General features: G+C 41.9%; 1 protein-coding gene across 1 annotated transcript; it reads right to left on the bottom strand.

Annotated features, from left to right (window-relative positions):
* Positions 1 to 38916: 38916 nt before the first annotated feature.
* On the bottom strand, positions 38917 to 51860 carry LOC128524107 (serine/threonine-protein kinase SIK1-like). The gene is made up of 14 exons (XM_053496442.1): positions 51546 to 51860; positions 50360 to 50562; positions 50149 to 50265; positions 47298 to 47361; positions 46861 to 47022; positions 45803 to 45927; positions 45581 to 45704; positions 45247 to 45467; positions 42101 to 42256; positions 41901 to 42011; positions 41579 to 41804; positions 41228 to 41479; positions 40859 to 41084; positions 38917 to 40715 (listed from the first exon to the last, which is right to left on the bottom strand). Exons 2-14 carry the CDS (start codon positions 50513 to 50515, stop codon positions 40205 to 40207), a joined length of 2451 nt encoding a protein of 816 aa, XP_053352417.1. The 5' UTR covers positions 50516 to 50562; positions 51546 to 51860; the 3' UTR covers positions 38917 to 40204.
* Positions 51861 to 72089: the final 20229 nt, after the last annotated feature.

Below are 72089 nucleotides of genomic sequence, written 5' to 3'. Positions count from 1 at the left end.
CTCTTTCGTACATGAATGTTAAACCTTGCTCCACCAGGCTCTACAAGAACATTTTTACCTTCAAATTCAAATCAAATTAAAATTTTATTTGTCACATACACAATCATACACAGTATGATATGCAGTGAAATGCTTGTACGACCGCCAGTGACCTTAAAAAAAAAAAAAATAAAACAATATATAAGGAATAAATATTAAGAAAAAGAAATATGAAAGAAAATAAATTTAACTAGTAAAATAAACTGTACAAATAAGGGCATAATAAAAATATTACAAAATATAGGAATATAGCGGGGGAAGGGGGGAAAAAGTATATATAAAAATTTTTAAGTGGAAATGGCTGTGCAAATATGCATGAAAAGTGACTTAAGAAAGTGTCATGTGCAATGGTCAGATATATAAATATGTATTGCAGAAATGTGTCCATGATTGTCCAGTCAATGTCAATGTTTAAAAAGATATTACTCCTGTGTGGTGGTGTGTTTAAGAGACCTGATCGACTGCGAGAAGAAGCTCCTCCTCAGTCTCTCTGTGTTGGCCTTCAGGGAGCAGAATCGCTTTCCAGACCGCAACAAAGAGAACAGTCCATTGTTGGGATGGCTGAGGTCCTTCACGATCTTCCTGGCCTTGGTCCAGCACCGCTTGCTGTAGATCGAGTGCAGGTCAGGGAGCTCGGTGTGGAAGATGCACTCAGCTGATCTCACCACCCTCTGTAGAGCTCGTCTGTCCTGCATGGTGCTGTTTCCAAACCAGGTCGTGATGTTTCCCGTCAGGATGCTCTTTATGGTACAGGAGTAGAAATTCCTGAGCACCTTCGAGGTTAGTCTGAAGTCTTTCAAGCGTCTGAGGTGGTAGAGACGCTGCCGGGCCTTTTTCACCACGGTGTTGATGTGACAGGACCATGACAGGTCCTGCGTGATGTAAACACAGAGGTATCGGAAGCTGTCCACTCTATCCACTGGGCTCCTGTTGATGATGGGGGTCTGGTAGTTCCTCTCCTGCTTTGTACTAAAGTCCACTATCAGCTCCTTTGTCTTGCTGACTTTCAGGAGGAGATTGTTTCTCTGGCACCAGTTCTCCAGATTTCCAATCTCCTCTAGGTAGGCCGACTCATCATTGTTGGTGATCAGGCCCACCACGATAATGTTGTCAGCAAACTTGATGATGGCGGTGGAGTTGGTAGTGGACACGCAGTCGTGGGTGTACAAGGAGTACAGCAGGGGAGTGTGGAGGGAATTATGGTATTAAATGCAGAGCTGTAGTCGATGAAGAGCATTTTAACATAATTCCTAATTCCATAATTTCCTAGTGTCCAGGTGAGTGAGCAATGTGTGGAGGAGATGTGAGATTGCATCGTCTGTTGAACGGTTCTGGTGGTATGCAAACTGTAGTGGGTCGAGCGTGTCCGGTAGTTAAGAAATGATGAAGTCTCTGACCAGGCGAAGCACTTCATCACTACTGAGGTGAGGGCTACAGGGCAATAGTCATTGAGAGAAGCAGGATGAGGTATCTTCGAGACAGGAACAATGATGGACTCTTTAAAGCATGTGGGGATCACCGACTGAGATAAAGAGATGTTGAATATCTCTGTGAACACAGGTGCTAGCTGGTCTGCGCAGGCTCTGAGAATACGACCTGAGATGCCGTCTTGCCCTGCTGCTTTCCTGGTGTTCACTTTTTTGAAGGCTCTCCTCACGTCATGCTCGGTGATGATGAACGCGTTTCTGGTGCTGGCAGTGTCTTCCTGTCTGCAGCCATTAGCGCCGCTAGCATTAACATTGCTAGTGTCTTTAGCTGCAGCCTCGAAGTGAGCATAGAAGGTATTCAGCTCGTCTGCTAGAGTCGCGTTCGCGTTCGTCATACCGGTTGTTGGTGTTTTATAGTCTGTAATTGTCCTTAATCCCTGCCACAGGCTCCTAGAGTCACTCTGTTGGAGCTATGACTCTAGTTTTCTCCCGTAGCCCTGCTTCGCCTCTTTCACCGCCTTCCGGACGTTGTATGACGCAGCCTTGTATAGTTCCATGTCCCCCGACGCAATTCCCGTGTAGTAGGCAGCGGTGCGAGATCTTAGAGCGTCGCGGATGGCTTTATACACCCACGGCTTCTGGTTGGGAAACGTTCTAATAGTCTTTTTCTCCATGGTATCATCCGCTAGTTTCCCGATGAATCCCACAACCTCTTCCGTAAACACGCTGACGTCATCATCGGAGCTGTTCCAGAACATGTCCAAGTCTGCGTCATCAAGTGCATCCTGTAACGCAGCCACCATTTGAACCGGAACTTCCTGTTTCAGCCTTTGTTTGTATTTTGCCATGAGGAAGATGGCGGCGTGGTCGGATGTGTCCTTTCGCCCCTGGTGGGGCAGGTGATATGCTGATGAAAGTTCGGCGCTGCGCATTTGAGGTCGGCACTGTTAAAGTCCCCCGTCACAAGACGCCTGCAGCGTCCCAGTGTTGTGTCTGGTGCTGTGTGAGTTCCTCATGCAGCTCGCATAAGGCAGTGTCCGTGTCCGCTTGTGGTGGAATATAAACGGTGCTGATTATGACCGATGTAAACTCCCAAAGTAGATAAAAAGGATGACACATGATGGAGAGTAGTTCCAGATTTGGTGTGCAGGAGCGTGTGAGAGGAACAACGCTCACGCTGTTGCACCAGCTGCTGTTCACCATTAAACACAGGCCGCCTCCCCTTGACTTCCCCGAGTCCCGTGTCCTGTCCATGCGGTAAACGGAGAAGAACTTGGCCGGCTGGATGGTGTGGTCCGGCACCGCTGGCTTCAGCCATGTCTCGGTGAAGAAGAGGAGATTGCAGTCCCAAATGTCTCTCTGGAACTTTATCCTGTCCCTGAGGTCATCGAGTTTGTTCTCCAGTGACTGGACGTTGGCGAGCAGGATGCTAGGCAGAGGTGTGCGGTGTGCACGGGCCTTTAGCCTGTTCCTGACGCCGGCTCGTTTCCCTCAAGGCCGCCGCTTCGCGTCGCATCCTTGGTCCCCCCTTTAGGATCTCATTCGGCCAACTCGGATCCGGAATTAAAAACGTCGAATTGTGAGTACTTTGTACACCAATAGAAACAAGAGTGTCTCTATCATACCTAATGTACATCAAAGAACACCTTGGCACCATTAGCGGTGGCACTCTTAACTGAGAAGAGTTCTTGTGGGAAGAAAGGGATGTGGAGGGTATTTTTTAACGTCACTGTACACCGGCGCTGTCGATCAGACATACCTGTGCATCTCCCCTGCTCTGTGCCAACTGGAAGGTGCGCTTCCCATCTGCCAGCTCCATGCTGTGCCTCTCAAGTTTGAAGGTGCTGTTAAAGTTCTTGAACTGGCTCCTGTCATTGATGATGTGGGATGACGCGCTCATGTCCACGAGCAGCCCTTTTCTCTGGATCGGTAGTTGTTGCTCTGACCGGCTGGCTGCTTCCGCCTGCGCCCCGAACGTAAAGTCTTTTCTTCCTCGCATGCCATCTCGCCCATGCTAGTCTTTACAGCTGTCACCACCACGGCCGCTATTTTGGGCACATGCGTTCTTTCTTTCTGTACGCTTTATCTGTGTGACCTGTAATTTTACAAAAACTACACCAAGCTTTCTTTGTGCAGTTATTTTTCCAGTGGACCTTTTCCCCACCTCCCCAGCACACTAGATCCATCGTGTGTGCGTCCTTCTTCTTTGGCGCCGGCTGGGCCTTCAGGACCCTCTTTCCTGCTTTCTCAGTGATTGGGTCTAAATTATCCGAAGCCTCAAAGTTTTGCAACTTAGCTTCGAACTCTCCCAACTTCATATCCGCTGAACCGTGTGTAACCATCAACGTGAACGGCTTGTACTTTTCTGGTAATCCCCTCATACCCATCGCCATCATCAGTCCTTCACTTGGTGCCTTACCTGCACCTCTGAGCGCTGTAATGATTTGCTCTGATAATGTATGTCTCTGTGTCCGTTTTCTTCAGCGAGGTAAGTGTTATGTACAAAGAGACAATCCGGGGCCTACCTTTATATGTAGTGTTCTTGTAACACTCTGAGACTCTCTGCCATTGGCTTTAGTGTCTCTGAATATCAGTCCCAAGCTCGTATTGTCGAGTAATGGTGCCAGCGCGCAATATGCGTCTGCATTAAGCTTGTCCTCTTGGTCCATCAACGTGAACGGCTTGTACTTCTCCCCAGCACACTAGATCCCACAGACGGTGGGCTTGTTCCTCCACCGTCAGAGGTGCAGCAGGCTCGTTCAGGATTGTCTGCTTCAGGCCTACACTGTGCATGCAGCACAACATCCTTTCTTCATAGAGCTCATACTCCTCTGGTCGTCAAACATGGGCCACTTGTTTCTGTTCGTCATGGCTTTCTGTGCATGGAGCTCAGCTTAACTTCCTTTTTAGCTTAGATTTAGTGTTTCCGGTACCCTTTGCCGCTAAACTAGCTATAACTTTCAGCTAACTAGCTACTTGTTGGCATGCTAGCAACTAGACGTCCTGCTATCGCACATGTCTGCCATTTTCTGGGCCCATACCCTGTTAGCAGAATTACTTCTAAAGTGCATAACTTTGCCTTCATGCAGCGGAATAATGATTATAATAATGGATACAACAACATTTATCTTTAGCCCTTACCAGCATAGTTTATTAACAACACGAACAGAGGGGGAAAAAAACATTCCCTTATATACACCGACCAAACACCGCCACCTTTTGGTCATGTGTTGGTACAGTTACATGCAATCAAACATATATCAACAAAGCACATGTTAATATACTCACAAAATGAATATATTACAAGTTGATAAAATGATCTGTGAAAAAGGGACACTACACAATACAGTACTAGATTTCCCTCATGTCTCTGTTCCTCCGCTGTGTGTATTTATTCACAGGCTGCAGCGCATACGCGCGCACACACACCCACACACACAAACACAGACTCCTCCCCTAAGCCCTCGGTAAACATCCAATCACTGTCTGTATGCTAATGAGTCAAGATGTAGCCTAACGTAGTGTCATGTCGAATTTCAGGGCGTTCAAGGAGTGGAAAGACTTTGTAGAAGCTGCAGCGTTTTTTCAGTTACAACAAGCACAGCGATGAGTCCACGTCCGCTGAATTTGACAAACTATAAAAAGATATATATATATTTTTTTAAACATAATATGGTCTGTTCTATAGCCCATCTGCCCTAACTGAGTTTTTTTTTTTTTTTTTATTCATAAGACAACCTTTCCGTTTTGTAAATATTCTAGTTATAGTGTGTTAAGTCTTTCTTTAGGTCAAACGTTAGACCATCCAGTTAAGATAAATGTTATGTCATTGATTGATAAAATCTGGATTAAGGATATTTTATTTTATTTTGTTTTATTTATTTAATTTTTATTTTTCAGTTTCCCCCCTGAGGGATCGCCACCTTATTGTGGTCAGGGGGTTTGCATGCCTCAGTGACCTAAAGAGCTATACCAGCAGGAGCTTAGTCTTCAAGTGGGACACCCAAGTTAGACAGGTCTGAAGGTAGAGGCCTGACAAAGTGCATTCCACTTCTCCAGGCTTCGGACGCAGCTAACAACACAATTCAGCAAGGACAATACTGTTACTATAAGCACAGGGAAACAAACAGTGCTCGAACATGATGTGTACACATGATGCCTCCTTCACATTTCTCACTGCCCCCCCATATGTGCCTGTCTAGAACCGGCACTGACCACTACTATTAATAATAATAATTTTTGTTATGTAAATTAAACACATGGCTCTCAATCATCATCAATCATCTTTTCAGGTGCTATTTGTGTGTGCGTTTACAGTATGTGTGTGTGTGCGCGAGAGAGAGCATGTGCACGGGTGAGGGCAGTATATTGTGATTTGTCCAAGGTTGCTAAAGCCTTACTACTGCTAATAAAAATAATTTCAATGAAACCCATTTGTCTCAAGCACAAATTTGGAAGACTCAGAAAGGAGGCAAAGCCGAGCTCATTCGTGCCATTAAGGTATTTTAGGAGACAAAAGTTACCCAAGACTTCTGCAGTACAGTACATTAATCACCAGACTTCATAATGTACTGAGAATGATTGTGAAAAACAATGGGGGGCACAGTGGGAATTGAACAATCTTCAAATCCCTACCAGCAACATACTCTACACTATAGCTATGTCTGTAAGGGCACTTGTTAATACACAGTACTGAAATACATCAAACCCGTATTTCCTGGTTTGTTCTATTGTAAACATGGCTTACTAAAGATGCACTGTTTTGTGGGACATGGCAGTTTTTTAATGTTCAGCAAAATAAACACTGTCTACAGCGAATCTACTGTAAACGTCTCAAAGTCATGGTGTAATAGAGACAAGTCTCTTCAGATCCTTCTGTACTCATGTTATCATGGTGTTGATTATTAACGTATTGATATACAGTGGTGTGAAAAACTATTTGCCCCCTTCCTGATTTCTTATTCTTTTGCATGTTTGTCACACTTAAATGTTTCTGATCATCAAACACATTTAACTATTAGTCAAAGATAACACAAGTAAACACAAAATGCAGTTTTTAAATGATGGTTTTTATTATTTAGGGAGAAAAAAAATCCAAACTTACATGGCCCTGTGTGAAAAAGTAATTGCCCCCTGAACCTAATAACTGATTGGGCCACCCTTAGCAGCAATAACTGCAATCAAGTGTTTGCGATAACTTGCAACGAGTCTTTTACAGAGCTCTGGAGGAATTTTGGCCCACTCATCTTTGCAGAATTGTTGTAATTCAGCTTTATTTGAGAGTTTTCTAGCATGAACCGCCTTTTTAAGGTCATGCCACAACATCTCAATAGGATTCAGGTCAGGACTTTGACTGGGCCACTCCAAAGTCTTCATTTTGTTTTTCTTCAGCCATTCAGAGGTGGATTTGCTGGTGTGTTTTGGGTCATTGTCCTGCTGCAGCACCCAAGATTGCTTCAGCTTGAGTTGACGAACAGATGGCCGGACATTCTCCTTCAGGATTTTTTGGTAGACAGTAGAATTCATGGTTCCATCTATCACAGCAAGCCTTCCAGGTCCTGAAGCAGCAAAACAACCCCAGACCATCACACTACCACCCCCATATTTTACTGTTGGTATGGTGTTCTTTTTCTGAAATGCTGTGTTACTTTTACGCCAGATGTAACGGGACACGCACCTTCCAAAAAGTTAAACTTTTGTCTCGTCGGTCCACAAGGTATTTTCCCAAAAGTCTTGGCAATCATTGAGATGTTTTTTAGCAAAATTGAGACGAGCCTTGATGTTCTTTTTGCTTAAGTGGTTTGCGCCTTGGAAATCTGCCATGCAGGCCGTTTTTGCCCAGTCTCTTTCTTTTGGTGGAGTCGTGAACACTGACCTTAATTGAGGCAAGTGAGGCCTGCAGTTCTTTAGTTGTTGTCCTGGGGTCTTTTGTGGCCTCTCGGATGAGTTGTCTCTGCGCTCTTGGGGTAATTTTGGTCGGCTGGCCACTCCTGGGAAGGTTCACCACTGTTCCATGTTTTTGCCATTTGTGGATGATGGCTCTCACTGTGGTTCGCTGGAGTCCCAAGGCTTTGAAAATGGCTTTATAACCTTTACCAGCCTGATAGATCTCAATTACTTTTGTTCTCATTTTTTTCTGAATTTCTTTGGATCTTGGCATAATGTCTAGCTTTTGAGGTGCTTTTGGTCTACTTCTCTGTGTCAGGTAGCTCCTATTTAAGTGATTTTTTGATTGAAACAGGTGTGGCAGTAATCAGGCCTGGGGGTGACTACAGAAATTGAACTTTTAACTGTGATAAACCACAGTTAAGTTATTTTTTAACAAGGGGGGGCAATTACTTTTTCACACAGGGCCATGTAGATTTGGAGTTTTTTTTCTCCCTTAATAACATAATCTTCATTTAAAAACTGCATTTTGTGTTCAATTATGTTATCTTTGACTAATAGTTAACGGTTTTTGATGAGCAGAAACATTTAAGTGTGACAAACATGCAAAAGAATAAGAAATCAGGAAGGGGGCAAATAGTTTTTCACACCACTGTATAGCACTTGTGTTCATACTGTAGGTTTAATCAGATGCAAATGATCAAGTGTTTAATTGTTGTTGTCGTTTTCTTAAACTTGATTTCCCAACTTGGCGTTTATAAAGATTTAGACCATCCCGCCAAAAAACGCAGAGCATTTAGCACCATGTCATAGTCAGTATTCTCCACTGAGGTTTATCACCTTCAACTGCAACTTCCAAGTTTGTGTTGCTCTTTTGATGGAGTTCTTAAAACCCCAAACATTTATACTGAGAAAAAATATATTATAATTGTGGGTCACATAATTACAAACACAGACTAGCACAGAAACATGATCAAGTGTTTAACTGCTGTTTTTTTGTTTGTTTCTATGACCAACAACTTTGTTTTAAATAGTCAAATTGAGCTAATAATAATAATAATAATAATAATAAAAGTTTGGGGTTTTAAGAACTCCATCAAAAGAGCAATACAAGGACACTTTCGGAACAAATGATGATTACAATCCAAGGTTCCACTGTATAAAGTAAACTGTAACAATTAAACTTTAAAGCATTGACCACCAGTAATTCTGGTGTAGCGGTTAGCACTATTACTTTGCACCTCCAGGATCTGGGTTCAATTCCTGCCTCTGAGTCTGTGTGCATGGAGTTTGGGTATTCTCCCTTGGAGGGTTTCCTCTGGGTACTCCGGTTTCCAAAGACATGCAGATTCCCAAATTGCCTGTTGTGTGTGTGTATGAGCATGTGAATGTTGACCAGAGGGCCTACCAAGGTCATAAAAGCAGGAATAAACACAGTGGTAATCGTTGGCCCCCACCAATTTGGACTACAAAGGTTCCTAAATGGGTGGTGTGAGGCATGAGGTCATCACCTCATTGTTGTGAATAATAGAGTTTTTTTTTTTTTTTGTTAGTTTGTTTTTTAGACTAGTTACTTTATTTAATTCGTTTATTTTCCTGGACAAATGTTTAGTCTGTGTTTGCTGAATTGAATTTGCTTATAACTGAAATAAAGATCCTTTTCCTTAAGGACAGATGTGTATCATGATTCTTGCTGTGTTTCACGAAAGGAAGTTGTGAAATGAGGCTTGCTCCTTACAACCAGAGAAATGTGCATGTTTTCGTGTGTGTGTGTGTGTGTGTGTGTGTGTGTGTGTGTGTGTGTGTGTGTGTGTGTGTGTGTGTGTAAATTATCTGATAAGTTAAATGAGGTGAGCTGGGAGGTAAGAAAACATTAAGATGTGAAGAGCGGGGGTCCTCCGGGACCAGGGTTGAAAGACCCTGTAGTCTAGAGCATTTGTTCCTAAACACACTCTCTGACTCTCAGGTGGGTCACTGGAGGTGTTATTTGGGACAGTTTATGTCTGTTTAAGACTAGTTAACTTTCCACTACTGTCACGGTTTGTCATATTTCCGTCTGCAGTAACAGTGAGAGCAGTGGAAATAAAAACAAGTTTGAAAGATAGTTTGTGAAGTCCGACTATAAATGCATTTATTTATTTGTTATTATCATTTGTAAAGTCTAGTTTATCATATCATCTCAGAGACGTCTGGTTTACCATTCAAGATAATAAAGTGTCAAGTGTAAAAGGCAATGAAATTTTGCAAGAAATTTGTCTCGGCATATGAAGCATTTTCAGCATACAAGGAACCAAGCTGAACCGGACGCCGGATAAGTGCATGTACGTACATCTGTGAGTGAAAAGCCAAGCGAAGCGAGTTTACATTTTCTTTGTGTTTTTTTTTTTTTTTTTTTAGCATTTTGTGTAAGATTTAGTGAAGACGCAGCACCACGAGTCCCAAGAATGTTAGCGAGAAAAAAAGGGAGTCGCTTTCAGTTTGGTTTTTAAAGCAGTCGGTGCTAAGAGAAATCATAAATTAATTTAAATTCAAATTCAAAATTCAAATTCAAATTTTATTTGTCACATACACAGTCATACACAGTCGATATGCAGTGAAATGCTTGTACGACCGCCAGTGACCTTAAAAAGAAAATAAAAACTATATATAAGGTATAAATATTAATAAAAAGAAATACGAAAGAAAATTTAACTAGTAAAATTAACTGTACAAGTAAGGGCATAATAAAAATATTACAAAATATAGAAATATAGGAATATGGGGGGGAGTATATAAAAAAAATTAAAGTGACAATGGCTGTGCAAATATGCATGAAAAGTGACTTGAGAAAGTGTCATGTGCAGTGGTCAGATATATAAATATGTATTGCATAAATGTGTCCATGATTGTCCAGTCAATGTCAAGGTTTAAGATATTACTCCTGTGTGGTGGTGTGATTGTGATTGAGAAACCTTATCGCCTGCTGGAAGAAGCTCCTCCTCAGTCTCTCTGTGTTGGCCTTCAGGGAGTGGAAACGCTTTCCTGACCTCAACAGAGAGAACAGTCCATTGTTGGGATGGCTGAGGTAATTCACAATTTTCCTGGCCTTGGTCCAGCACTGCTTGCTGTAGATCAAGTGCAGGTCAGGGAGCTCGGTGCGGATGATGCGCTCAGCTGATCGTACCACCCTCTGTAGAGCTCGTCTGTCCTGCATGGTGCTGTTTCCAAACCAGGTTGAGATGTTTCTCGTCATGATGCTCTCTATGGTACAGGAGTAGAAATTCCTGAGCACCTTAAAGAGCAGTCTGAAGTCTCTCAAGCGTCTGAGGTGGTGGAGACGCTGCCGGGCCTTTTTCACCACGGTGTTGATGTGACAGGACCATGACAGGTCCTGCGTGATGTGAACACTGAGGTATCGGAAGCTGTCCACTCTCTCCACTGGGCTCCTGTTGATGACGGGGGTCTGGTAGTTCCTCTCCTGCTTTGAACTAAAGTCCACTATCAGCTTCTTTGTCTTGCTGACGTTCGGGAGGGGATTGTTCCTCAAGCACCAGTTCTCCAGATTTCCATTCTCCTCCAGGTAGGCCCTCTCATCGTTGTTTGTGATCAGGCCGACCACAACAGTGTCGTCAGCAAACTTGATGATGGCGGTGGAGTTGGTAGTGGCCACGCAGTCGTGGGTGTACAAAGAGTACAGCACGGGGCTCAGAACACAACCCTGGGGGGCTCCAGTGCTGAGAGTGAGTGAGGCTGAGACATGCCCACCACCCATCCTTTCTGCCTGTGGTCTGCCAGTTAGAAAATTGAAGATCCACTGACACATTGATGAGCTGAGTCCCAGGTGCTCCAGCTTGGTGGTGAGTGTGGAGGGAATTATGGTATTAAATGCAGAGCTGTAGTCAATGAAGAGCATTTTAACATAATTCCCTTTCCTAGTGTCCAGGTGAGTGAGCGATGTGTGGAGATGAGAGATTGCATCGTCTGTGGAACGGTTCTGGCGGTATGCAAACTGTAGTGGGTCGAGTGTGTCCAGTAGTAAAGAAATGATGAAGTCTCTGACCAGGCGTTCAAAGCACTTAATCACTAATGAGGTGAGGGCTACAGGGCGATAGTCATTGAGTGAAGCAGGATGAGGTTTCTTCAGGACAGGAACAATGATGGACTCTTTGAAGCATGTGGGGATCACCGACTGAGATAGAGATGTTGAATATCTCTGTGAACACAGGTGCTACCTGGTCTGCGCAGGCTCTGAGAATACGACCTGAGATGCCGTCTGGTCCTGCTGCTTTCCTGGAGTTCACTCTCTTGAAGGCTCTCCTCACGTCATGCTCAGTGATGATGAACGCGTTTCATTTTAATGTCTATTAATTTTATATCTTACATCATTTACATGGCTTTTCTAAATGTTTTCATGGTTTTTATATGCAAAAATATATATTTAATGTTGGAAATCGGTAATATTGGTAATATTTTTTTGTGGCTGAAACGGATTATTTGCATTTACATTATATTCTATGGGACAATGCGTTTCACTCGCCTGTGGAACGGATTAAATTTCTACACCGCGGTAACACTGTAACTTTTATGCTTTCACAAACTTGTCTGATGATAAATAATTCCTGTAGTGAATTGGGTCGCTGTGGGTTTTTTTTTGTTTTGTTTTGTTTTTAAAGTTGGTCTCTAGAAAGCATTTCTACTCGTGTGCAGGTATATTTCTGACCACAAGAGGCCACCACTGTACAGCCATCAACACTGGAAGGCTTCCATCACTCAACACTTCCTTTGGGTTCAGGTTACAATAAATGGAACTCTGCTCCCAGATGTTTACAAACATTGTGAATTGACTTAACTCAGAAGTGATAAGTCTGAACTGGGAATTGCGTAAGAAGCGTGTGTTTTTGTTAGCAAGAAGTTAGAAAGCTAAAATTATTGATCTTGGGTTTGTATGATTTATTTACTTTATAGATTTAACCAACTAAAACACATCTTCTGACCTGAAGTTAACGCTGCTTTAAACTCCTTTACCCTAAAGAAGTGACATTTGACTTGCTGTTGACAGTGTGTGAGTGAAAATGTCTGCCTGACATCACACTCTGATATGGGGGTTAATGAGACTGTCCTCGAAGCAGAGAGTTGGAAATCCAAGTTAAGTTGTGTCATTTCCACTCCCAGTTTTTCTTTATTATCACTTGATAACGATGAACCTAGGAAGAAGTTAGCCTAAAAAATAATCCCCAATGGCTTTAATATTTGGATTGTATAAGGATATATACACAATACAGCCAGGAGAAAAAGTCCCGTCCTCATATAAGGACATTGGGGTCTACATAGAAACAACAAAACTGTCCATGAAGAATATGGGTCCCAAAATAGCAACCTGCTTTGCGATGTACGAGGAACGCTTCGGCTCTGATGAAGCATCGCTTTTAATCCCTATATGTACAAAAGTCCAACACGAACGGGTGTGAGTGATGCTGTTTGCGTCACCGCTGTTTCGAGATGTTTCTGGGTTTGAGTACAGACCTGGCCTGATGCTGCTAAGCTTTGTCATTGTGAAAAGCAACTTAATGGTCTTTGGAAGTCTAAATTTCCAGCACAAGAACTCGGGCAAGGCGCAAGTTCCTGCAGATCAGTGTTTTATGTGTATTAAATTGAGTGTGTCTCTGAGCAGAGGAACTGAAATGCTTTTGGATTAGGACTTGGGGAAATTGAGTTTAAAAGATTTCAGTAAAAATAAGAAAGTAAGTAAAATTAATTTGAACTAGTTCAAAGGTTTCATAGATGGTTCTTTACAACAACTGCAATTCTCACTGCAAACAGCAGAGGGCGCACTAAAGCACCTTAAAGCTACTGTACATTTAAGGAAAACAAAAAGTAGGAACTTTTCTCGACCCGATGACGTCTGCATGGACAGACGGCTCAGAGACAGAATTCCTTTAATATATGATCCCCCGCTGTTGGTTAATCTGAGTGTGGCTCGTGTGCAGCTGACAGATGTGAGAATTAACCACTTGAGAAATGTTCTGGGTTCAGTGTTGTACTTATCCCCCGCTGCGTTACACACGTCAGAGCCGAGACCCTGAGAGTGTTTAGGGGATTTGGGTTTGGGCTTAATGCTAATTAGGCCACTGCGGTCATGTTTAGGGGAGTAGCCTGCAGTAGTGTGTGTGTGTGTGTGTGTGTGTGTTTAACAGTTGGGCAATTGAAGGAAGACTAAAAGTCATTGTTTGTACTGATGCACATATTAGAAGAATAGTTTTTTTTATTATTCAGTTTAAAAACATAAAAGTGGTAATGCTGTCACCACAACATGCCATGCAGTGTATTAAATAAAATTTGCTACAACGCAATGCATTTAATAATTTACTAATATCATTTATTAGCCAAGCACACGTCACACTCACACATCTGCACCGTTCCCAGGTTCACATCTGCACCGTTCCCAACAGTCTCTTATTCTATTTATTATTTCCTATCCTCTTAAAGCTCCATCCTCTTGTATTCTATAAATCCCATTTCCATTTAACACATTTTGGCCGTAAATGCTAATCACGGTCTCATGAATGTGCAAACTCATTGATGGTTCCTGGTGACTTTTTCAGCACGCAGTAGCTTCTTGAATGAAAATATTTTCCAGTAAGTGCTGTGATCGTCCTGTCTACAGTCACACACCTTATCCTGTAACCTCATTGCACACTGTAAAAAAAAATCTTCTTCAACAATTTATGGAACGATTTCTCTGCGTCATGTTCACTAACTGCACTCATTCTATTATTTGGAAGTTCAGAGCGTAAGAGTTTATGGAGCTGTTATTGTTATTGATTTGTCTCCTGTCTGGCCTGATTTCGGACTGGACTAAACTTTTAACACACCCACTAACCGAGTGCATGCACACACACACACATACACACACACACATGCGTAGACACACTGCTGCACTGACTGTAAGCAGGTCAGGAGGAAGGAATGAAGTGATGTAACCATGCTGGAGCAAGGGTGGAAACACAGTGCACAGATGAGGACACAGTACTCTGTGTGTGTGTGTGTGTGTGTGTGTGTGTGTGTGCTTATATATCAATACACACATTCATGTTTAGGAAACATTTCATCACGGATGGCATGCGTCCCCTCCACCGCCGTCGTCTGTTCTTCCTCTTTTCAGTTTCCTGTCTCAGTATGTTATGGGAAATCCTTTATTTATTATCAACCGGGAACATTAACCGCAAGACCAAGCTTCTGCCTGGAACGCTCCTTCATTCATTTCACAGGATCACAATAACATTCCACAGGATCTTGTTTCGGCTGCTGGAGTGGCGTTACTATTCAAGAAATTTCCTATAATCTTTCTTTTTTTAAAAAAAAAAAAAAAAAAGAAGAATACAACTTACGTCTATGTATCAAGCTGAAAGTTTAATCTAATAAAATGCACAATGTATATAAAGGAGTATAAAACATAATTACCTCCTTTCATAAGCTAATTTTAAAAACCTGTTTAGCTAGCTAATTTAATACGGCTAAATTACAAGTTGAACTGGCTAACCTACCTAGCATAAAGCTATCCTAACTTAACATTTAAAGACGTTCCGTTTTTACAATTTATTTTTCGAAACATGCTTTAAGGTCAAAATGAAAAAGTTTGTAGTTCAAAAGATTTTTATTTGTTTGTTTAAGTTCATTATTAGTTTTCTAAGTACAAACTACTGTAACACTGTAAAAGAAAGAAAAAGTAGACTGACTCAACTATCTGCTGCTCCTTTATTGTCTGAGAACAATAGAAGTTCCATGATGAGTCAGATCTTTCATCCAACTTTCCAACACAATGAAGCAAAAGTAGTTCCTATTTATGTTACCCTTCACTAAAGGCTTCACGCCGTCCAGACACCAAAAAAATCTCCAATAAAGTAAAACACTTCCATTTGCTAACATGTTTAATCGAAGGACTTTAGCTTTCATTAGATGTGAGCTTCAGGTAAAACGTTTTTTTTTGTCTTAGTACTAAGAATAAAAGTCTCCTTCTTTCTGTGCTTATTACATTAACACTAAATATACGATTAATAGAAATGTTGTTGTTTTTGTATGTGGAGATGTAATTGTAATTGCACATGCGCATAACCTGGGTGTATAATTAACGTGATGTAACTGGAGGAATGGGTGTAAGAAAAGTACTACACAAAGTTTCCAGAGAAACAGGACATTTCATGCAAATGTCCTTCATCAGCTGTGCAAGCAAAGGACAAAAATAAAGTACAGATGTGAGAAAAACACTTACTTTGTACTCTGTTAAAAAAAAAGCTGTCCTGATTTTTTTTCTTCGTTTTTTGCATATTTGTCACACTTAAATGATTGAGACCATCAAACTAAATTTAATATCACACAGGGATAACCCAAGTGAAAAACAAAAAATGCAGTTTTAAACTGTGATATAATTTATTAAGGAAAAAAAACTTCATGAATAAACACTGACTTTTGGAAAGCTGAGTTAGATTTCACTTGCCACACCCAGTGCTGATTACTGCCAGACCTGTTGAATCAAGAAATTACTTTAATAGAACCTTTCTGACAAAGTGACGTACATTAAAAGATGTAGAAAAAGAAACAGATAAGAAACAAATTAATTGACATGTATCAGTCTGGAAATTGTTACCAAGCCATTTCTTTGGGCCTCCAGTGAACCACGGTGAGAGACATTATTCACTGGAGAAAACCTGGAACAGTGATGAATCCTTGCTGGCCTTCTAAAATTACTCCAAGAGCACAACAACAACTCATCCAGAAGCTTATAAAAGAACCCAGAACAACATCTAAAGACCTTCAGGCCTCACTCGGTCGGAGTTCACGATTCAACAATAAGAAAGAGACTGGGGGCAAAAATGGCCTCCATGGGAGAGTTCCAAGGTGAAACCACTGCTGACCAAAAAGCACAGATTTGCCTAAGTTAAGTTTGCAAAAGTTAAGTGTGTGTCCCATTAATTCTGGTGTTAAATGATCAGAGCATTTCATAATGAGAACATCATACCAACAGTGAAACATGGTGGTGGTAGTGTGATGGTCTGTGGCTTTGCACCTTGAGGATCTGAACAACCTGCCCTAATTTGAGGGAACCATGAATTCTGCACTCTACCAGAAAATCTTGAAGGAGAATGTCCGGCCATCATTTTGTGACCTTAAGCTCAAGAGCTGCACTGCAACAGAGTGGAACATAACAGAAAGGAATATAAGGAATCAAATTATAACAGAGAGGAAGGAACATGGTGTGAAACATAAGGAGGATTGGAATGTATGGAATGAAACATGGAGGAATGTAATGGTGTGGAACAAAACAGGGAGGAGTAACAAGTAGGAGTGTATTGGGATGCAGGGTGAAAGGGACTGTCTTTTTACTACCCAAATACTGTCCAGGGAGGAATCTTAACAAGTTGGATACTATAAGGGTGATCTGTGACAGGAAGGATCATAAAATGATGTAAATGTGGATCAAGATTCTAGGTTCAGATATGCTGCTGATGGAGACTCGATGGTTTATTACAGGGTTTTATATCATTATCCAGGTCTGCGCTATGATGCGCCTCAGTGCATTATTAGCCAGTGTAGCACCTTACATGGTCTCACAAAATCATTAGCCAGGTTATTGCTGCGCTACGCAGCGAGCACATTGACAGAGCTGAAACACTGATGAGGAGACACACAGAGGGAGCTGAGCCTCGAATTAAAGCGGAGTCTTTCACAGTCACCATGGTCATCTGTTTTTATTCCAGGCTCATGCTGTTACTCACACACTCACACATTCAGGGTTGGTGGAAGTCCAGCTTTTCTCACATGCATGTGTCAAATAGCGCGTCATTCACTCTGACCATGCTGCCAGAAATTTATTCATTACATCATTATCTCACTAAACCAGGGACATAGTCTTCACTGAAGAAAAGCACCGTGCTGTCCTGCTACCACCAAAATGTCTCACCAAAACCATATTGCCTATACACACAGATTGTCCACGAAGTGTGAATTTATTGAAATTGATGAATTACCAAGCAAAAAAAAAGCATCAAACAAACAGCAGCAAAAAATAAATAAATACATAAAAATAATTCACCATTATTTCCCCCAAAAGGTCTCACAAAAATCCAATAATAGGCATCGTGTAAGGTTCCCTTGATGTCCCCAGAACGTTATTGGGGACATTCCTTACCTACCTTTGAAGGACTGATTGTAAGATGTTAAGATCTTCAGATGATAATGGACGGCAGCAGGGCCCAGGGCAACATCCAGGATGTCCCCACAATGGGACATAAATACCATCAAAAATGTCTAAGAACCAAAAGGGATTATATTTATGTCTGATTTGGGATATTACACTTCAACCTAACTAGGGCCTTTAGCCAACTTTAATAAGATCCTAACAAGCGTTGCGTAGAGAACGGGGACCAAATGCAAACCTTGTAAAAGTCCCATGAATGTCCAGGGGATGTCCCCTGTCTGCTAGCTAGCCAGCCATGCACCCATAGCACACATACACCCATAACATGTGTCTTGTAAACGCTTTTTACATACAACCAGTTTTTATAAAGGCCACATTTATAACTCAACTATGCGGCACAATGCAAAAATAATCCACTAAATCATGTTTATGTTTTTGCCTTGAAAAGATAAGTGGATCATTTGGTGTTAGCAATAAATAATAAAAAAAAAAAAAAAGAAAGACTTGGCATGGCTCTAAACTAGCGGCTAGTTGTTAGCTAAGTTAGCCTTGTAACACTATTCTAAATTAAACTGCTCAGCTTAGCTTCAAGACGGTTATTAGGTATCCCTTTGTTGTTGTTGTTGTTGTTGTTTACATAAAGAGAAATGAAAGTGTGTCAGAAAGGACATCATCTAAAGCTTAAACGCCTCGTTAAAAAGTATGAGCAGAGTTAATCGTTTAATGATGCTAAACTAGTGGCTAGTTATTAGCCATATTATCTATAGTGGCAGTGCAGAAGCCTAACTGAGGCAGAGCTCTATCAGACTGATTGTAATTCATGAAAATAAATAATAATAAATAAATAACATTTCTGGACCAAACGTGAATAATTTGTACTTTTGGAACATGGAGACTGCTAGCAAAGCTATGTGCGTGTCATGATCCTTCTGTATTTGTTCCTGTTTCCTCTTGTTTCTTCTCACCTCTGTGTTGCAGATCACATTTCCCAGCATGCACTTCACCAGGGTCACGGTGTCTCAATGGTATTCACCTGCGCCTTGTCTTGTCTGATTAGTTTGTCTGTTTCTAGTCCAGGTTATGGTTGAGTATCATTTGTGATTAGCTTTGTGAGTTAGCGAGAGCACTAGCACTAGCCTATAGTTTCCAGCCTGACCATGTTCACAGTTCTCCGTTTCTGTTCTCGTCGTCTTATAACGTTTAAACTCCACTTTATTAACAGAATAGTCTGAACTCGACTCCCTACAGCAGTGTTTTAACTTTTTTTCTCCATGTTTTACTGCTTTGCCTGTCAAATGCAGTGTGCAATACACAGTAACGTAAATGAGGTCTCGTATAACGTGAACACGCCTGCCAAGAGTACATGGTGTTTTTTTACAGCCTGGATTTCATCACTCTATGTTTGTCGGGTTTGAGGTTTTGGCTTTTATAATGAATTTGGCCAACGTTGAGGCAATCTGGCAGTTTCTTTCTTTTTATGATGTGTTAACATGTGTTAGCCATCCAGCTGGTGCATGTGTACAGTCACCTGCAAAAAGACACAACAATCAATCATAAGTAAGACACATGGTGAAACCAGGAGCTAGATGTTAGAGCTCTGCTGGGGCACAGGTCCCTGTCGTTCAACTCGCACATTGCTTTTTGTCGGTGTGTATGAAATTTGCTAATGTGCTACACAGACGTCTCTTGCTTAGCCCACTATTACTGCTACTGCCGTACTGCTGCTGCTTGAAATGCGCTATATTCAACAATAATATAAAATAAATAAATAAATAATAACTTTTGGGGGGTAAGGAACATTTTAAACAAACTATCGGTTCTCGTATTGAGTCAGCAGAATAAACTCACTTGCTCTTTCAAACTCTAGATATTGTTGCATGTGAAAACCCCAAGAGAGTTTCTATACTCAAACGCCTGAAAGCTGAAACCTAATCTGATCAACTTAAGCCTCTGCAAATTCATCATTCAGGCTTTTACTTTTGCACGATCTGCAACTAAGTTAGGTTAGCTAGCTAGCTATCTTGTTTATCACCAACTGCAGCCAGGTCTCTCACACTCTGTCTCTCTTCCTTATTCTAAAAATCTTTCTGATGTCCTACAGCAGTCAGTAATCTTTTAGTCAATTTGAGATCGTCAGTATTAGTTGTAAAACCTACATTAGTCCTGTTGTGTAATCACAGCTCAGTCATCATTTTTGATGCCTTTTCACCGACTATGAGATGCTGTGTGTGGACACGTGCACAGTGGTGTACAGAGCCGGACCGCGATGTGCACCTTTTTGTACCAGTTTATATTTGGGGTCAAACTGTGTTGCTTTCACATTATGGATAAAAAAAAAATCCATGGTTTCTTATTATCATCAGTCAACTTATGATCAGTCGACTGCAAATACAGGCATTTGTTAAAATTCAAACAATACTCAGATTGTACAGCAGATTAACCCGGGGGGGTTCGGGAAGGGGGCAGTTCAGGGGGTCTATTGGTGCCCCTGGGTTAAACATGTGATTTTATCACAACAGAACATTTTAGACATTTCCTGTTTGAGATATTTTTTTCTTTCATTTCTTGCTTCTACTTGTACTTCAGTGTGTGTGTGTGTGTGTGTGTGTGTGTGTGTGTGTGTGTGTGAACTCGGATTTACTTGTATTATAAATGTGCACTGTTAGAATAAAGAAATGCAGGACAAACTGGTTAGAGGAAACAGATTATGCATTTTTTTTTAATAATATCTCAAACAATAACATTTAAGAAATGTTAAATAAAAATCTTTCAAATGGGTCCGGCACTGCATGCACAATCTGGACAGTATGGGGTTTGGCCACCCACCGATAGCAGGGTTCGAACCCGGATCCAAAAATCAACAACCTAGAGCCTTAGCCACCTGAGCCACCACTCCCACACCTTATGTTTAATGTATTCTTAAATAATGGTTCCCCTTGAAGGTAGCTCGAACGCACGACATTGATTTTATCCAAACTTCCATCCAGAAGCTTTTTCATAAGCCTTTGTGATCTTATTATCCGCGTTAAACATCCTATTATCACACAAGCCAGGTAACGCCGATTAGATTTATGGGAAGCCATTAGGGTCAAACTTGGTCGTGTAATTAGTTAGTGGGTTTGAAAAAATAATGCATTGAAATTTCTAGGTTAACCACATGTGTTAAGATTGACAGCTCTAATATAAAGTCAGCCAAAAAAAAGTGTACACACAGAAAAGTAAGAAAAGTATAGTCGTCAGTGTGCAGCTTGTATATCAGTACTGATTTTACTGTCCTCTAACAATAACTCAACATGCAGACTTTACTGTCTAAATAACCGTCAACGAAAACCTAAGTGAACATGTCCAAACTGGGTCCAAAGTGTCAGTATTTTGTCTATAGTTATCTATCACGGCTTTAGTCCACCTGGGCCTGGACTTCACCAGAGCTCCACATGTTGTTCCTGGGATCCTCCTCAACCCCTCCATAATAACATCACGGAGCTGCTCCAAGTTTCATTTCTATAATATTGTCCTTTAAGAAGATATACAACAATCTTTTGCTGAAATGCGAGTGGGTGTATATCAGCCATAACATTAAGACCACTGAGAGGTGACGTGAAAGATGCTAATCATCAACTTTACAACGGCACCTGAAATTGTGTGGGATATATTGAGCAGCAAGTAAACGTTTTGTTACTGAAGTTGATGTTCTGGAAGCAGAAAAAATGGGCAAGCTTAAAAATCAGTTCTTACATGATGATTTCATTTATAACTATATAGAAAAAGATACCCAAACCTACCTGGCCCTGTGTGCATTAGTCTATCCGGTGCACTACATGGATGTGTGATTTGATTTAGATCTGGGGAGTTTGAAGATCCCACATGAATAAATGAATCTTGTGTTATTCACGTGTTATTCACGTCACCTGTCAGAGGTGATAATGTTACGGCCGATCTGCGTATAGTTTCTATGTAACTGGAAATATATATAGCTAACATTTTACTGTCTCTTTTACCCTTCAATTTAGCCACATCAGTAAACAGTGTGTGTGTGTGTGTGTGTGTGTGCGTGTGTGAGTTTATCACTGCAACTGACTAACTATTCATCCTCAACCTCTTCCTCTTCCTCTTTCACTCACACACACACACACACACACACACACAAAACCCTTCACAGCTCTCAGATGTCCCCTGCTACACCCACAAAGGTCACATCCCCAAGAATCTCTCATACACACACCCACGTTTCCTTGAACAGTAGGAGGTTGCGGTCGTGTGTGTGTGTGTGTGTGTGTGTGTGTGTGTGTGTGTGTGAGGGAGAAAGTTATCATGATGGGAAATGCAGTGTTAAGATATTTCCTACAAGCTCCACGTAATCGAGTGCAGAGAAACAGCAGGACGAGTTTGCAGGAGTTGCACTAAATACGGCCGCGGGATCGTTGTGGGAGCTAAACCAGGCACAAGACTGGTGGGGGGGGGGGGTGTTTCGGAGGGGCGGAGCAGCTATTTGGAGGCGTTTTTTCTGTTTATTATTTTGTGTTTTGTTTTTTTGTGGGTCACATGCATAGCAGACATTTTAAAGTCAAATATTTTATTATTTTATTGTAGACGTTATTATCTTTTGATCAACTTTGAGAACTGGTTGAATGTGGGGGGGGGGGGGGTCTCGTCTCAGGTATCAAAAACACTCATTAGTGGTTCGTTATTTATTAATTCATCGTCTGTACCACTTGGTTCTGTATACAGGGTGACAGGGTCCTGGAGCCCATCCCAGGGCACAAGGTATCCTCCGACCGCATATTTTCGAACTGCTAGCTGGCGCACCATTAGGGGCGGAGTAACACACTCGGAGGACAGCGCTATCCGCTCCTTCTGCTTGTGTGAGCTCACAGTCGCCCCTAATTGGCTGTAAAGCCGTGATTAATGTGGGAGCACAAGGCACCTTTCATCCCTCCCCTCTGAGAGAGCTCGGCCAATCAGCTCTCTCTAGACCTCCGGCTGCGAGACGTTACAGCATCACCTGGGAATCGAACTCGCGATCTCCGGATGATAGGGCGAGAACTTTACCACTGCGCCACTCGGAGGCTATGTATTTTATTATTTTTATGCTAGCAGTTAGTCACTTCGCGTCTGATTCTAGTTAATAACGAGATTGGTTCCTGTTTTCACTTCTATTTTCACGACAATAAACGTTCACTTCCTCACCAGCTTCTGTTTGGTTTTTGTTTTGTTTTCCTCTCTCTCAAAATGTATAAACTATGGTTGAAATCTTGTGCTTTGAAGTTACTGTACAAAGCACTGAAACTGGAGACTCCTTCCCTCAGTGCTAACTAAACATGTCTTTATACATAATCAAACCATATCAATGATGCACACATCCTTTTTCTTTTTTTTATAATTGACGTCAATGTGTTGTTGCTATAGAAACAATGACGTACGTTTAAGAGCAAGGACGTTCTATAAGCCTGCACTTATAGAGAATAAATCAACATCTTCTGTCCAATCAGAATCCAGCAGTTCTGCGATGTAAAGAAATTAAATTTATACCATAACTACTGTATAAAAGCATTCGATGTGCAGTAGGTTTTACAGACGTTCTCTGATTGGGATAAAAACAAAAAAAATGATGAGTTTACATCAAAATATAGGAAGAATTCCAGATGACATCACTTTGTTGGTGACTTCATGCAGGAAAACACCTTTAGTAAGATTGAGGTCGATGTGTAAAGACTATGCAGTGGTTACTGTCGCCATCTTTAATAAAAACACTTTGGATTTATTTCGGACGTTGTGCGTCATTGCTACGGAATCCATAAATCATCCCTCCTGCGCGCTCCCTCCTCTCTTCCTCTCGTCCTCTCCTGAGTCTTCAGCTGCATCCCCAGATGACGACACTGGAGTTACCGAAGAGAGAGAGAGAGAGAGAGAGAGAGAGAGAGAGCACATCAGAAGGGAGAGTCTCAGGCATTCATGCAGAAAAAATGAGGAAAAGAAGGGAAAAAAGGGAAGGTGAGGTTAGGAAGGAGTGGGTTTACATCATTTAGACGAGGAAGAAACAGCAGGAGGGAGATGGAGGATGAAAAAAGGCTTAGAAAGGTAGAGCAGGAGGAAGAGAGAGAGAGAGAGAGAGAGAGAGAGAGAGAGAAGCTACAGGGCTTTTACATTTTCATTAACGTCATTGCCATCAGCCCAGACTGGCAAAGACTGAAGGGAAACTATGTGTGTGTGTGTGTGTGTGTGTGTGTGTGTGTACTTTCTAAACATACACACATACACAAATGATCTCTTTTGGATTTGGATGTATTTTTGTTGAATTTTTTTTAGAAGTCAGGTTTTCGGCTGCAAAATGATTGGCACCCTTAAATGAAAACGGTGTAAAGCAACTATTAGATGTGTTTCCATAAAACATTACTTATTTAAAAGTTTTCATTCAGCTAATTCAATAATTAAGAAAAAAAAATCACTAATCATAACCAATATCATCCATAAAACTGACCTTAGGGTTTTTTTTTTTTTTTTTGCAATTAATCCTAAATCGTTCCCCTGTTAATCATGGATAGTCTTTCTTTCCTTTTTTTTTTTTTTTTGCATGTTATTCCCACACTGAGCACGCACATCACTTCTCTACTGCCATTTCCAGCACAAGAAAAATGGCTTCCCTTACCAACATTAAATGGAAGTAGATCTAAGTGCACGGGTCATTGTGCTGAGTTAGGGTCGTCTAATGCAGATTTTTGTTTAGTTTTTGGCTTATTTCCAGTGTACGGCTGTTAGTCCCACTCGGAACAACTGCTTGTTTAACGTTGCACTTACAGTATGTATCCACAACCTCCTATACTGTAGGTGGCAGTTTGCATACAGCTGGTTTGCAGACTGTAAATAAAGATGACGAGTACAGCAGAGTCGTTAAAAGTGTCTCTCCCGCGTGCTCTCCTAGTTTATCAGCCATGACGTTGGAGTTCAGAGAATAAGAATAAGAAGAGGCAACAGCTATCCTCCATGACGTCTAACAGCAGTCAACTTAAAAGCACAAAATGCTGATCCAGGCTCAGTACAGAGCGTCAGGTGTACTGTAATCCATGCCAGAGTCCCCAGTGTGAAAGAAGCCCAAGGAGTTGTACGCAAATAAACACTTATAAACAAACCCAAATGATTGACTTGATCGATTTCACACGCCTGTCCTGCGATGATCTTTGTGGTCCTTCAGTTCTCAACTCGCAGCTGGATGAAACATTTAAGGGTCATCTAAAGGTCAATGTCACTGCTCGAGACTAAACTACCGCATGATGAGCAAACAGCCCACAAACTGCGCAATATGAGTATGACCAAGACGTGCATCTTCCGACAAGAATCGCATCTGGCGATTTTCTCGAAGCATCGTGTTCATCAGGCCTGAAGAGGGCGCTCTGCTTAGAAAATACTTTATTTATTCATTCATCGTATGTACCGCTCTATCCTATGTACAGGGTCGCAGGGGCCCCGGAGACATGAGGACCAAGGAGGGGTACACCATGGACAGGGTGCCAATCCAGTGCAAAACACACACACTCCCAAAATAGGCAATTTGTGTATGGCAATTAGCCAAATCTGCAAGTCTTTGGACTGTGTGAGGAATCCGGAGTACCCTTAGGAAACCCACCAAGCATGGGGGGAACATGCACACAGACCCCAGGGTGAAAATCAACCCTGGAGCTGCGTAATCTTACTTTATAGCTCTAGAAATCTGATTGTAAATGGTGCCAAAAACAAAGAGTGAAACAGAAGTTTGACAGTAATCCGGACGACTTCATAGAGCAGCGCTTACCCGAGAGACGAGCTCATAAAGAGACCTATCCTGTCTGTATCAGACCTTTCGTGCTGAGCCAGAGTGATGACAGCAGTATAATAATCATAACAATAAATAAGTTCTTTCTATTCAGCCAGCGGCAGCGACGTGCTGCATTACCTAACGTCTCTGATTCAGTGTGAAAGCAGCTCTCAAAAGCAGCTGACGCAAAAGGATTATCAGGAGTTTTGCCCTCGGAGCAGGGCCAGGCTAATTGGGTTAGCCTGCTATTGTTCAGCGGGAAATAGACTCGAGTTGTTCGCTGCCTTTTCAGATTTTCCTTTCGACTTTCTCTCGTTCCCACCAACGGATTTGCGCCAGGAACAATCCGTCTCTTTGTAGACTGGTCATGGATGTTTGTTTGTTTATTTGTTTATTTATTTGTTTTTTCTACTGTCATCACCTTTTCTTTGTTAGGTTGTGTCCTAAAGGGATGTGTCTTTTATCCGCTCACTACATGGAGAGAGAGAGAGAGAAAAAGAGAAAGAGAGAGAGAATACGTCGTGATATGATGCCATGACCTTTTCCACAGCTTGGCAGAGATGCCCTATGAAGTGCAGAACGATACAGACTTAAGAAAGGGGAACGTGTCGAGAGCTGGTCCGAATTCCTGGCCAAAATGTACGCAAAGATGTGGCCAGTGCTTCATTCGTAAAACATTAACCCACTGGGACACCAAGTACCGAACATCTAACTTAACTCCTGTTGAAGAATAACTACAGTGCCACGAATAGAAGTCTGAAATGTGTGGAGAGATCCCAATCCCAAAGAAAATCACAATCAAATCTATTTTACAGTTTGTGGTTGTAACTTGAGGAAATGTGAAAACGTTCAAAGGGGTGTAAATACTTTCACTCTCACTGGTGTACCTGATCTCGAACACTATCTCTCACATGAACGTTGAATAAAAGTAGAACTTTAACAAGCTCGTGCACAGCTTCCTATCCAGGCTGATGTGCACAGATATAACTACTTTTTTAGATATACTAGATATAACTGTTTTTTGGATATTAGTTTATTTGTCCTGTAAACGGAAAACACACACACACACAACTTCAAACAATGGTGGTGTACACGGGTGTGATCCACGCTGACGCAAAGGACAGGAAGAAACACAACACGCAGCATGTCGGCTTTTCCGCTTTGTCTCTGACGCCCTTTGTGCTCGTCCGATCAGTACCATGCTCTTCATCAACACCTGGCTGGACAGTGTGTGTGTGTGTGTGTGTGAGGGTGTGTGTGTGATGGAGAGAAAGAAATAAGAAAGAAAGAAAGAAAGAAAGAAAGAAGGAAAAGAAAGGATGACGCTGGAACAGTAAAGGACACCGTCAGAGACACTGTAGCAGCCAAAAACAGAATGGTAACACCCCAGGACATAACAATACTGTAGACACAAACTCTGTCATGTAGAGCTGAAAGCGTAGGTACTGTATGATGGTGATGACAACACAATGACTGAGTGCATTACGTTACATTTCAGTGATGTCATAGGGACGACTGCAGGTGCAATTCGACCTCAGAACAAACGTTCCGCTCAGAACACTGAGGTTACTGTACAAAAGTACATCATGGCCTTTACACAATCGAACACAAACAGAAGAGCGTGAGTGATGCCCCCTAGCCGCACCGCAGACCTTTCGGATTCTGTGTTTTGGAAATTTAATTTAGACCTCGTCTCTCACCCCATCCCCCCCAACCCTAACCCTAACCCTAACCCTTATCTTTCATTTTTATGCAGCCTTGGTTGTCAGGCCACAGATATACCATAGTTCTCGAGGTTGATTAGTTTGTTTGAATCTTTTCTTTCTTTAATGAGTGGCGGACACCTTGCACCTCCAGGGTCCAGTTTCGATTCCCGTCTCTGTGTGCATGGGGTTTGCATGTGCTTGCTGGGTTTCCTCTCAGTACTCTGTTTTCCTCCCACAGTCCAAAGACATGCAGATTTGTCTAGTTGTTGTTCCCAAGTTGCCCATAGTGTGTGAATGAGTGTGTGTACGTGATTGACACACCATCCAGGGTGTGCCCATAAGGCGATATAGACAATGCACGAGTGACTGACTGTTATTAGTCTGGATTTACTTCCTGCCTCATCACTCTCTATTAATAATAATGTATATTAAGAGATTTCCTTATCTTGCTTAATTTTGCAAATTACCCCACAACGCACTCATGTGACCTTTAGCCTTTTCCTAATGTGTGATGAATTTCTCTTAACCAAAGTTTTGTTTGTTCTAGCATCTAGTTCTGCTTCATCATAATCATAATGAAGCAGATAATAATAATGCATGAGCATGACAGAGAGTGTGAGAATTAGACAAATTTATTTTGGGGAGACGTAAATATTGAACGTCCATTAAAACCTTTTTTTTTGTTGTATTTTTTATTTTTATTCTTGTAAGTTTAACTGCAGAGCCACAACACACAGTATATCCATTGACTTAAATCGTCTCCACTTCCACTATTAAATAATGTATAGTAAAAAAAGTTAATTGGCTCCACCCACTTATCATGTAGACCACAGTGCATTTTTATTCACGTACGTCTACGCACGTCCGCATACAAAGGTACTTCTGTATAAGCCTTTTATTAGTTGGTACAATAGACACAAAAGCAAGCCTCCTGCGTCATGACATGTTTGTGTACAGCCGCGCCATCATAGTGAGAGAGAGAGAGAGAGAGAGAGAGAGAGGGAATCACGAGAGCTGTCCTGATTCATACTTCACACAATGCTGATGTCAATGTTCGTAATTTTGCTTGACGCTGCGTGGGCTGGCTTTCAATCCACACGCAGAGTTTCCCGAAATGTACCCGTCTTTCCTTGAGAAACCGCACATCAAAGCTGGCTTTTTGGAAAAGTGGCAGACTCCCCAGAGAGCCTGACATCATAACTCCTCGCTTCTCCATATCGCCTAAAGGCACTGAGGAGCAGGTCCAGCTCAAACTTGTCTTACATTTCTTATCTTCACTCTTAATGCCTTGCAATTAACTAAGAAGGTCTGTGTCCAATTTCACCCGTTCTTAACTTTTCCAGTGTATATCATCTGCATACCCTCTTCTGTGGGTGTGTATGTGGGACTCTGCTGTTGTGACAAGAAAGTCAGAAATTGACGTACGATGGAGTAATTTTGTTTAATTGTACTATCATACATAAATACACACTTTCCCTTTCTTCTTTGCACCTCGTACTCAGCTTACGTATCTCGTATGGAGATCGGTTTGGAGATATGTATCTACATCACAGCTTAATCAACTCTATGCACTTGTAAATGGCACTCGTTTTTTCAGAGCCTGGCCAGCCAGCGTGACTGTGGTAACCTGCTGCTGGTGTTGTCGAGTGGTTTTCCTGTGTCATAGTGTTTACTGGTAAGCATGCTGTTTTTGAAAAACAAGCAAATCTAGAACTTGAGCTTGACTTGACTCCTGATGCTATTTGCTGGAACCGGTTTATCACATTGACATCCCCTGACGTAATGTGAACAAGCAGCCTGGTAGTTATGTACAGTACTGCTGCCAAAGGTGGAAGCTAACTAAGTAGGTTTACTTTGTGGTTACTGTGCTTTAGCACATAGTTCACTGTTTTTTTTGGACTTTATTAGAGTAGTTTTATTAACGGACACTTTTTACTTTTACTCTACTATGTCCTAAAAAAAAATATTTCTACTTCATTACATTTCTGCACAGCGTTGCGGTACACAACCAGACCTGTGCGTAGTGTTTGAAGCGGGAATAACACCATCTTCTGGCTGTTATGCAGAATTTGCCTTCCCTAATCATGTAGCGGGTGTTTGAAATCAAAAGTGGAGACCGTTGCAGATAGTGGCGAAACGGCACGTCCACACTCGGGAAGTAGAGATGGACAGATAGAGAAAGAGAGAGAGAGAGAGAGAGAGAAAGAGAGAGTTTTTACTATGACAAAGGCTACTGTGAGCTAATACAATCTCAGTAGTTTTAATATTTAAGCAACTTTTAAGGTTTGTACTTTTGCTCAAGTAGAATTCTACTTTCACCTAAGTAGTAGTTTTCCTAGGCTATCTCTTATGTTTACTCAAGTACGGTCCTTTTTTGTGTACTTCTGAATGCTGCAATGATTGAGTGATTTTGTTTATTGCTAAATCTGCTAAATTAGCAGGATATCCACTAGCAGATCTTTCGGGCTGGACTCAGCTTTTCCTCCACGCAATGAGCCCTTTGATCTTTTACACGCAGGCCATGCAGTTGTTGTTGTTGTTTATAAAGCTGTTGCCTGTGTCCGCTGGAATCCAATGCTACGTGCTTCTTGCCTTGGGAATTGACCTTATCTTAAATCTTAAGAACGTAGCATTTGGCTCGGAAATCCCCAGCGCCGATTGTGCAGTGATTCTGATGCTGACAAAGCACGTTCGGCTGACGGATTTAAAACAGTGATTACAAGTCGAATCTGACCCATAGCCTGCAGCCTAAACAGCTTGCTAATCACAAATACTTACATCCTGTGATGACGGATAAGCGTAAGAAAAAGTCTAGAAGTTAGTGTGAATTACATTAACAGCTAGACCGCAGAGATTGGTCAGCGCAACAACATCGACTCAGGCCACACCATACAAAGGCTAATGACCTTCAGCTCAGTGTGAAAATACATCTCTGAGTCATGTGGGACATGTCTACAGTATATCAGCTTTACACATATGGAAGCTTATCATTCTGACCAGTCCTCCTGATAAAATTGCACAAACTCCACCTCATTGATAGGAAACTCTTGCTGAAGGTATCCTCAAAAGACCGCCTAGGCCACCGTAACATGTTTATGGCCTTGGTTTTGATTCACTCTAGTGTAGATTTGGCAGCAGTTATTCTCCTGTTGGAAGGTGAAGATCTGCACCAGACTCTACAATCTTAGGATTGGCTCCATTCTTCTTGCCCTCAACCCTGATTAGATTTCTATTCCTTTCTGATTAAAAAAAACATCCCTCCATGTTTCATAAACCAGACTCCTTTCCCGACTCCTTTCCTTGTCCTGGATTTGTTTTGGTTAGCTCCTATGCTACTTAGACCTCCCTGGGGCCATCAAGAAGCTGGACAAGAACTTGGCTTCCTCCCTGAGCAGATCTCCACTCAGTCAGACCACGTGAACTGTAGAAATGTGCTTGGCGGACACAGGCAACTGACATAGCTGTATACAGTAGAAAAGTTCTCTAAAACCCTGAACAATTAGTACACTTCTAATCTTATATGCCCTTGGGTGAAAACTTAAGCCTTATAGTCTGGACCTGGTGCATTGCCCAATTCCCAATTCCCAGAATACACACTTTCCTTCAGGGACAGATAGTCAACAACATTATGATCTGACAGAGGTCTCACCCTGTATGCAATGGGGGTTGGGTAGCCTTGTGGATTGAAAAATGAAACTTGGCCCAAGGTTATATCACTATATAAGTAACTTTACAGCATTCAGTGGAGATGAGCTCATAGAGTAGAGTATTCCTTGTTGTTTCTGCATTCCTTATTGACGGCAGAGACTGAATCTTTAGATCAATTGTTGACCAAATCAATTGACACATTATGTTTTCCCACCATTCAGAAGTAACCATAAATTGATGCAACAATGAAATACTTACTAACTTCACTCATCATTTATACCATTTTATTCTGTATACCGAGCCACAGGGGGCGTGGGGCACGGGGCAGGGTACACCCCTGGACAGGGTGCCAATCCATTGCAGGGCACACATACACACAGTACAAAGAAAATAAATGTGTGAGAATATAATAAGAGCCCCTCCTCCCTTTATTTAAATAAACAATGATACAGTGCATTTGGAAGAGGAGTAAAATAAAGGGAGTTTCAGGTATGAAAATTTGCATTGGCTGAGGGGTATTTAAGCTGGTGCTTTAAGGGAAGCTCACGCATTGGTAGAGCACTAAGACCTGCCTCAAAGTAATAGTAAAATATGGGACCTTTAAACTGCAACTTGACAATTTTGGCTAAATAAATATACTTTGATAACCATCTGAGCCATATGACACAACTAATTCTATGTTTAAACTAAATATATATATATTTAGATGAACAATCATACAAAATTATTCCAGAACTGCTGTTAAACTTCCAAGTGAGTTTTAAGAGCAGGTTTTTTTTTTATATAAGATGTATTTTTTAGTGTAGGGACACATAATGAAATTCATGCATGTACTGTACAGTACGGAGACGTAGATAAGTGCTGGATTAGTCCAAGAACTCTGGATTAAGGGTGACGGGAAAACTAGTTGACTGGAAAACATTGGCCTTTGACACACGTTATTCCACAGCGAGTCACACAGGCCTGGCGTACGTGTGTGACGCCTCCAGAGCAGCTGTGAAACGTGACAGGAAACCCGATCAGCCGCAATAAAATCCAGAAAGCTCTTACCAGGACCCTCTTCCTGTATTCCCACCCTGCACTTCCTGGTATGTGTCTAGTTACGAAAAAAAAAAAAAGGTCTGCAACTAATTTGTTCATTTTCATTTTCACAACAGACTTTGACATATTGTGATCTGGGTGCTGAAAAAGAAAGTAAGAGGAATGCAGCATTTTGAAAGTATTTGAAGCAGTGTGGGATTTTAGAAAGGCACCAAGGTAAACATGATACAGGAAGTCTAGCAGAGAGAGAGAGAGAGAGAGAGAGAGAGACATGCTCTTTGTCTCCTGTCCAACACTCCCAGGGTCAGCTGTTTACTTGATGACGCACATTGAGCCCCAGTTAATATTGTACAGGAGGCACTGAGCATTCCATTACAAGGCCTGCATGCTGCGTTCACTCAGCAGCTGTGCACTCGTTTATTTGGTCTCTCTCTCTCTCTCTCTCTCTCTCTCTCATTTACCAGCAGTGCCGACATGAAAGCCTGCCAGATTTCAGTATTATTTAAAGTACAATTTATAAACACACACGATCAGGACAGGTAACTGATCTCACGCTGACACGGACCATCATCAACCAACACCAACAACAACCGCAGCTATAAATACAGTAAATACACTCCACCGAGAGATTTCACTTCTCCGAAAAGGCTGCTGAGTTTTACATAAGGGTATTCACGTTGTGTAAGAATAAAAAGAAATGCTACGTTTAGAAGAAGCTGATTACCTTCCTGCTGCGTGTGTATGTGTGAGTGTGTGTAATGAGGCCCAACGATTTGCAAGCCCGAGGACCACACTGAGGTTTCTGATAATCAGCCAGGCCAAGGCATACTGCATAGTTAATTGGAGTTACGACATGTCTGATCAAGGTCCTCTATGACTCCATTAGGGTGAAGGTTCGCGACAGCGTTCGTGGTGAAAGTGGCCATGAGCTGAGGTCCAGCTGTGCACAGGATGAACTGCGCCTTCGTTTTATTTCTCTTTGGTTAAAGCCTTGCTTCTGTCATTACAATGTACTCATTGGACAGATATTTAATTCTGGATTTTGATTGGTCAGAAGGTGTTGAATAACCCTCTATAATGTGTGTTGGTATTTATGCATATGGTATTAAGAGTATGTTCCTACTGTAGGTTAATACTTTAAGATCTATGTACTGCATATCTGGCACATTTTGGTCTCTATTTGCCTCTGACATTTCAGCACACAGACAACCTACGCTATAGAAACATGAAACACTAGAAGGTACTTTCCCGTACATGCTGTCTCTCTCCTCTCTCTCTGTCTTTCTCTCACACACACCCACCCTCCCTATCTTATTTGACCTCAGCTGAACTGTACTGTGCAGCCAGCCTGCTGTCCAAGTGTTATGTAAACTGTATTATTTATTTTGCATTGTCTCAGTCTGGCACTGTCCCAATCCCATAAACACTGTGGTGTTGGTTCTGTTCAGACCTCATTAATTCTCAGGTATTGGTTCAGTCCCAATCTCATAACTACCCAGATGTTGGTTCAATCCCAATTCTATATCATAAGGTGGTTTTGTCCCAACTTCTTCACTGTCCATGTGTTATTGCTGGCCCAAATTCGCAACTGCCAATGTGTTGATTCAGTTCCAATCCTATAACTGCCCAGGTCTTGGATGGTTCCAATCTTCTCACAGCCCAACTATTGTCCAATCTCAAAACAGTAACTGCTCAGGGGTTATTTCTGTCCCTATCCTATCAATGCTCAGGTTTTGTTACAGTTCCCTAACTACCCAGGTGTTGTATTTGTCCCAATTTTATTATTGCCCAGCTATTGGTCCTGTCCAAGTCCTGTTGCTGTTCCAGTCCTATTTCAATATCATAAATGCTGTTGGTACTGTTTCAGTACCATAAATGCAACAGGTTGGCTCAGTCCCAATCACATAATTGCCTGATGTTACTGTTGTTGTTTTTGTTTTTTATTCTATTATTCCCCAGATGTTATCCTGTTCCAATCCTATAACTTCCCAGGTGTTGATCCTGCCCTACTTCTATACCTTCCCAGGTGTTGATCCTTTCCCAATCCCATTACTGCCCAAGTGTTGGTCCAACCTCAGTCCTATACCTTTCCAGATATTATCCTGGCTAATTCTATAAATCCCCAGGTGTTGATTCTGTCCCAATCCTATAACTGCCCAGGTATTGATCCTGTCCCTGTCCCATTAAAGCCCATGTGTTGTTTTTGGAAAGTCCCATTCCCAAATCTTTGAATTTAACATACAATCACAGCCTTTTCTAATCATCCACTCTCTTGGTTTCAATAGTGTCCCAATACACTGACTTTGGTTTATGTCACAGTTCCATTGCTTTCTATTTGATGGTTCTGTACCACTACTCTCATGGTTGGTGCATGATTGTGACCCAATCCGTATACTCCTTGTCATCTCCCAATGTGTCTCTTTCGCTCTTCTTTGGTGCTGGTTGCGTTTTAATCTACACTGATCTCATTTCAGTTCTGTCCCAGTCTCTTTAGTGTCTTGGGACTGCCTCTATCCTAATCATTCTGTCTAAACCTCCCTGAATGACCAAGGGCAATGCCTGTCTTGAACATACCTTTTCTTGGACTCTTTGTTTCTTGGCCAACTGATGGTTGCAATGAACAATGTCTGCACTCAGGGACTCTGTCAACAGGAGGCAGATGCTCAGATCAGCATGTTTAAGAATTTACGACATGTTTCTAAGTGAGAAAGCGAGCTGAACAGGCCAGAATAGATCTCTGATAGAGTTACAGTACTCACGGCTGAGGTATACATGCACTCTCAGCCACTTTCGGTTCCACGTATTGACAGTCAGCATGGCAACCAGGCAGCTTAGCATAGCTTTCCTAGAACGCATCTGTGCACATGGCAGAAATGCCGTTGTATATCTGCCTCATGCCAGGTTACAGTCAGCATGTTCAGGACACATTGTTCCAGGCTCTGCAACATTGGTTTGATGTAGGACTGATGGAGCTGCTTAGAAGAAGAGTAAAACCTCATCTAGTTTACACCACATGTTCACTTACCACTCCTTCCTAATTAGATAATGACTTACATCCCAGACTTCAGGCCGGAATCAGTCCAGAAGAAAAAAGCAAACATGGAAACAGCAAAATCGTTCAGTGCAGCCATTTCTGATTATAAAATAAAAACAGCAAATCGAAAATAAAACAATAAAATAAAAACCCGTCATTACTTTCCCATGAAGACTACAGCCACCAACCAGGGAGGGCAAAAGCTATCACGTGTTTCCTCCTAGACCAACCAAATGCATCTTTTTAAAGTGGTTGCTCAGGCACCATAGAGAGCGGAATATCATGCTCAAGGGAACCAGCTATCTACTCCTTCCGCTTGCTTGAGCGGAACAAGAGACCCTCCACCCTGAGAAAGCTCGGTCAATCAGCTCTCTCTAGCCTACAGTATCACCCGGTATTCAAACTTGATCTCTGAACAATAGGGCAAACTCGTTGGAACAGGGGTAGCTTAGTTTCCATGTTTGCTTTTCTCTTCTGGACTGATTCCGGCCAGGACTCTGGGATGAAAGTGATTACCTGATGAGGAAGGAGTGGTAAGTGGACATGTGGTGTAAACTAGATGAGGTTTTACTCTTCCTCTTAGCCACTCCATCAGTTCTACATCAAACACATGTTTCAGACTCTGGAACAATGTGTCCTGAACATGCTGACTGTAACCTGGCATGAGGCAGATATACAGCAGTATTTGTGCCATGTGCACAGATGCGTTCTAGGAAAGCTATGCTAAGCCGATCAAAGCTCCCTGAGTCCCATGCAGACTGTCGATACGTGGAACTGAAAGCGGCTGAAAGAGCGTGTATGCTTTAGCCATGAATACTGTAACTCTATCAGAGATCTATTCTGGCTTGGCCAGCTCTGGCTTCCTCACTTAGAAACATTTTGTAAATTCTTAAGCATGTTGGTCTGAGCATCTGCCTCATGTAAACAAGGTCCCTGAGTGCAGACGTTGTTCATGCAACCTTTAGCTGTTACCAGGCCAAGAAACATAGGGTCCAAAAAAAGGTACGTTCAAGACAGGTATCACCCTATGAAATTTTAAGCCCGTTTTCCACCAAAGTGAACCAGGTGCTAGTTCAGAGCTGATTCAAAAGTGAACCTCCCAAGAACTGGCTTTGTGTTTCCATGGGCTAGAAAGTCACGTCATTTTATCACTGTATACGTTAGTGTACATCTCTACTTTCCCACCAATGTTAGCAGCAATGCTAGCGGCAATGCTTTTGGCAAATTGCTGTGCTAGCATTGCAGATTGAGCCCATTTTTATTTAAAAGATGACAGTCATAAATGATAAGTTGGCATGATAATCCCGCCCTCAGCCCCTGACGTAAGTGTTTTTTTGTTCTGGTCCAGCAAAGTTTTGATGCCACCATGGAACAGTTTGTTTCCGTCTGAGAGCCAATGCTTTGTCTGTCTGAAAACAAAGAACTGGTTCGAAATTGGGCACCAGCTATGAACCAACTACAGAACTACAGGTTTAGACAGAATGATAAGAATAGAGGCAGTGCTGAGAGACTGAAGAGGTTGGGACAGAACTGGAACCAAATCAGTGCAGATTAAAACACCACCAGCACCAATAGTGTATGTATTAGGTCAGTGGGTAAGGTGTTGGACTACTGAAGGGGTTAAACCCCCAGGTTCAAACCCTAGCACCACCAAGCTGCTATTGTTGGGCCCTTGAGTGAGGCCCTTAACTGCTCATACTGCATGTGTAACAAGATGAATGTCAGTTGCTCTGATAAAGGATGTTTGCCAAAGATAAAGATATAAATGTTACTGCTCCGGGGGCAAAATGAAAACAATCTGATCTTTGTAAGAAAGCAAAAAAAGAAGCTACTTTATGCGTTAAAAATATTTTTAAAAGAAGTCAATTAAATAAATTAAATAGCTTTAAATAATAAGAACAAAAACATTATAACGATTGAAATTATATATAGAAACAATATTGTATTCCTGTCCAGGTTCAAGCGACTACTAAAGATAATAAAAATAATGAGTTTAACATCAAAGCTCACACTCCCACATCAATCGTAGCGACACTAGCCAATAATGCACGCCTGTGAGATCACGCAAGCGGAAGGGGTGGATAGCGCTTTGAGGATAGCGCTTAACTGATAACGGCGGAAGTGGGTTGCATTGGGTTATGTTTAATACTTTTAACTCGTATAAAGTAGCTTCTTTTTTTGTTTTAATGCTTCATGAGCAGCAGTTTGAAAAAAATATGATCGGAGTCGAAGGAATTACTTGTTAGCGTATATCCTGCCTGATTGGTAGCTTTTGCTGCTGGGGGGAGTGGCTTAACTACAAGGGTGAGAATTGGGTGCAACTGAATCAGGGAAGAAAATAATTCACTTAAAAACACACATAGATCTTACACACTGACTCCCATCACCCTTACAGAGAAAAAGAGAGCATGAGATCATTTCAGCGAGGAGCAAAGTGAAGCTAATTATCTCTCTGATGAATGCCTTTGCGTCTGATTACAGTCTTTCACTTCTGAGGCACAAAGTCAGAAGGAAACGCCACCAAACCACTAAAACCTGCGTGAGGAGGAAACCCTGCAGACTGCAACTAACAGTGACGCATCATCATAACCGTCAGTGCAGAGCGCAGCCACAGCGCCACGACCCTCCCCTTCCTGTTTCAGAAGAGTCTCTCAGATACAGGAGTGTAAGTGCTCTTCACACTCACAGATTTACTGATCTTTTTTCTTTTTTTTTTATTCAGGAAGAAAGAAAAAAAATAAAGAGAACGACACAATCACTGTAAATTTTACTTTTTTATTGAAAATAAATAGCCACATAAATAAACAACTCTCGCTCTCTCTTACACACACACACACACACACACACACACACACATTTTCAGACATTTCACACATTCGGGACATTTTACACTTCAGCAAACCAATCCGGGAAATGTTAAAAAAAGAAAAAGAAAGAAAGAAAGAAAGAAAAAAAAAACTTTTTTACAGTTCTACATATTATAAAAATCAAATTAAAAAATAGTGTTTAATATTATTGTAAATGCATTGAACACTAAAGAAGTCTTCTCGATAGAGCCCAGCAGTGGAAACAACACTATTTTTTAGAAGGAGAAACTGTGTAAAGTGCATTATTCTGAAAAACAGATGGGGTGGAAAAAGAAAGGGAAATAAAAGTGTGCCTTTTTTTCTTTCTTTCTTTCTTTTTTTTTTTTTTTTTTTACAAAAAGTCCTAAAAAAACAAACAAGCAAACAAAGAAAGACTTGCTTTCCTCACCATGGGATTTGTTCAGGGAAAAAAAAAGGCACAAGCATCACTGGTGAGTGCAAATCGTTTGTTTTTTTAATATATAAAATAAAAACTGATGAACACTGTTTCTGACCATCGCGTCGCCTTCAGCTTATCATTTTCAGTCACTGGTTGCGTACCCTGTTTCCCCAACTCACAAGAGACAGACGTGCAGTTTGGGGGTACAAATCGTATCGAAACACACCCACACATACCCACATACACACACACACACACACACTCAAACAAACACTGTTTCAAATCTACTCCTAGCACCTAACTGCAACGTCTCATCAGCTCTTATATTGCTACAGAATGTTTAGAGGAAAAGAAAAGTGGACTAGCGCGGACGCGGTCCCTCGGCTCTGCAGGAGAGTCTGCGATAAATGATTAAAAGCATTGCTCCTTTTTCTTCTTTTTTAATTTTTTTATCTGTGCTATGTAAAAAACAAACAAAAAAAAAATTTAATTCGTGCTCCAAAAAAGAAAAACTTTAAATAAATTCATTAAAAAAATTATAAATAATCCTGCATGTGTTCGATTATTTTGTTTTTAACACTACAAATTTAAATAAACACACTGTGGATGATAAAATGATTAATTGTGTTCCAATTTACACCAATTTTGCATCATATATTAATAAATTAATATTTATTAGTAAATCGCACAGCCCTAGTTTAGCTCCTTAAAACTTAATTAAATGTCAGGCAACATGTATAAGTTTTGGATAAATACATTCCTGTAATTTTGTTCTTTTATATTGTTTGTTTAGGAATTTTAACATTTTGAAATTGCTAAAAAAAACTATAATAAAAATAATGATTAAAAAGATAACAGACAGCTTTTCATGCTAATAATAAATAATACAGCTGTGAATCCTAGAGGTTTTGGATTTTGTTTAAAAAAAAAAAAAAAAAAAAAAAAGCTAAAAGTTAAAGCACGCCCCACAGATACAGGTACAAAAGGTACGAGTACTACAGGTACTGCATGTACAAGCACAAGTACTGCGGATGATCCTACAGGTACATACGCAGGTACTGAAGGTTCTACAGGTTGCAGGTTCTACAGCTGAGTGTGAAATATTGCACTAATCCCGTAAGCTTTGTTCTGGGAGAACGGAGGAGGAGCTAGAGGAAGAGGAGGAGGGGCTAGAGGAAGAGGAGGAGCTAGAGGAAGAGGAGGAGGAGCTAGAGGAGGAGGTAGTGCTATGACAGAAGACGAGCTGGTCCTTATTATCTCATTTCTCAGGACTTGAGACTCCCAGGACAGCAACTTCTTTACAACGAAGCGAGCTCGAAGCTCAGCATGTGTGTGTGTGTGTGTGTGTGTGTTTAACACGACTAGCACCTAAACGTGACCGAGCGGTGCCGAGCGGAGGAGCAGGACGAGGTTCTATTACCACCTGACAGCTTGATGCACCCCTGAAGTGTGAACGTGTTATTCTGATGTAGACTGAGCGGCGAGACGTTAAATCAGACTCGCGTTTGAAACCTTTAAACAGTACCGAATACACTAAGCTTAGTGTTCTACGTCTACGCTGTAGATGTTTGTTTTGTCATAAATAATCAAGATGCATCAAGATGAAGGTGTCTGAGACGTCTCGTTTCTCATCCCTCGCTCTTATTGATTGATTGATTGATTGATTTATTCCTCAGTAATTAAGTACCACGAACACCCCTCGGATCCGCCTGTAAATCAGCACTCGGGTTAGTTTTTTTTGTGCCACGGTTCATTAAATTGCACGCCCTCGATACTGCATTTTGCTTTAAATGATGTAGCAAAAAAATGGCTAAAAGAAACTTTGGTCTTCTAGAGTGAAGTGGAAAAAAAAAGTTTAAGCAAAACAAACAAACAAACAAACAAAAAAAATACACGTGAGGAAGACCGGCCTATTTTCTCATACATTATTTGTAAGAGTATATGAATAAATCTACCAGCCTGATGTTTTAAAACACAATTGTGTGTGTGTGTGTGTGTGGGAGTGTGTGTGTTTTTCGCTTCCTTCACCACCGTCTCTTATTGCTTGTTTAGGAGGGAGACTGGAGTTAAGGTGGGGCGAGAGTGACGTCTGTAAAGAGTTTGGTTATTGCTTCTTCGTCTTCTTCACACACACACACACACACACACGAAGCGTTCTCATCCCACGAGTCAGAGTTTCGCTTCAATCCCGAATGACGAAACACTTTTGCGTCCCTATTTGACCATCACACAGCTGCTGAGCTGCTGCTCCTGGAGCTCGGGCGTGTCGGGGCGCGCGATGTGCCCGCTGCCCCCCAGGCTCCAGCTCGTCTGCTGGGGTAAGAGCGAGAGCGGTCCCAGGGTGTAGCCCTGGAGCTGGAGCTGAGAATGAGGATGCGCTTGGAGGTGAGGCTGCTGGCTGATGTGCAGTCGGGCCTCCAGCAGGTGAGCCGCGGACGCCACCGGAGACAGGGACGAGTAAGATGAGGAAGATGAGGAGTCGGGGTTCTGCGGCCACAGGGGGTGCTGGAGAGGAACGGCGCTCTGGTGGCATGCGGGAAGCAGCTGGGTGACGGTCTGGGGAGGAGGGTTGGAGAATAGAGCAGCTGGAGCGAACAGGCTGTTGGGGGGAGGTGAAGAGGAGGATGAGGATGATGAAGAGGAGGAGGAGGAGGAGGACAGCTGGTGGGACTGAGTGAGGAAGTGAGCGCTCTGAGGCTGGGGCTGGTGCTGGATTTGGAGCATCCTAAAATAAAAAAACAAGGCAAGGTTACATATCTAAATGTGACAAAATTGTAAAAGTGCTTTTAGTAAAAAAAGAATCCTCTTTTATACCCATGACAAGTTTTAGTGTTTATTTGAATTCATTTCAAACTGCCTGCGGCTCACCTCTGCTGATGCAGAACCTCCTCCAGCATGCTGCGTCGCTCCCGAGTTCCTCCGGCACCCTGCAGGCCTGAGGGGGGGCACAGGGTGGGCCCTAATGATCCCCTGCTGCCCCTGGAGCACGAGGTCGGAGGGCACACCTGTCTCGCCAGGCCTTTGATCTTATTCAGGCCCAGGAGACCTTTGGTACGCGAGTTCTTTCTCAGCTGCTGACGGAAGGCTTTCAATCCTGCACGCATCAGCACGTTCACCACACACACACACACACACACACACACACACAGTGTTGTTAGAGACGTTCATCCAATTTTCGAGGATAATTTCACGGGCTTAAATAAAAACCTTTACAGAGGAAGTGATTATTACACACACCTTGTGTGAGGGACGTGTCAGAGGCTCGGCGTCCCTCCTGGAAGCTGGCGGCGTGGAGACTACCCTGGTTCTGCAGGATGCGGTTGGAGGACAGAGCCAGAGTTGCTCCGAGGGGCCCAGACGTCCCGGTTCCAAACCCGGGCGCCATCAGTCTCGAGAAATCTGCGGCGGTGGAAAGGGGCGGAGTCAGATTCGACGACGACTTCAGGCAGCTGTCGGACGACGCGCCATCAGACGGACTGATCACGATACCTGGGAGACATTTATAAATTGTCATAAACAACAAATCCACACAGAATTTTTTATTTTATTTATTTATTTTTTTAATTAAAGTGTTTCCATGCTACTCACAGGGAGGGTTGCAGAGATGGAAGCGGGTGGAGACTTCGGCGAGGGTGTGTCTACGTGATGCGGTGTTTGGGAGGGTCGTGGGAGAGGCTTGCAGCGCCACGTCCTCCTCTTCCAGGTCTCCGGGACGCACTTCTTCGTTAATAGTGGTCTCCAGGAGGCTGTTGGGGGAGATGGAGCGGTTCCAGAGGAGACCGTTGAGACTCGCCTCGACCGGACACACCACCCGCTGGAGACGCAAAGGGTGCGAGGTTAATAACAGGCACGGAGATAAACAATCCGCGGTAAGAAGTAAGAAAAAGAACTAGAAGAACACACTCCTCACCTGAAAGAGCCCTCCCTGGTCCCACTCCATCTGTGAGTGCACGGGTTGGTTCATCGCCGTGGCGACGGGCGGCATGGCCGGGCGGAAGCTGTCGGACGGCTCGGGCATCACCTTGAAGAGGGAGAGCGGAGTGATGAGCCGGAGGGATGTAATGTCACACCGGCAGGAGGAAGTGAAAGGGACTGTGAGGAGACACTGACCTCTGGGCTGGACGAGGAGTCCGACGTGCTCCTGCTCCTCTGGGTCCAAGTGCCGCCGCATTGCCGGTTCAGCTGCTGGCTCCGGTGCTCTTTGACCCGCTCCAGGAGCAGGTAGTAGATCGCGGAGAAGTGATTGTAGCTGCTGCTCTGGAGAGACTGAAAGAAGGGAAATAAAGGAGAACAAGAATGAGTTTTAAAACGTTATTAAAACGTTTCCCAACCAGAAGCCGTGGGTGGATAAAACCATCCGCGACGCTCTGAGATCTCGCACCGCTGCCTACAACACGGGACTCGCGTCGGGGGACATGGAACCATACAAGGCTGCGTCATACAGCGTCCGGAAGGCGGTGAAAGAGGCGAAGCAGCGCTACGGGAGAAAACTAGAGTCACAACTCCAACAGAGTGACTCTAGGAGCCTGTGGCAGGGATTGAGAACAATAACGGATTATAAAGCACCAACATCCGGTATGATAAACGCAGACGTGTCTCTGGCAGATGAGCTGAACACTTTCTATGCTCGCTTCGAGGCTGCAGCTAAGGACGCTAGCGATGCTAATGCTAGCGGCGCTAACGGCTGCAGACAGGAAGTCACTGCCAGCACCGGAAGCGCGTTCATCATCACCGAGCATGACGTGAGGAGAGCCTTCAAGAGAGTGAACACCAGGAAAGCAGCAGGACCAGACGGCATCTCAGGCCGTATTCTCAGAGCCTGCGCAGACCAGCTAGCACCTGTGTTCACTGAGATATTCAACATCTCTTTATCTCAGTCGGTGATCCCCACATGCTTCAAAGAGTCCATCATTGTTCCTGTCCCAAAGAAACCTCATCCTGCTTCACTCAATGACTATCGCCCTGTAGCCCTCACTTCAGTAGTGATGAAGTGCTTTGAACGCCTGGTCAGAGACTTCATCATCTCTTCACTACCAGACACACTCGACCCACTACAGTTTGCTTATCGTCCAAACCGTTCCACGGACGATGCAATCTCTCATCTCCTCCATACATCTCTCACTCACCTGGACACTCGGAGGGGGAATTATGTGAAAATGCTCTTCATCGACTACAGTTCTGCATTTAATACCATAATTCCCTCCACACTTACCACCAAGCTGGAGCACCTGGGACTCGGCTCATCTATGTGTCAGTGGATCTCCAACTTCCTAACTGGCAGACCACAGGCAGTAAGGATGGGCGGACATGTCTCAGCCCCTCTCACTCTCAGCACTGGAGCCCCCCAGGGTTGTGTTCTGAGCCCCCTGCTGTACTCTCTGTACACCCACGACTGCGTGGCCACTACCAGCTCCACCACCATCATCAAGTTTGCTGACGACACTGTTGTGGTGGGCCTGATCACGAACAATGATGAGACGGCCTACCTGGAGGAGGTTGGAAATCTGGAGAACTGGTGCCAGAGGAACAATCTCCTCCTGAACGTCAGTAAGACAAAGGAGCTGATAGTGGACTTTAGTACAAAGCAGGTGAGGAACTACCAGACCCCCGTCATCAACAGGAGCCCAGTGGAGAGAGTGGACAGCTTCAGATACCTCGGTGTTCACATCACGCAGGACCTGGCATGGTCCTGTCACATCAACACCGTGGTAAAAAAGGCCCGGCAGCGTCTCTACCACCTCAGACGCTTGAGAGACTTTAGACTGCCCTCCAAGGTGCTCAGGAATTTCTACTCCTGCACCATCGAGAGCATCCTGACGGGAAATATCACGACCTGGTTCGGGAACAGCACCATGCAGGACAGACGAGCTCTACAGAGGGTGGTGCGATCAGCTGAGCGCATCATCCGCATCGAGCTCCCTGACCTGCACTCGATCTACAACAAGCGGTGCTTGACCAAGGCCAGGAAGATCGTGAAGGACCTCAGCCACCCCAATAACGGACTGTTTACTCTGTTGCGGTCTGGGAAGCGATTCCGCTCCTTGAAGGCCAACACAGAGAGACTGAGGAGGAGCTTCTTCCCGCAGGCGATAAGGTCTCTCAACCACAACCACACCACTATGCAGAACTACACAATATTTTCATAATTGGTCAAATCCATCAATCATCTTACATCCATGAACACTATGGACAATTACACGCTCACCATCCTTCATATATACACTACATGTCGTACGTTACATCCCGGACCATTGCACAAAGACACTTTAATAACTTTGCACACCTACCTTCACAACTACACTACATTTTACAGTTTTACGTTTACATCCTGGACCAGTGCACAAAGACACTTTAATAACCTCTGCACTAAGACACTTTGTTCCATGCATATTTGCACACACCGTAAAGTATATTTCAATTTGCACTGTATATTTCTATTTTGTACATCCTATTTCTATTTTTATTTTTAGTTCTATTTTTTCATAGCACATTTCTATTTTTATTTTTAGTTCTATTTTTCCTAGTTTAATTTAATTTTGTAATTTAATTTCTATCGTATTTCTTTTATTCATATTTATTTCTTATTTGTAAAATTTAACTCTCTTTTAGGGTCAATGGCAGTCGTATAATACATTTCACTACATTTCGTACTGTGTATGTTTGTGTATGTGACAAATAAAATTTGAATTTGAGTGAATGTTTCAAAAAAATTAAAAATAAATAAAATCCTAGACTCGACAGGAAAGCAGACACGCCTCCTTGGTGGTTGATGTACCTGTCTAATATTAGTTCGCTTTACGTCGAGGATGCTAGCTGAAACATTACATAACCTCTTCTAGAGCGACCCCCAAAAATCCTGTCAGTCATTCCAGATGGGTGTGCCAATCGCCTCATCTGGTGTTTACATTAGCGAGGAAATAAAACGCAGCGTGCTCTGGTGTTAGCAGTCGCCTCGCTTTGCTGCTTGAACGAAAAACTGTTCTCGTCTTAAGATGACAGATTTCAGGAGCAGATGCCGCTGTGTTTATCGTCTCCGTGCCAGCAGGGATATGCGTTTAAAGTCTTGGCACGAGACGAGGATAAACAGGAGGTTTCCCGCCGTCGACGGGGCGCCACCGACGTGACAAAACTGACAACTGTAATCCCCTCGAGCGGCGCCGATTAGGCTGTAGCCACTAACACCAACCCCCCCCCCCCCCCATCTCCCCCCCGGGAGCAATAACTCATCGTCAGTAACGTGAGCCGTCGCGTCTTACCTCCACGGTCCTCTGGCGGTCGATTCCCAGCGTGTGCATGATGCTCAGGACGGGCTCGCTGTAGTCACCCAGGTTGGAGTTGTAGTCGGTGAGGGAGTGCGTGAGCGTCTGGTGAGGGGCGCTGGGGTCGGCTAGCATCCAGCGGTGCTGCTTGATCTGAGCGATGCCGATGCGCTTGGCTGGATCCACCACCAGCATCTTCCGGATCAGGTTCTCGCAATCTGAGTTCACGAAAGGAGGAGGAGGAGGAGGAGAGACCCTGGTTATACATCAGAAGGCACCTTGATTCTGATTACGTTTCTGAAAGCGCACAACATACGGATGGATCGGTTACCTTCAGACATGAAGAAGGGGATTCTGAAGCGTCCCTCGGTCACCCTCTGCCTCAGCGCTGGCAGACTTTCTCCGTCAAACGGCAGCGAGCCGCACACCAACACGTACAGCACTACTCCCAGGCTCTAAACACACACACACAGATTTCACAATTATTATTATTATTATTATTATTATTATCCCCGTGTCCTCCTGAGAATGCTTGTAAGGACAGGACACGTACCCAGATGTCCAGCTGCGGTCCTTCGTACTCTTTTCCCTCGAAGACCTCGGGCGCGGCGTACGGCGGGCTCCCGCACCACGTGGACAAGGGCTCTCCGGAATTGTAGAAGTTTCCGAACCCGAAGTCTAAATAATGAGACGAGAGACAGAGAGACATCATGAGGTTTTGTCAGCTGAGCGTCACTCCTAGCTCCAGGGTAGCCGTGTTACACAAGCATGTAATCATGTTACGCAAAAAAAAGAAGCCCAGAGCACAGCTCCCTCAGCTGACATTAAACGGTTTCATAACCGTCCTGGTTTCTTTTCCCGCTCTCGCGATGTCGCTCACACCGGTTCTGATCGTTGTGTTCTAGTTATGTACTTAATATCCAGGCAGATAATAACACGATCAATAAAATATAACAAGACTGATTTTAGAACTTTGCCATCACAATCGTTAAAGTTTCTCACAATTAAGGAAAAGAAAACCCACAATCTAATTCATTTATCTGTGTCACGTTAATGTAATGTCTCATACCGAAATAGATTATTTGTTTTGTTTTTTATTTTATTATTAGAATCAGATTTTCTCCTAACATTAAACACATTCGGGGTTTTTTTAAAGGTGTAATTTCTTTCCTACACATGATAACGATTTGACAATTGTTACTGATAATAACTTGATTAAAAAATATTATTTTGTTCCAGATGCTAAATGAACAATTTTATTTTATTAATTAAAGGTATAAAAAGAAATGCATATAAAAATATACATACATAATGTTTATCAGGAGATTTGTTTTAAAAATATACAAAAACTTTACAATTTTAGTCCCTGTACATGCCTTTACTAACTTTATAACAGTTATTTTATATATATTTTTTATTTTAAATGTAAAAATATATGTTTAATATCTAGACTTTATGGAACTCTTACAAAATATTAAATAAATCCAGCGTTAAATCAGAACGACAGTAAATAAAGATTATAACATCATCTGACATCTTACAGTACGGCACTCCTGAGACCCGAGCGTGTGTGTGTGTGTGTGTGTGCGCAGGTCGCGTCTGTCTCCTCACCTGCGAGTTTGATGTTCATGTTGGCGTCCAGCAGCAGGTTCTCGGTCTTCAGGTCTCGGTGGACGATGTGATGGCGGTGGCAGTAGTCCACGGCGGTGAGGATCTGCCAGAACGTCTTGCGTGCCTCGGCTTCGCTCATGCGTCCGTTCGAGGTCAGGTAGTCTGGTAGGAGAGGAAGAGGAGGATGAGGATGAAGATGAGGAATGTGGAGAGTCCAAATGGAGTGTGAATCGGTTCTGAGCGGCTGTGAAAGATCTCTCTATTCTGGCGGTACATTCTGTGATCCCAGGTGTGTGTGTGTGTGTGTTTGTGTTACATAAGCGCTTAAAAAAAAACAACACCCTCCCACACCTGTTCCACCACCTGGTGCTTGGCCCCGCTCCTCACCTCCTCTCTAACCCGGCATGTCTGACTCATCAGCTGAAACCTGTACTCACCGAACATCTCTCCGTTCTTCGCGTACTCCGTTACGATGTACAGCATGTCTTTGGTCTCCATGACCTGCGAAAACACACACACACACACACACACACACGGATCAGAGAGGTGCTGTTGGCTTTAAGCAGTCTAATAAATCTCCTTTTACTGCGCTGTTAAACTTTAATGCTGGCTTTAGCAGGGTTTGTGAAGAGGGCTTGGGCTGACACACACACACACACACACACACACACACACACACACACACACACAAAAGTGAAACCCTCACTCCTGCTTTCCCATGATAAGCACCGGCGCGCTGTGCCGCTTCCTGAGCGTCCCTTATTTACAGAAACACGCGGAAACTTTCCGTCAGCGTCACTGAGAACGACACTCGCACGCAAACACAAACACAAACACGACGCTCGGAAAACACCACGCGGTGCTGAACACTTCTCCGTGCAGTGTATTGTAGTGGGTGTCCCATTATTTATGACACCCTTTCACTTTCTCGGAGTTGATTATTTATATATATTTTTTGGTTTGTTTGTTTGTTTGTTTTTTAATCCGCGACTCTGCGGAAACCCGGTTCCGCCGTTCGTGGGCTGTGAAGCATGGTGGCGAGAGCATCGTGTTACTCATGAGCTCATGGATGAATCGAATCGACCAACTAACAGACACGATCACGCGGCTCCAGTCAGCACTATAACTGTTACAGCGAGTCCTGGGCCTAAATTGTTGTCTGTTCCCCTCCCTCTCCCTCTTTCTCTCCCTCTTTCTCTCTCTCTCTCGTCAGACATTTCTTAGGAAAAGAGAAACACGTAACACACGGATCAACAAGTCCGGAGGTTTTGCTTCACCGGCAGCTGAAACGTCAAGCTTCACCTCGCCTGCGAAAACATTCTCAGTGTTCCCGGGAGAGCCTGAAGGAACGCAACGGTAGCTGGTTGCACAACGGGTCTCTCTCACACACACACACACACACACACACACACACATGGATTCCAGGTAGTGTGATGCAGTAATGACGTCCTCTACCATGAGATAAACTAGCCCTGTGTTACCCAATCCTGTCAAAGATCTCTCTCTCTCTCACATACACACACACACACACTCAGTAGGTGTGTGACAGCTCGACCTGTCGTCACATCTGCAGCGCCCGAGCCGAGGAGCACGCAGCCGGGCGTTTATCAGCAGGGGCTCTGCGTCTGTTTTATCCTCTCGGGCTTTAAATAAGCCGCGGCTGTGTGAAAGGAGAGCGCAGGCATGCGAGACGTGACCTCCCAAACCCTGCAGGGGTCGGGAATGTGAGAACCTAACCGTCTCACACACACACACACACACACACACACAGTGAGAGACAGACAGACAGATGGTATCTACCTCTCGGGGCTTTTTAAACACTGTACAGTTGGCATCAAAAGCGGTGATAAAAGACACTAAACGCTTTCGCGGGTCAAACACGAGCACGAGACTTGTTGGTTTTTTCCGCGTGACGTGAAACGCTCGAATTCAGTAACAGACGCTGAGACGCGTTTGATTCGTGGCGCCGCTCGGGTGTCGTCCAAGCATTACAGTTTCTCAGGCCACGCCCACCGACGACACTAAAACGTACCATTTGTCACGTCCCAGTGTTGAGTTTAGTGAAATATTTTCCCACTAAATGCTCCTACGGTGAAATCTTTCGACTAGGCGTTTCACACACCGTGATACTGTTTACGTATCGTGATATCGTATCGTCTGAGTCTGCGACACGACACGACACGACACGCTTGAAATTTCCAGGAAACCTCTCTTTCACAACACACCAGAGCAACTGGGTCTGGGAGCAATGAGGAGAAATATGCTCTGGTGTAATACACGCCTGGTGTTGTCCAACCACAGGGCCTCTGTGTGTGTGTGTGTGTGTGTGTGCATGCACGCGCAAGTGTATGTGCGTCAAAACCTGTTCTACCGGCTAAAGAGGCTTACACGTCTTACAGACGGATCGTTTCACGTGACCGGGCCGACACATTGCGCTTCAAAGAGGCTGATTAATCCCGCTCTCTCTAACACACACACACACACACACACACTTCAGCAATCAAGTTTCAGAGAACACAATAAGATCCAGCAGCTTGAATGTGTTCCTGACTCGACAGATTAAACTCTCACGCCTAATTAACAATAACTCTGACGTACACTGCGTCCGGGTTCCCTCTCATCACCCTCACATCTGCACTCGACTAAAATGCACAGAAGGTTTTACTGCAATCTATTTTTTACATTTAAGTTTAATATGAAAAGGTTTTTTCCCCCATTTATTTATTTATTTATTTTACTGTTTTTAGCATCAAATCAACACCTTTGATCCAGAGTTCAAATAATTATTTCGAAAAAGTAATCTTTAAACATTTAAGTGACTATAACTCTAAAATTATAACAAGTGCACTAGGACATGATGTATCACGATATCTGTAAAAAAATTAAAATGCACAGAAATGTTTTTGCAAGCTAATGTTTACATTTTATTTTAATATTAAAATGTATTTTACTTTTATTTTAAAACACATTTACACCAAAACATCCTCAGTTTATCGTGATTCAGTATTTTTGTCACATGGCCTCACCAACTTAAATCTGAGGTTATAATAATAATAATAATAATAATCTGTTTCATATCACTTTATACTACACACACACACACACACACACACACACACACAGTAAACCAACTGATATCACTCTGCATTAGTTACCGCGGTTTCTGAAGCGTTTGGAAATGATTCAGCTTCCTGACTCGTGTGTGTGTGTGTGTGTGTGTGTGTGTGTGTGTGTGTGTGTGTGTGTGTGTAAATAACTACACAAATATGAATATAAACGCAGGGCTACCTGGTAAAGCTTAATGATGTGCGGATGATTCAGCAGCTTCATGATCTGCACCTCCCTGTAGATCTTCTCCAGGTTGGACGAGTTCAGACGGGTCTTGTCGATTATTTTAATAGCAACCTAAAAAAGAAAAAAAAGAAACAGCATAATTTAAACTAACTCTGCAGAAGCATGTGATGATGATGAAGAGGATGGTGATGAAGATGTGATGTACCTGAGTTTTGGTCACTTTGTGTCTGGCCAGTTTGACCACAGCAAAGTTGCCCTTCCCGAGCGTCCGGATGATCTCGTAGAAGCCCACCTGCAGGGGTCGACCCTGGGCAGAGACGCCGGCCGGACCTTCTGCGTTCACCTCCCGCATGATCACCATAACGATTTCCGCACGCGAGCAGGACGGCTCAGGGTTCGCTTTCACGCCTGCACAAGAAACGCCGTCACATTAACACTTTACACCACGACGGCTGCCTCGACTAACCCTAAACCTCCATGCAAAGCAGGTTTAACACACATATACACACACACACACCAAACAAAAATCTCCACAACAAACTGAAAACAAACTGCAGCCTCCGTTAACGCATTAATGCATGAAATGACATCATAAGACTAATGCTGAACACACACACATTCAAACTTACATCTGTGGTTTATTGGTATAAACTTCACACACATTCCCGATCCTGATGTTATATACTTTTACATACTTTTAAATACTTTAAATAATTAAACTTTGAAAAAATACATTCACAGGAAAATGCAATAATGAAGAAGTATATTTATTTAATCAAAGAATGCAACTTTGTCTTGTGTTAAAAAGGATGATATTTTAAGGATAATTTAAGGATTTTAAATTAAGTTATATAAAAACACATTAGTTAAAAAAATACAAATTAAATAAAGAAAAAAAGTAATGCAACGAGAAAATAAATATATTTCTTCAACCAAAAATAAGTGACTTAATCTCAGGTTAAAAAATTTTAATACAATTAAACTTAACATGAAAACACATATATATATTAAATTAAAAAAATATATATATTTCTTTTACAGCTTTATTTTTTTACTTTACACTATGTGCTTTTATTATTATTTATTATTATTATTATTATTATTATTAAGGTTTAAAATTCAGGAGGAAATATATTAATGATAAAGGGATGCTTATAAATTTAAACTAAAACAAAGTAAATGTATAAAAATAAATAGAAAAAAATAATTGTATATAATAATAATAATAATAATAACAATAACAATAATAGTGTTTACTGTTAGATCTAGGTGAAATATACCCCTCAGAAAGCAGGGTTAAGGCTTATGTTTGATGTTATGATCACAGTAATATAACAATGTATCAATAATGTATAAACTTACTCTAAGTGTGTGTGTGCGCGCGCACTCACCGCACTGATCCTCTCCTCATTCCACGGAGGAATCCTAACTTAATCTTCCTCCTGTTCAGATTCTCTCCACCATGACACTTCACAACTCTCTGTTTTATCTTTATTATTGAGTGTCCTGTATAGTAATCCCGCGCTGTGTGTGTGTGTGTGTGTGTGTGAGTGAGTGAGAGTCAGAGAGACAGAGAGACCCAGCTCTCCTGTAACCAGGGTGACGCTTCTGGCCCTGTCTCGAGCTCGGCTCGCGCCGCTAAGACAAGCCGCCGCCCGCTCTGATTGGTCAGCGTGCGCCGAGCCGAGCCTAGCTCCGCCTCCTTTCTTTATTCCTCCGCCTCCTTCCATCCCCGGGTATAACCGGAGCGCAATGGGAAGCCCCGCCCCGACTTAATTTACGTCATACACGCGTCAGAGCGCCGAGCGAGCGAGCGCGCCCGCCGAGGGTTGCTCGGCAACGGCGCGGCTCGCCGAGCCGGCTGACGCGCGTGCTGATGGAGTGGTTGCTTTGGAGATGGAAGGCGATGACGTCGGTGCCCAGAGCTGTGTGACACCACGTGACTGCGCTCGCGCGCTCTCTCTCTCTCTCTCTCTCTCTCTCTGTCTGGAACTGTTGAATTAATGGCGCTATGGAAAGCCACAAGGGCCAAAATGTAAGGGAAGAAGTTTGGAAACGTAAACGTTTTTCACATTTAAGTGAATTAAATAGAATAAGTTTATAAAATAAAAGAAAGACATGATTTATTCTTACTGCTGCTGTCATACATACATACATGCAATAGCTTTCCCTCTAATACCCTCTGTGTTTTTTATTTAAATTACATTCCCAATGTATACATTTTTATACGGTTATATTTTATATTTATTTTTCAAATTATTGTAAATGCATATTTGCAAATTGTATCCAGGTTTGATTTTCACCTCGAGGTCTGTGTGCATGGAGTTTGCATGTTCTCCCCGAGCTTAGTGGGTTAACTCTGCGTACTCCGGTTTCCTCCCACAGTCCAAAGACATGCAGATTAGGTTATTCGGCATTCCCAAATTGCCCATAGTGTGTGTGTGTGTGTGTGTGTGTGTGTGTGTGTGTGTGTGTGTGTGTGCACGTGCACTGTGATGAACTGGCACCCTGTCCAGGGTCTACCCCTCCTCATAACCCTGTATACAGGACAGGATAAAGCGGTATATAAAAGGAATGAGTGACAATCTTTTTCTAATGCAATTTGCCTCTTCTTACTGTTTTCATCTATATCATATAAGAGTTTTACTGCATGTCATGTTGTATATGGTCTTGTACTTAGATTTAAAAATGAATGAACTCTTTGACATTTTTAAGCATTGCAATGGAATAATGAGCTTTTCGTGCATTATTTAATGAATGTATGTACAGTATGTATGTATGTATGTATGTATGCATGCATTTTTTTTATTATTCATTTGGATTATTTTGATCCATCCACATGCCATCTGGCACATCGGGCGACGCATACTCCCCACCCTGGAGATATTTGCGTAGTTTCTATTGCAGTTATCACCCAAATGAGGATGGGTTCCCTGTTGAGTCTGGTTCCTCTCAAGGTTTCTTCCTATTTCCATCTCAGGGAGTTTTTCCCCTCAGCACCGCGTCGCCATCGGCTTGTTCATCAGGGACTATTTGATCATTTAGAGTTATACATTATTTCCTTACACTTTTCACACTCATTCCCCTAATTTTCTTTTGATTCTGTAAAGCTGCTTTGCGACCGTGACTGTTAAAAGCGCTATAGAAATAAAACCGAATTTATTTAAACTTGCTTAAGGGGGGCGGGATAAAGTCTTTGTCTGTTGGCCTGTTGGAAGAAGCCGGAGTACTTGGAAGAAACTCAGCAAGAACATGCACACTCGAACCCGGACCCTGGAGGTGTGCAGTCTATTTCTTCAATATAAAATGTAAAATATTTTAAATTAATCAACACTGTTTGTGTTTTCAAATATAATCTTAAAAGGACTGGATTTTCCACACACATACACAAGAAAAACACAAGTGTGTACATGTGCAGCGAACCATATCTAATTCTTTTGCTCCATTTACATGCTGCGCCGCACAGTAGCTTTACTTCACCTTCCCTGTGCCAAGGTTGCGTCTAATCTAGTGTCTTGCTCTGTGACAGACAGAAAGAGAGAGAGAGATTGGGGGTTGTAGGGGAAGGTGGAGGGGAAGGAATCGGTGCATTCTGCATGCTTGCCCGAGCGCAAACATACCACATTAATACAGCGTATTAAAGAGCATCCACACCCACACAGAGGCATGCACGGTATGTGTGTGTGCACAAGCAAGCACTGCCATGCTCACTCTTCCTCTCTCTTACACACACACACACACACACACACACCTGCAGGAAGACACCTCCGTCCACTGGTGCACTTTATACACAGTGTGCATCGCGTGCTGCATAAGGAGGACTTTCCACAGCAAAAAAAAAAACATTCAGAATGTAACACACAGCTGTGTAGAAGGTGATGCACGGTAGGGAGAGGTTCCTGCCGCACGTTAAAAGAGTGATAAAGCAAATCAGATCGAGGCTCATCCTGCACGTTCGACCTTTGAGTTCAATCTGTCTAGATTTAGTTATTTCGATGTAGAAGACGGGAGTTGCATGAACCACATCTGTGTTGTCTGTCTGCTCTGACATTCAGACGGTGAAAAACGACTCGAAACGCACACCAGGAAGTGGTTTTAAAGCTCACAGTCCAGGGCTCAGGGGGAAGATCAGGGGAATATAGAGAGGAAACATGTCAGAGCTATAGCGTTATGTTTTACGGGAAGCCACAGGAGCACCACAAAGCTCTGACCTTCATCACGGGGTCTCCCTGCAGCTCAGGAGGACCCGCGCCCACGCAACAGTGACAGAGCAAAGCTCCCAGGGCCCAGAAAAACACCATCCTTTCCACTGAGGCGTTTTTTTTTAGAGGTAAAAAATTTTTCTTAGTCACCTGTCGTGTAGGAATGGAAAAAAAAAATGTAGAAAGAATAAAACAAACAACAACAACAAGGCGTATAGAAAGGGGATAAACGGCAGAACGATAAGATGAGAAGAGTGGGGACAAAAGAAAACCACCTGAGGTACTGTACAGTACAATGCGATCTCATGGGGGGGTGGGGGGTGGGGGGCAATAGGGGGGTGTAAAAGGGCATTTGTGTACACGGCGCTATAGAATTGTACGTAACGTGTAAGAAAGTGTGAAGAGTAAAAAAAAAAATAATGTGTGGAAATGGGAGATGAAATAAATCTATTGGGAAAATAAACTTAATAATTAATTGTCACAAACAAATAAACAAGCGAAAAACAAATAAATAAATAAAACACACCTAAAACATTAATCTAATTTATTTATGTAAATATAATTCCTGAATTTCATAAAGATATAATGATGCAATGAAGTAATTTTACATTTCTGATACCGACACCATCCGATATTGGTTTTTTTCCCTTTCTAAAGCACTCCAGTGTTTATTATGATTTTTCCCATAAAATTATTTAAGCTGGAAACATATAAAATATAATAAAATATAAAGTAGAAATCAATAAAGGTCATTGATGACTCTATGCTAGATTTCCTGTCCGCTAAAATCACGTGCAGTATACTGCATATAAAACGTTACACATGTAGTATGTAGAAAACATTGTAATTGCACACGTGACTTTCTCTGCGCGGATGCACACATGGTCTTGTTGGAGGCGATCAGAGCGCTGATGGCACGCGGTTCAGAATGAAAGGATGCAAACGATATGCAAAGCGTTTGCTCGATCAGAAGGTTGCAGGCCCTCGGCCCATCACACGTGCAGACTCGGGGGACGGGTTTTTTACGCCGCATGCTGTGTGAATCGCAGGTGTGTGTCGCTCAGCCACGCTGCGTTTCTCTCTGATTTGCATGTCATCCTGGGCATTTGCAGATCTCAACCAGGCACAGACGTTAACATGGTTCTGATTATGAATGCTGTATTTGGTGGCGTTGTCTTTAATCTTCAGTTTCGAACTTCAACACAGTCCTAACAACACTTGGCTTGAGGTTTTTTCTTAACACAACCGGTGTACCACAGTCAGGTTTGAGGGTCTCCTCCTTCAGGACTTTGTGATGCGTCTCCAGCATCTTTACTGTGTTCTTATTACATGTACGGTTGGTTCCTGCTAGAGATCCAGCTGTTGCTCAGTTTCATCTTTCTGTATTATGTCCCAATACAACATGATGCAGCCACCACCATGCTTTACAATCATGATTTAAAAAAAAAAAAACTAACCTTTTTTTTTCCATAAAGGTTTTGTTTCATCTGACCAGAGAATACAATTCAGAACTAGTAGCAAACCAAGGTGTTCAGTAAGCTTTAAAACTGAAACAAAAAACATGCTTATATATCGCTACTATAAACAGACTATAAAACATCTGGTAATTATTAAAGAACTAGCAATATACAGTACTCTGCAAAAACTCTTGACCTCTCCCCTTATTTCATTCAAGCATAAAAATCATCTAACTTAAGGCATGAACCAGTGAAAAAATAGGTGATGCTAAATGCTAAGTGGTTGGAGCAGATGAGAGGTGGGAATGAGGTTGCTGCTGAGGTTGTTAAATAAACAACCCATTTTTAATTTTTTTTTATCTTTAGACACTTTGCAGTCTGTGTATAGACTTTGCCATTATATCAGGAGTATAAAGGTACAACAAAATAATAATTTATAGCCACTTCTACTGTAATTAACTCTTAATTGAGGTCATTTGGCTGATCAGAAGCTTCTAACAGTCATTAAATCTATTTGTAGCATCTTCCAAAGTGTTCAAAGAGACTTGATGTGTCTGTAAACTGAGATTAAATATCCTTCGCCTTACTAATCTGATTGAGCAAAGTGAAACAAGTCAAGTGATGACTTTTATTGAAAATTTTGTCCAACGTAGAAGTACGAAAATGTTCAGTTCCTCTAATGGCCACTTGCTCCAAAAGTGAGTCAATCCCTATATATGTTTAACATTACCAGATGTACAACTTTTCCTATTTATGACAACTGTACAGGGGGTTATGTTTTATTTGCATAATTAGGGGCATGGCTGATTTGAGTGACAGCTACAGTGTGCAGGTTTCTTACCACTAGCTGTCTGCTACAGTATGCATCACTTTAGCTAACCAGCTAACTGGAATCGGTGAAGTTTAATTTACAGGTGCAAAGTAACATTAGCATATAAATTAACATTAGCCACCTTAACAGTTTAGCTGAACTAAATTTAAGCTAGCTTGTGGTAACTGAAGCAGGTAGACAGGTGCCATTAGCTCCGCCCCTTTGTCCTAAGGAGGAGTTTAGGTGGACTCAGCTCCTGGGAGGATAGTGACGACCAGAGCTCCAACAAGTTTCGAAACCGCTCTTCACAGAGGGTTTGTCCAGGTTAGTAGAAATTCATGGTGTGTTCACCTAATTTGATATTCGTGAACATGCATATTTCATGGACATGGTTTAAACATTATAGAATTTTATGAATAATGATTATTAAAAAAAAAACTTTTATATTTTTAATATTAAACACATTGTTTTGAAGATCTTAAATAATTAATTAACATTATTTGTATGACTTTAGGATGTCCCTTAAAAGTTATATGTATTTTAGCATTTTAGTTTTGAATATTGAATACAGTTATCCTATCCTCATTCTGACATCAACAGCATTTACTTTCAAACTTTTTTTTTTACTTGGAATTAAAGAACATTCATGAACCTGAGCCTGAGATTTTGACCTTTTACACGAAGCTGATGTTAAATGTGTGTTCAAGTGTTTGTGTGTGTGTGTGCGTGTGTGTGTGTGCGTGTGTGTGTGTGTGTGAAAGACTCACCTCTAGCTTCTGCTTTCACCGAAACAATAAAGGGCAGAAAGAGGCGTGGGCGGGGCCTGACCTTCTCAACCCACTTACTGCACCATGAGTAATGTTTGTTACTCAAACACAAGTACGAGTGTTTAACACACATGCGCACACGCACACACACGCACAGACTCACTTTTCCAAGCAAAGACAGGTCACAGCCAAGAACAACACAGCAGGAATGTTAGCATGACATTAAATCTTTCCTTGAAAATGTGCTCAGGAAGTTTCCTTGGAAAGTAAGATGCTGTATGGTGAAAACACACACACACACACACACACACACACACACACACACACACACACACACGATGACATCTATTGCACAACTTTGAGAGAGTTTTGTCACAAGCAAAAATTAATGGAAGCATGTGAGCTTCCTTTGACTTGCTGTCAGTGTGTGTGTGTGTGTGTGTGTGTGCACTTGAACAAAAAATCCAAAGTCTTATCTGGACTTTTGGTTCTGCTCCAAAGATCGTAAAGCTGACGCTGATGCTGAAGCTTTAGTGTGAAAGAAGAACGTCACACTTTTTATCCATCCAAGCCCTGTTGCTATGGAAACGATAATGTATTCCCACATTAATATTATTAATCTCCATATAATTGTGGTGTTGTAATGTGTTCCTGACAAACTGAGATGGATTTAAAGCTCTTTCAGTAACATGAGAGTTTCACACCAAGCTCTAACTGTGCAAACAAAGGCTGTTTTTTTGTTGTGTCATGCTAGCATGGCGGTAATCCTTCCCCTTTGTGTGTAACATGTTGTGCTAGCTTGACGAACGCTCGGTGATATTCAAGCCTCTGTCCCGTGCGAAAGGGGCGACAGTGTGACGGAAGACAGAATGCCTTCGTGGATTCATGAGGCCACTTACGCTGCAAGATGTAACCGGACCACAGAGCACCGTGTCATGACTCCGCTACACTGGACTTAAACACATTCGCAAGCAGAGCTTCAGCTCAGTACAGAGGTTAGCACAGTCGCCTCATACCTCCAGTGAGTGTGTATGGGGGGTTTCCTTCACGAGTCCAGCTATTAGGTCACCTTCCCTTACACAGCTATCCAACTAGCTAACATTGGATAGCTGTGTTAGCTGATGTTAGCTTCCACAGTGTACATCAGCCAAAACAGCTATGTTATTAGCTAACATTAGCCCACACAAATATCCATCTAGCTAACACTAAGGTTAGCTATTTCACTAGCTGGTAAACAGTAGTTAACACAGCTATCCCACTAGCTAACATTACCTAACACAGCTCTCACACTAGCTAACACAAATATCCTACTAGCTAACATTAGTGAAAACAAATATCCCATTAAATAACGCTAGCTTACACTAATATCCCACTAACTAACAATAGTTAAAACAGCTATCCAATTAGCTAACATTAGCTAAAACAGCTATCCCACTAGCTAACATTAGCTAAAACAGCTATCCCACTAGCTAACATTAGCTAATACAGCTATCCCACTAGCTAACATTAGCTAAAACAGCTATCTCATTAACTAACAATAATTAATCCAGCCATCCCACTAGCTATCATTAGCTATCCATCTGGCTAACACTAGGTAACTCAACGATATCACTAGCTAACATTAGCTCACACATCTATCCATATAGGTAACACTAGCTAACTCAGTTATCTTACTAGCTAGAAACATATCTGGATAGCTGTGTTAGCTAATGTTAGCTTCCACAGTGTACATCAGCCCAAACAGCTATCCCATTTGCTAACATTAGCCCACACAAATATCCATCTAGCTAGTGTTCACTTAGCTAGTAAACACTAGTTAACACAGCTACCCACTAGCTAACATTAGCTAACACAGCTCTCACACTAGCTAATACACATATCCTACTAGCTAACATTAGTGAACACAAATATCCCACAGAATAATAATAGTTAAAACAGCCATCCAATTAGTTAACATTAGCTAAAACAGCTATCCCACTAGCTAATATTAGCTAACACAGCTATCCCACTAGCTAACATTAGCTAAAACAGCTATCCAACTAGCTAACATTAGCTAAAACAGCTATCCCACTAGCTAATATTAGCTAGCCATCTAGCTAACACTAGGTAACTCAACGATCTCACTAGCTAACATTAGCTCACACAGCTATCCATATACGTAACACTAGCTAACTCAGTTATTTTATTAGCTAGAAACACTAGCTAACACAAATATCCCGCTAGCTAACACAGCCATCGCAATTATGAAATTAACTAAGGCAACAATCATAGATCAAATATTATCAGAAAAATTAAGAATGTGTTTAAAGTAATTCATATTTTGAAACTTGTGCATGATTTAGCAGCTGTGTTAATAAACACTTTATTGACATTACTGTTGTAATTAGCAGTTAGTCCACTGAAGATGCTGAATAAAAGTTAGCTGCATGTGAATCGGAGGACATGAAATAATATCGCATCGCAACATATACGGTGACATCGCTAAATTAAAAGGGAATGTGTGGTGTATCTCTTCACTATCGGCTGTTGTGTAAATCAGTCAAACGGTTCACGACGCCGGTTCAGGAAGGTAATACAACAACATGTGTATGTGTGAGTCGCTTCCTCTGATCTTTATAAGCAAGGAATTTTACTTAGATGATGTAAAGAGATGTTTTCCACCTTCCCATCCCCCCCCCCCCCCCCCATCATCCCCCATCTTCCCCTCCTTCGCCCCAACACACACACCCCATGCTGTGACAGTCCGTCACTATCAGCGCAACAGACTTACCTCACACTCACTTCAGTTTGTTTTTCACACAAATCACATGATTGATGGATCCTATCGTCATCACACACACACACACACACACACACACACACATTACCATACATAACTCAAGCTCAGCATGTCATTTTTCCAATAAAAATTACCTGCAATTTCTTCCCATCTATTAGAATTTGCTTTTAAAATGATGTGTGTGTGAAATAAAAAAATAATTTGATATATATAAATGTAAGAGAATATTATCTACAATATTCACCGTAACACTCCTTTCAAAAGTTCCTCCTGTTGCCTAGAACAGCCTAAATACAATACATACCTAGCTTCATAAATTCAGCAAGCATTAGCTAACATTTTATCCTTAACTAAAGCAACATTTTGCTAAATCAGCTCTTCAAGCAGCTAATGCAGCTATTTTAAATAAGCTAGCATAGCTATCCGACAACATGGCATAAGCTAGCATAGCGATCCTACTAGCTAACATTGGCTAAACCTATAGCTAACCTATTACCCAGTGGCTATGGTGTTCCCACTCATTAGAAACATCTGATGAAGACGTACAAATGTATAATTTTTTTATATTTAAAATCGATATCTAAAATTTGTATTTCTGTGAAGCTCTGCATTAAAAAAATGTGCGTTTTTAAAAGGGCTAAATCATTAGCTTCCACAGCTATCTCATCCTCTAACGTTACCCAATTCGGCTCATTTTCAACACCTTATGTTAGCCACATCTTTAATCGCGTTGATTCCATTAGCTAACCCAGCACAATACTTGGTTACATCCAACATAAAATAATATGTACTTTACCAGTAGTATGTATTAGGATATATTGTACATGATGTACAAGCAGACCATATTCAGACTTAGTCACTGTAGTACCATAGTATTCACCAAAATAACATTCAGATGAATTCGGTCAATTTTCAAAAACAATGTTAAACCGATTGTGTGGAAAATAAAAAGGTGGTGTTTTAGCTATTTTAATGCTACACCATTCCACTACTTGGAGAAAAACTCAGTCAGGTAGTGAAAAAGCACTTTGATAAAAGCACAGCTAACACCATGATATAAAAATGTGCCATTACCCAGCTACTCACCACTAGTAACTTCCCCTAAAATAATCTACTTAGGATACTTTCTGTGTTTATATCATCTGAAAAAACAAGTTACACATCTATACTAACTTGCGTTGTTATGAATTATGGCACCTCGTTACTCACTAGCTAAACAAATCTAATGCTAATTTCTAGCAAACTAGCTAGAAATTAGCTAACTATTTTTCTCAGATTAGCACAATGAGATTTCAGTATCACTATTTTATTAGTTAAGTTAGTTAGCAGCGAAAAAAAAATACGAATCCCCGAAATATAAGCAAGCTAGCATACCATGAAGGCAGCGTTTATCGAACATATCGATTTGTTTTTTTCCTCCACTTTTATCAGTGTACTTTAGAAATGCTTACGCATACCTTACGCAAGATGTGCTAAGCATGCTAACCAGAGGGCGTCTTCAGATAGTAATGTTTACTTATAGTCTTTAAATAATGAATTACACCATCAGATTACTAAATTAGGTGGATTTTTACATTAGTAAGATAGTCCTACTTGGAGTTAGGATTATAATATTTAGAATTTCCTTTTTTTTCTGCCTAATTCAGGTGATCGTAAGTCTTGGCACCCACTTACACTACTTCCTGTTTACTGAAATAAATGCACAAACACAGAATTCCTCCTTCTGTTCCTTTTCATTTGTTGGTCGTTCATGGACAGTTATTGAGTCTCAGTGTTTGTTTACTCCTCCTAATCACCAGCTCAGAGGCTTTTAAGAGATTAACCCCACTGCAGAGCTCTCCGTCTGTCACATTTATAACCTTTCACACAGTTGACTTTAATGTGAAGTGTTGTAAACGTGGTGAAGCCAGCAAGGTCAAACATTATGACCTTGAATACTAAAAGAAAATCAAACAAACACTTACACGTCATCCCTGGTTGTTTTGTTTCAGTTCTCAAATACATAAAATTTCCCTGGAGCCGTAATGCTAATGTAGCGAATAAGCATATAAAGTGTATGGGAACCAGTTTGGCATCATGACTTAAGCCAGAGGAATGCTTAAAAAATTTTTTTTTTAAAGTTAGCTTGATGCTTTTAGCAAATTAAGTGTGTCTAAGCGTTCCAGCTTGAATAAAAAATTAGTTCGTCATGCCATAATAGCAAAATAATCAGTGATGGGATAGCAAAGCCAAATGTTTTCTTCCCCTTATATGACTATGATTTGATTATGTAACAGTTATTTTTGCCAATTATAGTTACATTTAATGATTTGGAACTTCATGCAACTTCCTGTTCCTGCTTTCTTTGTCACAGCTATAAATTGCCATTTCATCATCAGGCTTTGTTTTTTTTCCCCCGTAAAGAACACACACACACAAACACACACGCACACACACACACACACAGACATGCACATACATATATACAGAATGTCATGCTACAAAAAAAAAGGTTTTCCATTCCGAATCACTTACAGATCAAATATGATCCTTCTCTTTAAATAACTTACTATAAGTCCTAAAGGTCTCCATAATGTATGTGAATGTTCCAGCTCTTCCTAGGAGCTTAAGAAGGCTTGGGTAGTAGTTAGCATGTAGCTGCTATGTTCTAGCCCTGCCTTAACATGGCAACCAGAGAATCACAGAACTGGCAAAACTGAGCACTAAATCATGGGAGGGGCTTTTCTTTAATGATGTCACTTAAGAGGAACAATCTGATATGATTAAAAAAGACACATAGAAAAGAAATAATTAATTTCTAATTATTAGCAGAGTCTTCTTCTTTATCTTCATGTCTTTGGGCTGTTCCCTTTCAGGGGTCGCCACAGCGAATCATCTGCCTCCATCTAACCCTATCCTCTGCATCCTCTTCTCTCACACCAACTAACTTCATGTCCTCTCTCACTGCATCCATAAATCTCCTCTTTGGTCTTCCTCTAGACCTCCTGCCTGGCAGTTCCAACCTCAGCATCCTTCTACCGATATATTCACCATCTCTCCTCTGGACATGTCCAAACCACCTCAATCTGGAGTGTACAGTACAATGTGTAAGTACCTACGAATGACCAGGTTACTGTATAAACCATATCGTATTAGAGCGATTTATATAAACCTGTCAGAGCTGCTGTTCTAGAAGGTAAATCCCCGCCTTCCGACCAATCAGAACACAGAAATCAGCAGCGGATCAAGGTAAAGGTGTGTTCATTTGGAGTATCAGGTTGTGCCATGCGCCAGTTATTAAGATGTAAAAGACAAAAGAAGCGGTAGCTATACACATCATGCACAATGTTGTTTTTGTTTGGAGAGGGCGGGGTCAGACATGTTAAAAGCAGCTCAAGCTCACGTGTCAGAGTTTACACACGTCAAACACAACGTGACATTTCGCTAGCTAATGTCATGAGGAGTTTTATTAAAGGAGGAACACTGTGTTCATGTCATGAGAGGATGACAGAGGGAGAGAGAGAGAGAGAGAGAAAGAAGGAGGGAGAGAAGGAGGACGGAGAGAATAGTGCGTCCATTCTTCTTTCTCTGATAATTACTGTTGTTGCGAAGGCTTTCTGTTGGTTTTGGCAGCAGCTGCTTCTCCTCGTGGGTTCAGACGTCAAGCTGTCATTTCCAGACCAGCGTGTCTGCAAACAACAAAGCTGACTGTGTTGGGATTTGGGCCTTAAATGCACACACACACACACACACACATACACACACTCTTACACTCACACATGTAAGCATTTACACATATACGCACAAACATAATAAAGTACACATTTGCAGCGATGCAAACACATGGACGTAATTGTGCACACTTGCTTCGGAAAAGCTGGACGCGATGCCGGCCTCAGAGCGTCCTCGCTGTCTCGCTCTCACTCAGGACGCTGATTGATAGCCTTAAGGATTATGCTAGAAGTCTACTCCTCCCTAACTGCATGGATTAACGTCCGTCAGCCTGTAACGAGCTCAGCCGTAAGTTGTGGATCAGTGAAATTCGAAAGTGAGAAGTGATCCTCGACGCAATAAACACGTGCACGTATTCAATTGAAACGTTTGAATGTTGCTGGATATTCTCTCCTACAGTATAATCATTTACACCGGAGTGCTGCTCCTGTCAATTTTTCGATTCTGATTGGACAAAAGATTTTCCATAACAGCAGCTCATGTAGACAAGAGCGCAGGATTATATTAACTCGAACAACTCGTTCAGCTAAAAGAAATAAAATGCATGTAAATGTAATTTAAATACTGTTATTTTTCTTTAATATATGATTTTTATTCTTAAACTTTAAGGAATTAGTCTCCAGTGTCAGTACTTTGTAACAGTCAGATTTTTTCCAAGCAGTTTGTTGGGATGTAAAGGAACAAACGGAGGAAAGGCTCTTTAAAAAGAATCAACTTCAGAAATCGTCCCCGGTAAATCACACCACCCTGCCGCTGATTATTTTCCCAGAGCTGCGTGACACAGAGTGGTTCCCTTCTCATACAAAGGAAATGTCGCAACCTGAGACGGACAGCATGTTCGTTCATTTCCTGAGTCTCTTTCTCAATGCTTTTCTAAGAAAGGTTCAAAAGGTTAAACGACTGATTCAAACAAGCAGCTCACTCAGGTTTCCTGTAAATTCCCCCAAAGTCACATGACCTCAAGGGAGACCGAGCCTCCTCGAAAAAACACGTGGCAGGGTCAGAGGTCACGGCTCAGCCGGTTAATTATCGAAGGCTTCTGGTCATGAGGTGGTGAGGACGTGCTGGTGAGAAACGATGACGAGTCGCGGTGAAAAGCTGATGCTTGTTATTAAAAAATCCAACTGGGCAGCTGTTTATTCCACGGTTCAGACGGTGGACAACGGAGACAGGCTCCTTTTCATGGACAAACAAAGAGCCAGAGGATTGCACTGGGGTGGGAGGTGGGGATGAGGGCCGTGGCGGGGTGTGTGTGTGTGTGTGTGTGTGACTGGGACACGTCTCTGCGGCAGCACTAATGTCTGTCTGTGTTTTTATACACAATTACGCTCGCTGTAAAAGTTTCTGCAGAAATGGGGCATGTGCGTCATCAGGCTTCGACACCGGTTCAGCCCCGAGGAATAGAGACACGCAGAAACACAGAGCGAGAGAAAGAAACGAGGCTAAATGCTGATCATTACAGATAGTGCTCAAATTAAGGCTAGCGCTTTTTAAGAAGAGATTCAGTTACTTTGTAAGTCGTCTAAGACGTTGAGAACTTAATGCTTTAAAAATTAAAATTAAGGTAGATGTACAATGAACCCACATAATATCTAAATCATGAGAGTAAATGTGACGTAGCATAAAGTAGCATATTTAATATATGACGGGCGTTCGAGTCTAACCGTGACTTGTCGTCTCCTTCTCATGAGACGAGGTCTGAGTGCATACCGTTAGTCGTGGTGGTGATTCACACGTTTCTCCCGTTACTGCATGGTGGAGCTAACGTGTCAGGCTGCACGTATCGCGCTTTAAGCAACCGTGTTAGTGCAAGCATGGAAGAGCGCGTTGTGATGAAATGACGTTTACAGAAGACTTCAAGCACAGTACGGTGATGAGACTCTTCGCCGCAATAAAAAACATTTCAAACTCCCGTGAATGATGAAGTCGCTCGGAGCACACTGCAGTCGTTCCCATGAACATTCAGCGAGTGGAACCTGGGAAATCTACAGATAACTTGTCATCAACTTGTGAAAGAGACACATCTGTCTGTGGGAACTGTACACACAATCATTCGCCAAAACCACTTGCTCATTACTTGCACATATTACACCACTTGTCACGTCCCCCATACAGTCCTGACCTCCCTCCGAGACATTTCCACGTGTTTGGGCCATTAAAGGAGTTCCTGGGACGACGTGAAGCAGGCAGTCCAGTCATGGCTCCGTTGTACTGTACTGTTGTATTAACTCCTTGAAAAAATAATAAACCTTAAATTAAACACATTCTGAAGTCTGAAGTTATCACCGATCATTATCTCAACTTATTTAAAGTGTCTTAGTAATAACATGTAACTGGCCACGCTACAGGATTAAACGCTTCGTGACATAACCTGCAGGGTCTGGGTTCGATTCCCGACTCGGGAATCGGGAATGTGCATGGAGTTTGCATGTTCTCCCTGTCCTTGGTGGGTTTCCCCCAGGTGTTCTGGTTTCCTCCCACAGTCCAAAGACATGCAGATTAGGCTAATTGGTGTTTAACAATTGCCTGTATTGAGTGTGTATGTGTGTGTGTGTGTGTGTGTGTGTGTGCCCTGCAATAGATTGGCATCCTGTCTAGGGTGTACCCTGCCTCGTGCCCTAAATCTCCTGGGATAGGCTCCAGGCCCACCGTGACCCAGTATACAGGACAAAGCGGTACAGACAATGAGTCCTCTTTCTTCTTTGAGTGAGTGAAATCAGATATTGAGGAAACTAAGGAAACTGAGAAGAACTAATCTTTCTCAGAAGCTGCGATAGAGAGTGTGTGATAGAGTGTGTGTGATATCCTCTATATCCTACCTCACATGGCCTCGTTATGGTTATTACATTGCTGCACCATGGTTGCACTTTATGGTTGTACTTGATGCCAAATGATATCTCGTTGTTATTTATACTTGTTATTTTCAACAATGACAATAAATAGAATTGGATTAAAGCTCGAAACCAAATCCTCAATAATTTTATTAAAAAAAAAAAAAAAAAAAAACACTAAATCACTAATCAATAAAAAATTCTTTTCCGATTTCTTTCAAAGTGCATCTTTATTCTCGCACTAAAGCCACAAAGGCTAACATACAGTAGCGTACAAGCAGGAGAAGCCTATAGCTAGTGGTTTAGCATTACTGTATATCCAGGATCAGCTCCTGGAGTTTTGTTCAGCTAAGATTTTCTTAATTTTTCTGTACATTATGTATGACAGTATAAATCAGGAGGATAATCCAGACATCATGTTATCGTGCCATAAACAGCACGACGATCTGTACAGAGACATTACGAAGCGTGGAAGGATGTAACAGTGATCACTGTGTCTGAGGAGTGTACGTGGATAGCATGGTCAGCGCACATTGCTAACTTGCTAACATTAGCAACCTGAGAGCCAAGCCAGTACAAAGCTGAATGTATAATGTATTGAGTTATTCGGCTAGCTACATTAAAAAAAAAAAAGAAAACGTTTACATGTAAATATTGAATTGTAATTATATATAATAGAGTTTTCTCCTAGAGAATTAAGATTTGTTGTCTTGGCATTCGTTTGTGTGTTAGTGTGTTTCTTTTTTTTTTTTTAGGAGAAAAAGTAAGGAGAACATTATCCAATAAAGATCAAAATACTTCACTATTCACTGTGTTTGCAAAACATACACACACACACACACTGTTTAAATAATTGACATCCAGACGGAGAAAATGTGCATTAATAATAAATGGCTCCAAATGGAGAGAGGATGTGATTTAGACAAGTGTGTGTGTGTGTGTGTGTGTGTGTGTGTGTGTGTGTGTGTGTGTGTGTACACATCTTACAACTTTTTCATGCACAATCATCTTTGAGCTTGAATCATGTTTCTTCCTAACCGTCACTTCCTCAACATGAACATCATACATGCATGCAATAAACAATGACCTCATCATCAACAACAACAATAACAACAACAAGCTGACACACTGGAACTCTCGGACGTCACAGAGCTGTTTGAACATGTCAGATTACATTAACAGACTGGGTGTGAGCTGTGGGCCTTCTGTCCCCTTACTCAACACACACACACACACACACACACACACACACACACACACACACACACACACACACACACACTACTGAGCTGGATGCCTTCTCTGGAATGCTCTGACATTGATGTAAATAACCGCAAGTGTCACACACACACACACACACACACACACACACACACACACACACACATGCATTAATAACACACAGTAGATCACATTATATTTATATTTCTTTTTAAATAAAAGTGTTAAACAATTCTTTCATGGTTGTTTAGTTAAATTATTTAATGAATAAATATATACTTTTATGCAGAACTCAGTAACAACACACTAATGTTTGATGTGTCATTCTTAAAAAAAGTGAAAATTATAATTACAGCCAAACAAACTAAAAAAATCATTACTTACTTATAAAGCACAATTAATTTGTCTGTATAATTATTTAATATATTTATAATTATTTGATATATGATTTCTTCTTTTTCTTAAATACTAAGAAGTAATCGTCTGTCATAATTCATTAGTTCACCCTAATATTATTGCACAATACAAGTGTTGTATTGTAAGGTACCTAAGGGGCGTGGCTTAGGGACTGCTTTAGTGCCAAATGGACTAAATAAATGAAAACACGCCCCTGAAGGATTTTGGTAACCGCATTTTGACCTCGAGCTTTGTGGGAATAATCTTTGTTTTGCTGTAATTATAATTTTCTGCATTCTGATTGGGCAGAAGGTGTTGATTCAACTGATTTTCAGTAATTTCAGCACTTTTTCTTTCGACACACTACTGCTTCTATAGCAAGAGCTTATACATAATGACCGCTTTAATGGATGCTTGGCATAAACTAACTGGTAAATGAACGAATACTTTTAGTTGCTTTAATGTAAGTGAAAGCATTAAATAAAAAATCTAATTTGGAACAAATTTAATCACTATGTAGGAGAAATAATAAACTTCTGGGTGACATCTGTTATTTTGCTCTCTGTTTCATTAAAAAACACTTGAGATACAGTATGCATTGAGCATCATCTCTCTCTCTCTCTCTCTTAATGGTACCACTCTGTTAACATTCTATCCCCACCCAGACTACAGTATTGAACTCGATGAACTCTATAGTAGCCTCAAAGAGAATGTTACACAACCGTGGCCTTATTTGCAAGAAATGTTTTTCTTTGTTGGATGGAAAGATTCTTGTATCAAGAAGACAAACCTGAATGAAGACAGCATCCAAACATACCAGTTCACCATAATACTCTACGTCCATGAGTCCCCCAGATCTGCTCCTTTACCCAAGACAGATCTATTTATAAAAATGCTTGGTTAAGTAAATAAGTTTTGGAACACTATTTGGAAGACTATTCCATAATTTTGGGGCTTTGTAAGAAAAAGCTCTGCCCCCTGCTGTAGTTTTAATAATACGCGGTACTGACAAACAGCCTGCATCCTTTGATCGAAGTAGGCGTGGCGGATCGTAAGACACTAGCAGTTCGCTCAGGTACTGCGGCGCGAGACCATTTAATGCTTTATATGTCAAGAGTAGTATTTTAAAATCAATGCAAAATTTCACAGGGAGCCAATGGAGTGAAGATAAGATAGGGGTGATGTGCTCATATCTTCTGGTTCTAGTGAGGACTCTCGCTGCTGCATTCTGGACTAGCTGAAGCTTATTTATGCACCTAGTTGAACATACAGATACTAAGGCATTACAACCAATTTTTCTGGACTGTTTATTGACAGTATATTCCTCATCTTGGCAATATTTTTGTGATGAAAAAATCCTGTCCTGGTAATATTATCTAAATGAACTTCAAATGAAAAATTAGAGTTACTATGTGATTAAAAAGCTTACTTCTAGCTGTATGTGGTCCCAGTACCAGTATTTCTATCTTGTCAGGATTAAGCAGAAGGAAGTTAACATCCAGTCTCTTATGTCCTTCACACCGATCAATTTAGTGGACCAGTCATGTTGGAACTGGTGTGGGTTCGTTTTTCAGGAGTTAGGCTCGGCCCAAAAGGAGTTCCTAATGCTTCAGCATACCAAGACATGTTGGACGATTTCATGCTCCCAACTTTGTGGAAACAATTTGGGTATGGCCCCTTCCTGTTTCAACATGACTGCGCACCAGTGCACAAAGCAAGGTCCATAAAGACACGGAGAAGCGAGCTCGGTGTGGAAACACAGAGCTCCTGACCTCAACCTGACAGAACGCCATTGGGATGAATTAGAGCGCAGACTCTGAGCCACGCCTTCTCGTCCAACATCAGTGTGTGACCTCACAAACGTGCGTCTGGAAGAATGGTCAAAGATTCCCATAAAACACACTCCTCTACCCTGTGGAAAGCCTTCCCAGAAGAGTTTAAGCTGTCATAGCTGCAAAGGGGGCGGGGCCAACATCATATTAAAGAATATAAAGCCAGAAAGTTTACATGTACTTTTGCTCAAGTGTTCCTTACACAAGACTGCGTAAGACTTATTATGTACTTCTGTATCTGTATCTTTACCTTAAATCATCCCTGAAATAATTTGTGTAGAGCTTCTAGTCAGGACTTGATCAATACCAAGATTTACTGTATATTCTAGCAGAATATCTAAAAAATAATCTGTTATTTTATTTAATCTCAATACAGGAGTGAATACAAGCTGATTGTGTATTCAGAAGTGCCGTTAATAATTAACGATACAGGTGTGTTTAGATATCTAAATTCGGTTTGCGTTTAAGGTGGTTCGACTTTGACTGTAAGATAAATGGATTTCCTGTGTGTGTATAAGATCCTCAGTGTCCTTCACACGTCCGATCGGTGGAGAAACATCAGCATGTTTAATGAGGGAAGAGTGGATGTGGAGTATAACAAGGTTTTCTCTACACAAGAACAGAAACGGTAATAACGTACAACCTTTATTGGGAATGTCAGGGTACAGTCAGTCACACACACACACACACACCTACATGTCTTATTTTAGATACCATCTTAATAATGAGCATGTTTATTTCATACATGTACATTTCATACTGTACAAATTTCCATTATTTTGTTTTGATTGTGTAAAACTGCTTTGCGACAATGACAGTTGTTAAAATGCCTTATCTTGAAGTGGGGTGCCAATACTTTGTGTACTTTTGTGAACTTTGAAAGTGGTCTGTTCTGTGAATATCGACAAACTTGGACCATGATAACAGACACACTCACACACACACACACACACACACACACACACACACACACACACACACACATGCGCACACACGTTATCTCTCGACAGGCCTGAGGCATTAATAACTGTGGGAATGGCAGAAGTGAGACGTATTACAGAGCAGGAAGTGTCTAACCACATATGTGTGTGCCTGCTACAAGTCACACTAACGGATGACCACAGTCACACATAAACACACACATGCATGCGCATAAATAGTATAAAAAATACAGTTACGTTAGAAATGAACAAAATAACAGCAAGCAACAAAATAAAAACACACCCTGCTATGATTTATGGAGTTTTGCATCAAAATGTCTCATGCTGCTCTGGGAAAAATTTACCAAAACCAGAATCTGACAGCATTGAGGTACAGTATATAAGGGATAATCCTTAGGTTAATTTGTGCAATAGGAATTCATATCCTCTATTATAACAAACTGCTTTTAGGCATTTGGCAGACGCTCTTATCCAGAGCGACTAACTTTTTTTTTTTATCTCATTACACATCAGGGTTAAGGGCCTCGCTCAAGGGCCCAACAGTGGCAACTTGGTGGTTGTGGGGTTTGAACCTGGGAGCTTATGAACCATAGTCCAATGCCTTAACCACTGAGCTACCCCTACACAAACTGCTTTTAACATTTTAATCATTTGCTGATGTTTCTAATAAAAGTCCACAGTATTTTCTTAATTTATTTTCTACATTCTATAACAGTACTTATTTTAAGACATGAATGTGTTCTGGAACAGTTCTTGGAAGAACCGTATCGTCAAGTGCATTTGCAAAAACCATCAAGCACCACAATGAAACTGGCTCTCATTAAGACCTTCCCAGTAAAGCAAAGCCAAAACTTAGCTCTGCTGCAGAGGAGATCCACACCACCCCAATACTCCACTTCCCACCACCACTGGCGTCCTGAAGCTTCTCATATCTGCTCGTATCAGAAATCTGCTCAGATTTACAACACTGATGTTTGCTTGCAAAGC

This window comes from Clarias gariepinus, chromosome 5 (assembly GCF_024256425.1).
Source record: "Clarias gariepinus isolate MV-2021 ecotype Netherlands chromosome 5, CGAR_prim_01v2, whole genome shotgun sequence".
Classification (NCBI taxonomy): Eukaryota; Metazoa; Chordata; class Actinopteri; order Siluriformes; family Clariidae; genus Clarias; species Clarias gariepinus.
Note: the sequence above shows the minus strand (reverse complement) of the source record. Positions and strands in the feature narration are given on the sequence as shown.

What these genes read in the sequence shown, in the direction of transcription:
- LOC128524107 (XM_053496442.1), bottom strand. Translation starts at nt 50,515, where the DNA reads ATGGTGATCATGCGGGAGGTGAACGCAGAAGGTCCGGCCGGCGTCTCT. An exon ending in ACATCATTAAGCTTTACCAG is followed by an intron (nt 47,362 to 50,148) that starts GTAGCCCTGCGT and finishes GTGTTTTCGCAG; the next exon opens with GTCATGGAGACCAAAGACAT. An exon ending in CCCCTTCTTCATGTCTGAAG is followed by an intron (nt 45,468 to 45,580) that starts GTAACCGATCCA and finishes TCGTGAACTCAG; the next exon opens with ATTGCGAGAACCTGATCCGG.